This window comes from Myxocyprinus asiaticus, chromosome 3 (genome assembly GCF_019703515.2).
Source record: "Myxocyprinus asiaticus isolate MX2 ecotype Aquarium Trade chromosome 3, UBuf_Myxa_2, whole genome shotgun sequence".
Classification (NCBI taxonomy): Eukaryota; Metazoa; Chordata; class Actinopteri; order Cypriniformes; family Catostomidae; genus Myxocyprinus; species Myxocyprinus asiaticus.
Window position 1 is genome coordinate 41,055,970 of NC_059346.1, and position 60,948 is coordinate 41,116,917.

General features: G+C 36.5%; 1 long non-coding RNA gene across 2 annotated transcripts; it reads right to left on the bottom strand.

The window, feature by feature from the left end:
* Positions 1-7,448: 7,448 nt before the first annotated feature.
* On the bottom strand, positions 7,449-59,027 carry LOC127428946 (uncharacterized). Of its 2 annotated transcripts, none has more exons than XR_007895209.1 (4): positions 56,745-59,027; positions 42,482-42,589; positions 18,205-18,251; positions 7,449-7,759 (listed from the first exon to the last, which is right to left on the bottom strand). It is a non-coding gene; the product is annotated as an uncharacterized LOC127428946 (long non-coding RNA). The 2 variants fall into 2 exon arrangements; XR_007895208.1 differs by lacking the exon at positions 56,745-59,027 and adding an exon at positions 54,695-55,027.
* Between the last annotated feature and the right edge of the window lie 1,921 nt (positions 59,028-60,948).

The window sequence follows — 60,948 nt, forward strand, 5'->3', positions numbered from 1 at the left end:
ACAGGCTTTTTTGTAAAGTTGTACTGTACTGTACATTTTTACTGTATTTTTTACATAATTATTCTGGCAACCACAGCTGCCAGTTTTCTTTTCTTTGATTCTTGCTTTAATAAGTGCAGCACAATGATCATTTAAACTTTAACATACAGATTTATCGATGTGAACTGGGAAGCTAACTCAACTCTGCCATCTCCTTGTTGTAGACTTGTGTTGTAACATCGGGGAAGTTGTTTGTTACTGAGTCAATTTACTGTCACAATTTTGGCATGTTACTTGATTATTAGTTTAATCCAAAGTAAAATACCCGCAGACTATCCAGGTCTGGAAAGCAGATGTGTTGAATGGCTTGTGTGATTACTTCCTATCAACAAACGGAGTGGATTTGACTCGGACTCATATTGATGGTTGTTAAGATGCGTCATTTTATAATCATTTTGTACATTGTTTTAGTGCTGTTAGGCTTCTAAACTGTGTAATAGTTCAGTGGTCGAGGAAATAAACACAGTCCGAAAATATCAACCGGTTTCCCCAGAAGGAATCGAGCCCAGCTTTGGAGACGATTCCAACGTTTCGAGTCAGTTCTCGATTCCCAATGCCTCAGAATCAAGAAATCGATTCTTTTTGGAATCGATTCCCAACCCTAGTCAGAAACATGTATGACTGTTTTCTTCAGCAGAGAGAATAAGAGAGCGATTGATGAAGATATTTTAAATGTATTTTTCCCCTATTAAACATGTTGTTAAATTGCTTTCATATTTCTTTCTTCTTAAAGGGATAGTTCACCCAAAATTGAAAAAAACATTTACATGATTAGATATTTTGGAGAATGTTGATGCTGCACTTTTATCTATACAGTGAAACTGAATGGGGACTGATGCTGTTAGTCCCTAACATCTTTTTCTACCTAACATCTAGTGTTTTAGATGGTTTTGGTACAGCATAACTGATGACATTTAATGTCTCTTTAATGCATACTTGATCTACATTTTTTCTAATCAGTCATTACCAAGCCAAAAATATCAGATAAAAAAAAAAAAAAGAAAAATCTATTTATGACCGTAAATCAAGATAAGACTCAATGCTCAGTCTGGTCAAAAGAGGTGTCCAGTCTCTCTGTAACATCATCTGCAAAGGTGAATTTAAATTATGTTACTGTAACAGGTAACAAAAGAATCAAAACAAGCCCTCTATTTTTGCCTCTCATCATGATCCTTCTGTTTTGTTAGGACGCATGAAACAATGACTGTTTTGACTCTTGGTTGTGGATCAGTTGAAAAGCAAAAAGCACTCCATTTGTTTAAACCATACTGCCTCTATGCATATTGTGGGAAGAAAGGGGGTCTCAGAGTAGTGAGATAGCCTTGTGAGATATGATCCTAATAGGGGAGTGGAGACACTCAATGACTTTCAACTATAAAAAGACTGAACTCCGCATCCATGAGTTTTTAAAATCACTTTCTCAAACCATTCAGATTTCTACATGGGCATGACAAACATTTATTTTACAGTTGAGATCAATATGGAGGTTCAATTAGAGTAAGGAACATAATGTTTCTTGATGTTATATTTTATAAATAATAATTAATACAGCATTTCCTATACTTAACTGTTTCATAAAATCGATAATATAAACATTTGTCTTGTTATGACAACATCTGAATCATGTTACACTCCCATGGAGAGAGACAAATAAATACAAATAATAATAAAAAATAAACAACAACAAACCAGGTAGTTACCCCTAACCCAAACCTTAAACTTAACCATGATTTAAATATGAAAATAACTTTTGTGTACCACAAAAGAAAGAAAACATTGGCATTTGGAACCAGACAAGGGAAGCATATTACATGGTTATTAACATACCTTAATCATTTGCATTGCATAAATAAACATGGAAAGAGTAACCAAATTTGTTCACAGATATTTCCTTTATTAAAAATAGAGTGTTGGATAGGAGGCTAGCTTAAAGTTGATGCCTATATTGTATCGACCTGACATTCTGTTTGTTGATTATTTGACTTTTCGTGCATTACAAGCAAATTGTACGATATCTTACATTTTCGCCATCTTGTATGACTTATTGTGAGTTGGCATGAGACTGTGTTGGAGATTATACATGTCTGCTGTAGATGACTGTTGTTTTGTGTGGCTTGTCACAGTCCTCATAAAGATGGTGAAAATATGACAGCAGAGAACTCAGTGAAGCAGAAATAAATTATAGAAGGCACAAGTCTTCAGCTAGCCTGTTATTGACCAATATAAACATTTTACACTCACCGCATCAGGAAGTGTGCTTTTGTAGCAATAAACAAAAATGTTACATATCAATGCAAACCTACAGAGGGAAGAAGGATAAAACCGTCCTTGTGTCTGAGCTCAAAGGTTTTCTGCATCTCTGGAGACCTCAACACCCAGTCCTGAATATACACTTCAGAATCAATCATTGTGTAGGGGAGACCGGGGCTAGTTCTCACACTTTGTTACTCCAGGTAATATTGAGGGAAGGTTTATTTTCGAAAGTCAATTTTTATATAGACACATACCTAAAATGCTTGGCTACAAAAAGTTATGAAAGTCTCCACAATTATTGCTCAGGAAAACAAGATACAGTTAATCAAACATACGTTGACCTTTGGTGACAATATGCCCCAATAGCATTAGTGTTGTCACAGTATGGGAACCTGCCATTTAATAGCCTATTATAGGATATTTAAATACATTCAACAATTCATGAATCAGCAAAAATGAAAAATATAGCATACAAATATATCAAACTATTGTATATTATCCACATCTTATAAATACTTATCTATAAATGCAATTATCTATAAATAAATGAAATACAATTTGAACATATAAAACACATGCCTCATTAAAATTAAAACATCTTGCCCTGACATTATGCAAAAGTATTTTTGTTTGTTTGTTTTGCCTTTATTTAACCAGGGAAGTCACTTAAGAACAAAATTCTTGTTTACAATAACAGCCTGGCAGGAGAGAGAGAGAGAGAGAGAGAGAGAGAGAGAGAGAGAGAGAGAGAGAGAAAGAGGGAGGAAAAACAGTGCTCCTGAACACCGAAAACATACATACAATACATAAAAACATACTGAGACATCTCACAAAAAAAGGTATTTGTACAGTATTTTTCAGTTTATTTTACAGTGTCCGTGTTACACATAAAGTATTACGTGTTACTATTATTTATTACTATAGTAAGAACAATAACAATATGTACAGTAAGTACAAGCAGCTCTACAGAATAATTACACAGCAAATACATGTTGTTTATTAGTATTAATCAGTAATTACCTATGTAAATACACAATAACATGAACACTGTCAAGTAAAGTGTGACCCAAAAGATAAATAAATAAATAAATGCCTAGACTAATGAAAAATTTACTTGTAAGCAAAACTATCCAAAACGTTAACAGGAATTATCCAAAATGCTTGTTATTTATTTTGTAAAAGCTGAAGAAGAGATATAAGTATACATTCTGCAAATTATTTCAAGTGTTGGGAGCAACAAAATTAAAAGCAAATGCCCATAAACAATTTTTCTTTTGGGAACATTCAGAAGGATGCAATTGGATGATCTGGTTAAATATACACCGATCAGCCACAACATTGAAACCTAATATTGTGTAGGTCCCCCTCGTGCCGCCAAAACAGCGCCAACCCGCATCTCAGAATAGCATTCTGAGATTATATTCTTCTCACCACAGTTGTACAGGGCAGTTATCTGAGTTATTACCGTAGACTTTGTCAGTTCGAACCAGTCTGGCCATTCTCTGTTGACCTCTCTCATCAACAAGGTGTTTCTGTCCACAGAACTGCTGCTCACTGGATGATTTTTGTTTCCAACAATCATGCCGCGGTCCAGATCACTGAGATCACAATTTTTCCCCATTCTGATGGTTGATGTGAACATTAACTGAAGCTCCTGACCCGTATCTGCAAGATTTTATGCACTGCTGCCACACGATTGGCTGATTAGATAATTGCATTGAAGATTGTTGGTGGCAGATGGGCTGGTTTGAGTATTTCTGTAACTGCTGATCTCCTGGGATTTTCACACACAACAGTCTCTAGAATTGACTCAGAATGGTGCCAAAAACAAAAAACATCCAGTGAGTGGCAGTTCTGTGGACAGAAATGCTTTGTTGATGAGAGAGGTCAACAGAGAATAGCCAGACAGGTTTGAACGGACAAAGTCTACGGTAACTCCGATAACCGCTCTGTACAATTGTGGTGAGAAGAATATAATCTCAGAATGCTATTCTGAGATGCGGGTTGGTGCTGTTTTGGCAGCACGATAGGGACCTACACAATATTAGGCACTTGGTTTTAATGTTGTGGCTGATTGGTGTATTGCAATATGACATTTTAATGTAGCTTGAAGATAAACTGGTGTCAAACCTAACAAGGTTCTGTAAATAAATATATACCACTGGAGTTCTCACCCAGTGTGTAATGAAGGCCAATTTATAATAGAATTTAAATTACAACCATGAGTTCAATAAGGGACACTGATAATAAATCTAGATGTTCAAGAACACCTTTGTGTGGACATCTGTATGCTTAAAGGCCCTGATTTGTCCACATGAGAAAACAGTTTAACATTCAGTAAGAGTCTATTTTCTTGCCTTAATGTATCCAATTGTGGTTTCATAGTGTTTAATTGTTTACTCAACAACTATTACAAAATTATCATGAATTTGTCATTTTAGAGTGGAGAGATAAAATTCCCCACAATTATTCTAATTTAAGACAATTTGGCACTAAGTGTTTGAAAGCAACATATATAACAACTGCTGGAGAAAGCAAGTATTTGTGTAATTGGATGTATGACACAAAACCTTTACTGAGACATAGCCCTTGTGACAACTTCCACATGAGACAACTACCCCCTAGTCTCCCCTGTACCAGACTTCAATGTGCATTGAAACATAAAACAAATGCACTGGTTCTGATGTGCACACCTACAAAATAGATAATAAGTAATTGGGAAACACAAGCAAAATGAATTTCTGTACATCATTCATAATTTTTTTTACATTTTATGCAGAAATTCGTTCCGCTTGTGTTCCATGAATGAGGCTCATTGTGTTTAGATTTCATATGTGATACCAGGTTAAAATGGAAGCGCAGCCCTCTCGCTGCACAATGGGATAAAAAAAAGAGAACAACTGAGTGTTACATCCACCTGCTACAGTATTACTGCAACCCTAAACTTGTCATTCTCAGTCTGAAGAGAGAGAGCGAAACCTCGCAGGCCACTGCAACCCATCTGTGAAAATCAGTACGCTATGTGTTCTGTCACAGGGGCGTCTTGCACAGGTAGATCAGTGCTTTGGAGGACATCACCTGGTATTCTTGGGAATTCTGACTGGCAGACAGACACTCTGGGAATATGTCACACAGTTCTCTCTTTAAAAGTTCTCTTTGTGCTCTGTGCAAGTACGTATAAGCAAACACACACACGCACACACGCACACACACACACACACGCACGCACGCGCACACACACACACACACACACACCTCATACAGTGGCATATGCTCTGCTTTTTCAGATGTATCCCTCTATTTGTCTGTACAGAAATCCAAAAGAAGCTCCTTTTGCAATGCAACTGGCTCTCAACTCCTTTAGCATGAAAGTGGTGGAAAGTTTGGAAAGGAAGTATTTGGTATCTCGCCATCCACGGGGAATGCGCTGTGTATCGCGCCTTGGAGGCTTTTTCCCTCCTTCACGTCTCTCCCTTCTTTCCAATAAGAATAAGATAACACAACACAAAGACCTGCTATCTGGAGATAAAGGTGAAATACTGCACTGTACTTTCCTCTTTCTTATAAAGCAAAAAAAAAAAAAAAAAAAGAGTGCAAGTCCTGGAGTAGATAATGGAGTTTTTAAAGTTAGATACCTCTGCCAGGCCTCACCAAGGTCACTTGCTTTGGCCTTAAAAGCACTCTGAGTTCATTTTCTTTTCTCTAAATTTCAAATGTCAACAGAAAGTATATTGAGTTTCATTGTTTGCTGCTGATTTAGTATCATTTGTTAGTGATTCCAAAGCAAGCTAGCGGGGCTTTTTGTGGTTCTATGTGCTTTCAGACAATTCAATTGTGCCGGAGAGTTGAGGCAGGCAGCACCATTGTTCTGGGAAGATCTACTCTAAAACTGTGATTCATAACTGAAGATGGAACATCAGTCATCATAGATTTACAATGGGCATCAGTCAGTCAAAACGCCTAATCAAATTTTGCCTCTGCCCGTCATTTCTAATTCTTTATTATTTTCCATCTCCGGATTACAGATTATGAGTCTGAGATCATTTATCTGAAGGTTTGGACTGAAACAACTGAGATTCATAAGGTGAATTCATGTGTTCATCAGATGGCAGATAGGGTGTCTGAGCTACTGAATGAAATAAATGCTGGTCTATGGACGCAGTAGCACAACTGCAGGAAGGTCTGTTTGTGTTAATTCAAGACAAACAGGCTGATTGAAATGTAAAAAGATAGTTCACCCAAAAAAGAAATTATGTCACCACTTACTCACAACCATGTTGTTACTGTAATAAAAGTGAATGAGGACCAAAAGCTGTCAAACTCTAAAAAAGACCATACAAGCATAAAAAAGTAGTCCATATGACTTGTGTACTATATTCCAAGTCTGCTGAAGACATATGATAGCTTTTTGTGAGGTATAGACTGACATTTAAGTTGAAAATCTTGCTAAAATTCACATTCTCAAGATTTTCCTTTCATCAAGTATAATTTCTTCAATATTTCCTCTCCACAATGTTGTTTCAGTTTATTTTTAGTTTAGTTGTAAGAGCAAAACACCTTTTTTTTTGCTCCAGATACAGGCAACACCTGGGCATAACAGAGTTACATGACACTGAGGTCAGTGTGACACACAATGCCTGGCTTTGTATTCAGAGGTTCTGGTGGACTTCCATGTGCTCAACTCTATGTGACACATGTAGAAAGAGCAGAATGTCTCCCTCAAGGTCTATGGTGGTTTCGGCCTGAACAAATCTGTTTCAAATTTTTTTTAATTAGCTGTTTTTAATTTTGCATGTGAAACTTACATGTGTACCAGTCAAATCCAAGCAGTGACATATTGACTCCACATTATTGTTCTTTCGTATGTGTGCGTGGGGGTGAAATCTTTGAACAATGACAAAACAGAGAAAACTTAGATCTGAAGAAAGAAAAGAAAGGATAATTGTACATTATATTCCAAGAAATATTGTAGAGGTGACATGTTCAGAGTAAAGCAATAATTCCCTGAGCAGCAGTCCCTTAGTGGGGTACTGATTCAACAATGTCAACCCTCTCAATGGATCCAAGACTGATCATTTTAATACCCAGGATATTAAATATTTCATCACCTACAGTTCAACAAATAAATCACAAGACATTTTTCCTTTTTTATAATACACAATTTATTGAATGAATAAAATCTTGAGTACAAGCACGTCAAGAAAAGTTGTATCCAACAGAAATTTTGTCATAAAATACTATAATACACTCCATGCAATACAAAGTTCAAGGGTTATTCAAGTCACTTTGTATGTTGCTTTCAATGTGATGTCAGGCTTGGAAAATCTTAGTGCAACATGAGGTCACAATGGTCATCTTTCCAGGTAGGCAAATCTGAAGAAAATAGTCCACTTGTTCAATTCTTGAATTCTTGTCTTCAGGAGTTTGACACTATTGAGGGTGGCTTGTGTTGGAGAGCTCTCGTAACCTGCAGGAGATAGAACAACACTTTAGTATGGACTGTAATTTACAGAACATTACACAGACCTTTTCAACTATGACATTAAACATTAATAAACATGAAAGTGAATAATTAAAATTTCATTCAATTTCTCTTAAAAATCATACAGTACTGTGCAAAATAAAATGTTTCACAAAAGCATTTGTCTTAAGATGTTTCTTTATATCTTCAGCTTTAGTGTGTCAATAGGAAATATAAATGTTAGACTCACAAACATTACTTTTGTAAATAGAAAAGATTAGAATAGAAGAACAGGGAGCCCTGCAACAGATGTCATGGCCCCCACAGAGCCCCCCACTGAACATCGTGTCAGTCTGAGACTACATATAGAGACAGAAGCAATTGAGACATCAATTGTATCAAACATGCATCAAATGGTTGCTGATATACATTAATGAATACAGTAAGACCAAAATGGCCAGTGCTAACAATTAGCTGTATTTAGAAAAATTTATAAAACCTGTCATTCACTACAGAAACCGTACACCTCCGCCATGTTGAAAGTTTACGTCTCCTCCCAACTTGGAAACACGGGTTTTTTTTTTACCCGTTTAAGAGTTAAAAACAGTAAAACTGTTTGGTTTCTCTTACCACTGCTACGCTGATGACACGTAACTCTACTTGTCTTTCCAGCCCAACGACACCACAGTGACTGATCGAATTTCTGCCTGCCTGGCAGACATCTCGGCTTGGATGAAGGAACACCACCTGCAACTCAACCCAGCCAAGACTGAACTCCTTGTCTTTCCAGCCAACCCTGCTGTTGAACACAACATCACCATGCAGCTGGGTGCAACTACAGTAACGCCTTCCAAATCAGTCAGAAATCTAGGGGTAACCATCGAAAACAGACTAAATTTCACAGACCACATCTCAAAGACCGCAAGATCATGTAGATTTACACTCTACAATATCAGGAAGATAAGACCCTTCCTCTCTAAACATGCCACACAACTGCTTGTCCAGTCACTTGTCATAACTAGACTGGACTACTGTAATGCTCTCATTGCAGGCCTCCCTGCATGTGCAATTAGACCCCTGCAAATGATACAGAATGCAGCAGCACGTCTGGTCTTTAACGAACCAAAGAGAGCACATGTTACACCACTCCTTGTCTCTCTCCACTGGCTACCGGTTGATGCACGTATCAAATTCAAGGCTCTGATGCTGGCATACAGAACAGTCACTGGGTCTGCTCCAGCATACCTAAAATCATTTATGCAGAGCTACGTGCCCACTAGAAGCCTGCGGTTGGCTAAGGAATGTCACCTTGTTGTACCAACACAAAGAGGCACCAAAACACTTTCCTGGACTTTCAGCTTCATCATACCACGTTGGTGGAACGACCTTCCCAAATCCATCTGTGAAGCTGACTCACTAAAAACACATCTTTTCCATGAGCACTTAACCAGTCATTAAAAAAATAAAAATAAAAATAAATAATGTTTTTCCTGTTGCACTTTATTCTGTTTTAGATACTATTATGATGCTAGTGAAACTTTGTAATACAGCACTTTTCATACCACTGTCTCCTTAAGACGATTCACTTATGTTTTCCTCTTTTGTAAGTCGCTTTGGATAAAAGTGTCTGCCAAATGAATAAATGTAAATGTAAATGTAAATGTAAAACTAATCTTAATCTTGTATTTGGTCAAAATGGCTTTATATTCTCCACAACAGTGAATAAAGGAATAAGTCAAACAATATACAACAAATATTACATTTGTATGTTACTTGTCTACATCCATGCAATTTCAGGGTGATTTGGGTGATTACTAGAGTGATGCTAGGTGGTTGTTAAGACATTATTAAATGATTGCAAGATGGTTGCTTACTAGCCCAAGTCAAAAGAGACCATCCCCTCAAGTCTCTATGATATTCTGTTCCCTAGATGTGGAAATATTTTCAATGGAAGTCAATGAAATATTTAGTTCATTTTTCATTACATTTTCCACCAGGCAGACATTCATATTCTGATAAAGCAATAAAAATATTTTTGAATAAAAACCAAGATTATATATTTGTTTCAAACAGATACAATGTTGAACTATTCTCATTTTCACTATCTATTCTTTATTTTATTTCTTTGCTTAAAATAAAGGGCTTACTGTACATCATCTGTAAATGAATAGTACCACCATTGATATATAGGTGGTGCTCTTTCCAGATGAAATGCTATTTGTAAAAGCTTACATTTAGTGTTGAAAACAAGCATTTGGCACTGCTCATTTGCAATGATCAATGCTGTACTCTATCAGGCTTTTTTTAAGGGTTAACCAGTCTCAGTAGGGTTCTGTCTTAGTGCCTTTACAAAAAAATAATGTATCTTGGCCAGCATTCACTGTCACCAGAAATTTTGTTACTGGTGCTGCATTGTATATAGGACTGTCATCTTGAAGTACTTTTATAACTTTTTATGTTTTTACAATGCTATTTTATTATATTTTAAACAGTCTATTATACTGTTAGTGGCCCATAGTGAGTTCTTCCTTTCTTTTCAAAGTAAGAAGCAAAAGTTGAATGGAAAAAAAAGGTATAAAAGCCTTGTTATGCCTCTAGTTTATAAGTGATTTGACACAAAGCACTAATTCTGACATAAAGCCCTCACAAATCCCTTGCTGCTCATTTAGTCCAGTGCAAGCTACCATGATCATTTCATTTATCTATAGAAATTGGAAAAACGGCTCTCTCTATGGCACTGGGGATGGGTCCTCACAAAGTTTTCCACACAGTTTGCCAATTTTATTAAAAGTTGTCTCCCACTAAGAGGGATTATGACATTTCCAATATTGAAGACTGTCTTTAAGTAAGCTTACAATGTATTATTATACCTCTTTAATATAGATATACACTTAATCCAAGCATACACTTGGAAGAGAACAGATCAATGAAAAATTAAAAATGGAGGATTTTAACAATATGAATAGTCTCAATGGCACTGTCAGACGTAAAGTGCACATTCATGAGCTGGATTCTGAAATCGTTTGACTCTAATAGACCCAGAATGGTCCTATGCCTTTTACTCTCTATCTTTATCTTTTGAAATGAAACTTCCTTGTTTCAACACTCCATGTAGTTAACTGCAGAGCCCCTGTTTAGTTTTTGTTGTAGAAACTTTAGCCAAGTTTCTGGTGTTTTTGGTGAGAACTTGCTTTGAGATCAAGCTGATTCACTTCCTGAAATGTCAGTTTAGATGAACATGGAAGATATCAGTATGATACTGCTCACATCCATGATGCTTTCCACTGACCTCGAGTTTGACTTATCAACAGGCTTAAGTTCTTTAACCAAAGTGAAACTAAACCCTGCCTTATTGTGAAGCATGAGTCAAATGAATAAAAAAATTCTCATAAATCTTGATGTTCTCTTCACTAACAAGAGGAAAACAATAATGGCAGACAAGGGTCTGACACGTTCTAGTCTTCTCCTTTCTTCCTCCTCATCTTCTCACATGGTTTTTGTTAACACCTCTCCTTAACACCTGATAAGATTGTTTTTGTTTTTTTGGTTATCTGGGAGGGTCTGTGCTGCAGCCTTGCCTCATTATTTGTTGTTTGCGATTGGGCAAAAGAATAACTTATCCCCCTAGCTTTACCTCTCTTTTGGTATTAAAGTATTACATTTCTAAAAGTTTTAGAAGGCGATGACAAGAATGAGATTTTAGACAGGAAAGGTCTTTGTAAGAACCTATATGCCAAGTTTAAACCTAAACCTAACCAATAGTGTACTAAACAGCAAATGTGAGATGAAAAACAGATTATTGTTATCGATCACCATAACTTAAACCTTCAACCTAAATTTAACCAATAAAATCAAAAAGGAGGTGTGAGATGAAAAATGCAAATGCTGAAGCAACCACATCATTTTGTGCTTCTATGCTTCTATGACACTTTCAGCTCACTTGTCGACAGTGTGCTCAGGACTCATACCTTGCTGCTTTGCATCACACATGGTTAACTCTGTCAGTTGAGCTACCAGGCAATTTGACTGCACTCTGACAAGCTTGTAAAGATAGTTGGTAATATGATGCAAATGTTAAAATGTAGCCTATCGCCTTACAAGTCATGCACCATAGTAAAAGTGTTTAGATGTTATAAGATAGCATTTTGTGAGTAACAGGGCGAAAAGCAAGTGTTTATGATCTGATAATTTGTCATTTACTCATGATTTGTGTAAACGTGACTAAAAGTCATTGTTGTAGTGCCTCTAGTGTTCATTTCAACAGGGAATAGCTGTGATATATATAATGAGTCACATAAAATTTATTTAGCAAATAAGTAGATAGTAATTGATTATATGAATCGCTTCTATTATACTCCTCATCTGTATGTTGCTTTGGATAAAAGTGTCTGATAAATTAATAAAAATAAATATGAGACCAGGTTGCTTAGCTGAGGTAACCTAGCCTGTTTCCAAGGTTCCCTTGAACTTCAAAACAGTCACTGCAGGTAGGGTATTGTGAAAGTCACTGATGGTCAGGCAAGCACTTTCTTCTGTGGCTTGTTAGATTATGGGATGTCTCATCCAACCATCTCTACTCCAAATCTCTTGTCCCAGAAAGTAAATAATTAAATACAAAATCAAGACTACAACAAAAAGTACTTCAGCCCAGAGGAATACACTTTAAAATGCTCGCTGCATGCTGCACAATGCGTCAGGAGAAACATCCACATTTGAAGTGTGGTCCAAGATCTGCACAGATATGTTTTTTAGTATCACTTTGCTTTGACGGGCTTGCAGAATTCACTGGCCTATCTGTGTTAGGTTCTGCTGCAAATCTATGTTATTTCTCTGTGAAGTGAAAGAGGTGCTCAAACCAATCTATCCCAAACTGAACTCTTTGACTCGACATGGAGCGCACTTTACTCAATTGTTCAGTAACCACTCTGGCTTGAGTCAACCACTCTGCTACAACTCCTTCCAAGATTTTAGTTTCCTAACATCATTGTTTTACAAAGAGGCGTCAATGTAGCAAAATCAATGTGTTTTCAAACAAAAATGTATTACTGTAGATGTGACCTAAGTGTAAATGTACATATGCAAAATTTTTTTGAAGAATGGATCAATTATAGTTGGCAGAATAGCAATTTGGAACTCTGAAACAACGAAAAAATCATTAATGTTGGCTTCTCAGTGGAAAAATACAACATAAAATTTACCATCATTGTTAGTAGTAGCATACCTTGACCACGTTTTCATGCATTTAAGAAAACTGTTTATTTCAGGGTTTTTGCAGATATTGCCGTTCTGAAACGTCATGTAAATGAGAAAGCCATTTTCCTTTCACTGCTAAAGGGATTAATAGAAAGCGGTTTAACGTCATAGGACAGAGCCCAACAACAAGTCAACATAGCAGAAAGAATTCAATATTTCTGGGAGTACAGTGGGAAAAGCACATACACTATAATCTATACCAATTTACACACACCAATGTAAAATATCGACTGTCCCTCACATCCACCTATATGCGCCCATACATTGGGGGAATCCCAGAGTTTTATGTAAGAGGGAAACTCCATTATTGCAGTGCAATCCTGCTACAGGTCGCAATGGAAAGTTAAGGAAAAAAACACAGCAACATAAATAAATAAATAAAAATAAAGTGAAGCAACGGAGAATAAAATAGTGAAGTCTTCCTCAGATGCCATGTTTGTTATTTACTCAAGCATCGCAGGGAAATTACATTGTTTTGGATAAAGCTACTTACAGTTTTGGGCAAGCTACTCAAAAAATGTAGCTAGCTAAGCTACCAACCACTCAACAGAAAAATAAATTAAGCTAAGCTAAAAGCTACACTTCAGAAAAAGTAGCAAGTTACACTACAAACTACATGCCAAAAGTAGCTTGCCACAGAGCATACGTCATAGACGAAGCATCTAAAATACTTATTTACATAATGTTTATTAAAGCCAATGTACATCATTGTACAGTATAGTGCAATACAGTATACAAGTATACAGTAGGTACAATATAATATGCATGTAAAAAAACATGTAAATTCACATTTATGCATGTTACCTATACAAACCTATGTGTTCTACATGTACAACAAATTTCCATTGATTGATTGTAGATCCACTGCAACCAGCGTTATCTTTATTTGTCATATTATAAAATATTTGATGAGGTTGTTGACAAGTAAGAGCATGCACCAAATGATTCAGCAGTGCGCGCAAGCTTTCTGAGTCATTCAGATTGAATCGCGAACCAGTTCAGACTGCTTTCCTATCACGTGTGACCAATTTATTGTAAAGATCTGACTCAAATGAGCAATTAATTTGTGATCGGACATCTTTAGTTCTCAATGCTACGCCGCTACCTTGTCAAAAATATAGCTTCGCTACTGAAGAGTTACTTGATTTAAAAACTAGCGAAGCTACTGTCTCGCTACTCAGAAATATAGTTAAGCTAATAGCTTCGCTATTTGAAGTGAAGCTACTGCCCATCAATGCTTGCTTACCGTGCTGCATTTATATGTGTGTAAAGAGAACACCACTTATACAGTGCATGTAAAAGGGAACGACAATTTCTCGCAATAAGCCACTTTCTGTTGTCCTTGTAAACATAGTCAGTGCATTGCTCTTCCAAATATGTAGACTAGAATATTTCACCCAAAAATAAAAATTCTGCCATAATTGACTTACCCTTGTGTCTTTCCAAACCTAATCTCGTTATTTTTTATACAGTGGCAGTGGATAGTGACTCACTTTAAAGCTAAAAAAAGAATGTGTTCATCAAAGCTATGAGAGAAGCTTTTTTCATATGAGAACTTGCATTGTTTTGTTCTCGGGTGAATACATATGCCACTGTGAACCAGCTTTTCTCATGCACTCATGAACATTCAACAGACTTCACGATTTTCACAAAAAAAATTATTTACATTTCATCATATTCCTTCAGAAGACTTGGACTATGACACACATGTTAAATACTTTTAAGATAATTTTGGTTACTTTTTTAAGCTTTAAAGTGAGGCACTATCCACTACCATTGTACTGGAAACATGGACCAAAATGCTTACATTTATGCATTTGGCAGACGCTTTTATCCAAAGCAACTTACAGTGCCCTGATTACAAGGACAATCCCCCTGGAGCAACATGGAGTTAAGTGCCTTGCTCAAGGACACAATGGTGGTGGCTGTGGGGATTGAACCAACAACCTTCTGCTTACTAGTTCAGTGCTTTAGTCCACTACACAACACCACAAATATTCATTAAAAAGATCTCATTTTTGTTCTGCATAACAAAATGTCAACACCGGACACATCGAAGTGAACATTCTTCAGATGTTGTCTATACAGAGATAAAAACCTCCACTTTTTTAATATTGGAGAGAGCGTAACAGTAAACTAGCATGCTACGACAGTAAGTCACCATTTGTGGATACCATACAAACGAATGGGGAGAGCCATAAACTGACAACTACCTGTCGCAAAATTGTCCGTGTCTTCTCTTATAAAACAGCAATTTTGTTGTAGTAAACGCCACACATAGTTAAGTCCAAAATTATTGTTTAGTGTAAAACATGTTAAAGATTTACAAACAGGCAGTCAATTCATTAAATGTTTCCTCAAAAAAGCAGTTTATTCAGCACACTGTAGCATCTCCTCCATTATCATCCAATGAAAAAAACAGCCTCTTGTCTTTTGGCCAGTGTACCATCCATAGAATGTCTATGGGACCGCTACATTATGCTATTTTAGGCTAAGCTTGTAGGCTCCCCTAAGTAGAAGGGTTCTGACATTGTTAACCCTTTCGCATGTATGATCAAACTGGTGTGATCAAGCTATGCTGGGCTCAGACACGTACTATAAAAACAGTGTGATCTGCATTTGTGCTGCTGTTTATCAGCAAAAGAGGGACTGAAGCGGTTGTCATAATGAACCAGCTGCTCAAATAGTCTTTTCAACATCACAATATCTTTATTTTTATATGTTACAAACATTCAAACAATCACTAAATAAAAGTTTAAAGCCGTTACCTTCAGAGCGTTTTGATGCAGCGATGCGGCCATGTTTTCTTAGTCTGTCCACACGAGCCTTCTCCCATTCCATCCATCACTCATTCTTACCACTTCCAGTGCTGGGAAAGTGGAAGGGCTAGGTTTTTAAATCCTTCTCTATCATGAACTCATAGTCCTATGTTGCATTGCATGTAAACAATATGGCGGCGTGCATAGCTGGCAAGCACATTTGCGATTCCATCTTATCTATCATAATCAATCATTATAAACATCTAAAAACCACATTGTATGTTTGATAATATATAATCTGATCGCCAGTGCACCTGCTGTGATATAATTTGTCCTCCAGTGCATCTGCTATGAAGTGTGAGGTAAGATTTTGTTTTTAATAACAGTGCGCATTAAAGAACAAACGTCAGTACAGGAGAAACTCACATGCCAAAATGTTAAATGACATGCAGACAGCACGCACCAATCAGCTGTGAGCAATAGAATGTGGCATCTGTTTACTGTCAGCGCTACGCATATGACAGAATTTTAAATTTTGAGTGAACTATCCCTTTAAAAGAGGACAATAACCGAGAGTCATTTTTCTTTCTATATTTAATTCACCTCCACCAACACGTACGAAAATCCAACACGTACGAAAATCGGTACACGTGTGTTGAGTTGACTTTGTTCCTCAGTGAAGTGTAGTTACTGTATCTGGAGTTCATCAGGGCCCGAGCACTGATGGTGCGAGGACCCTATTGTTCTTCTATGCGTGTATTTTCCCCCCCCAAATGAATCGCATTTTTGAGGGCCTAAACATACTCGAAAACTCATGAAACTTTGCACACGCATCAGAAGTTTTTACATCTGATATGGGTTTCAGAATTAGGTGTGGCAAAATGGCTCAATAGCGCCACCTACAAACTTTCAACGATGTGCGCTTTACGCTACGTTTCACCAACACGTACGAAAATCGGTACACGTGTGTCACATGCCAATACCTACAAAAAAAGTCTCTTGGACCCATACCCTAAACTCAACAAGAAGTCAGCCATTTAGATTTTTCTCTTCAATTTTTGCTCAGTTTTTGCCATTTCCAGGCCTCATACTTTAACGAATTCCTCCTAGATATTTCATCAGATCTATATCATATTTGGTCATTCTAATCTAAAGGCCTTGACGATGCTAAATTGCGAAGCATTTTCACTGCACGGCGTGGCTGTGACGATCTGAAAAATTTCGATGTTTCGCCATGACACAGGAAGTTGTTAGAACTCATTCATAGAATGTCTAATCTGCCCCAAACTTCACATGTTTGATAATAGTCCCGGCCTGAATACATCTACGTGCCAATATTCAGTTATAGTCATAGCGCCACCTACTGGCAACAGCCAATTCCAGGTCTTGTACTTTAACAAACTCCTCCCAGAGATTTAATCAGATCAACATTATATTTAGTCAGTCTTAATCTAAAGGCCTTGGTGATGTTAAATTGTGAAGCTTTTGAGTTTTCATTGAAGGGCATGTCCGTGGCAGCCTGACAAATTTCGATATGAAATGAGTCACATTTTTGAGGCATAAACATGCTCAAAAACTCATGAAACTTTGCACGCATCTCAAAAGTGGGGAAAATTTACATCTGATACTGGTTTTAGAATTAATTGTGGCAAAATGGCTCGATAGCACCACCTACAAAATTTCAACGAAGCAGCCCTCACGCCATGTTTCACCTACACGTAAGGAAATTGGTAGGCATCTGTAACATGTCAACATGTACAAAAAGGTCTCTTAGAACCATATCCTAAACCCAACAGGAAGTCAACCATTGTGATTTTTCTCTTCAATTTTTGCTCAGTTTTTGCCATTTCCAGGCCTCAAACTTTAACAAACTCCTCCTAGATATTAAATCAGATCAACATCATATTCGGTCAGTCTAATCTAAAGGCCTTGGCGATGATAAATTACGAAGATTTTGAGTTTTTTTTTAATGGCATGTCCGTGGCGTCCTGACAAAATTCGATGTTTCGCCATGAAACAGGAAGTTGTTATAACTCAAACATAAAATGTCCAATCTGCTCCAAACTTTACATGTTTTATAAGAGTCCCAGCCTGAATACACCTACATGCCAATATTCAGTTATAGTCATAGCACCACCTACTGGCAACAGGAAATGACATGTTTTACACTGTGATACACTCTTAACAACATTTAAGTGCTAAAAAAACAAAAAACAAACAAAAAAAAACATTCCCCTGGCACAGCAGCCCCAACGTGCACCAGGTTGCGAGGGCCCGTTCATCGCTGCTTGCAGCTTTAATTTTCTTTATTTCTTTAATTTACTGTACCTCTACCACCGTGTACTGCTGAGTTCTCTTTGTCCATTTGATTGCATTTTAACCCCAAATACAACCTCTTATTTTATATGACATACGTAAATAACAGAAGAGTTTACTAACCTTTCTTCCCCACTGCAGAGAGTAATGCACCTCTACTAGAGCATCACCTAGGAGGAAAGGAAAAAGACAATAATTAGTGTCATGTGTGAATGAACTGTTTTTTTTTATGTCTAGTTCAACCTGTCAAATCTCTCTGTACCTTTCTGACCTAAAGGTAAATGACATGGCCTACTTCTTTCTCAACCTACAGCTCTGTTGTTGATGCAGATAAAATGCCCCCTGCACCACATACAGTACCTGACAATATATAAGTAAAGTCTCCCTTACCGACCCAACAGAGAGAAACACTAAAAGAGTTTCAGCTATTATAAATAATTTACTGAATTTTTCATTCGCCCTTTTAACCCCTCTGCAAAAAGCACATTTGGCTTAGGTAAAAAATATATGCCCCACAGATCTGTTCATTGCATGTGTGTAAGAAGTTGAAGTCTTAACCTGGATAGCCTGTGGTTTAGTTAAAGGGATAGTTCACCTAAAATGAAAATCCTGTCACTCTCATGTGTGTGTGTTTTTTTTTTTTTTCAAACCCTTATGACTTACTTTCTTCCATGAAACACAAATGGAGATGTATGCCAGAATTTTTCACTTTCATTGCATCTCTTTTTTCATACAATGAAAGTGGATGGTGACTAAGTCTAATATTCTGCCTTACATCTCCTTTTGTGTTCCATGTAAGAAAGAAAGTGATATGGCTTTCGAAAAACATGAGGGTGAGCAAATGATGACAGAATTTTCATTTTTTGGGTGAACTAACACTAAGTCTCATCTGTGCGAAATTCAGTGCTTGTGAGAATTAATGATTCACTGTCCGAATTAAGCATCCCTTCAGGGTTGTATGACAGCCTGTGTGGTTATGGGTGTAAAAAAAATATTGGGGCAAAACATTAAAACAAAATCAAATCATGCTGCTCATGCAAATACCTCGACCAAGACTTCTAAAGATGAGTTCAAACTACTATTATCAGAGATGGGGACTAAAAGTTGCAATGCTACTAACTTGACTACATTTTTCAGTTAATTCTCTTCCTGCACTGATGCCTTTGTGACATTTTATGTCTTATTTTTTTAAACAATATACAAAATAATTTTACAATATTTGTATTCAAATAATAATAATAATAATAATAATAAATATGTTAATAAATAACAAATAAATAATACATTTAAATTTATAAACAATACAAAATAACATTTTATTTCATTATATAATTTTATACAATTATAAAATAAATAATACAAAAAATTATTTTACCAAATAATATAATACTTAGGGAAATGCTGTTCATAACTATGTGTTCGGCTCAGTATAATAATATAATATAATATAATATAACTTATTGGTGGTATTTAGTGTAAATTGATCTGTTCAAATGCTGTTTAATGTTGTCACCCTTAATTTCCCCCCATTGTTTTTGTGCCAGATACTGTATATACTGAGCTGATTTAAAATCCCCCCAGATAGCATCAATATAGTTACCTACTTTTAATTAGTAGCTTGAAGTGTAGCTAACTATGCTAGGTTAGATTGAACTACTTTTAATTATGATTAGAGCCTAACTTGGCAATATACACTGTCAAAGAAGCTTCCCCAACTCATCAGATCAACTATTTTGAAGAGTTGGGCCACCTGTGATGTTTCATGTTATTATGTCTCCATTCAACAATAAAAATTGTATCGTACTACCATTTAACCCATAACATATGCACATAGTCCCTCACCCCTCTCTTCTTGTTGCACTGAATCAACAGCTTTGCCCTGGGCACCTGTGCTTTAGGATGGCCCTGGCATGCTGCAATGTTGCCATGGAGACCGGGATAAACCTATGCTCTTCCATCATGCAAGATGGTTGAGGCCGAGCATCCGTGTACACACAAACACACTCCCTCTCTTGGTATCTGACAGCAGACAGCACAAATATCTCAGTTTTTTTGCCAGGGGCTCCTCTTCTTTCATATGTGTGCAAATGAATTCACGGCTGTATAGAGCAGGCAAGATCTACCCTGTCTTCCAATGGTTTACTCACTGGAGAAGAGGCAGACACATCACAGGGCCTTCCAGACATTGAGAAATCTGGATAAATCTATTTAGCCATCTATAAAAATATATTTAAAAAGTGGTGCAATATTTTTCAATTTTTATAATTTTCATAAAGCTTCTAGGTTCTGACACTATGATTGGGCATTTGGTAGTCCATATGTATCCATTAAATATTTTCCATGTGTATACAAATCTCTGTGGTGATTGTGTGTATCTAGGGACATGTTCAGTTTATCCATCAGTTCATCCTGAAATTATTCTTTTCATTAACTATTATCAATAATTTAATAGCATGCTTGTTCATTTCTCTTCCCTCTCTGCTACAACATTATAAATGCACTACCACATTCAGTTACAATGCAGGTATGAGTGTTTAAGAGTGCACAAACATACACTGGCACTCATGACCTACAAACCATCCCTGATGTTAAGATATTAAATGTGTCGGCCTGCTCTTCACACTACTGTATTATTTTTATAATCATTAAAATACATTATTGTACAGCACTTCATGAAATCTTATTGAAGATTATCATCATTTGAAAGAGTGTTGTTATTATTATTATTATTATTATTATTAATATAATTATTATTCCATAACGGAAATATTGATACAAATATAGCATCTTAGCTTACTTACCCATACACTAAAAATCATTTTCTGTGATTGAAGGGCTAATTTGAAGTGTAAATTATTCTTATGCAAATGCACATGTTCTTTAACACATTTCAAAAGAGGCTGAGCTCAGATGGCTACTCACAAATCATGCCACGCAAGGCAAAGCAGCACGTCAGACAAAAAAACCTTCTATAATGTGACAATGGTGTTTTTCTGTACTACCTCATGCTAGTGGATGCTTTTAATGCTAGTGATGCTTTGCTAAAGGAATGGATATGCAAACAAGTTCTAGTTTAAAATAAAAGGATAACTTTTACTACAAACAAATTAGAACAGTGTCTTGTAGCATCGATATAGAGCTAGCTAGCTATTGCAAGCTATGCATGCCAGTTTTAAACTTGGTCTAAATTATTATTTAAGCCTACACTAACTGGCAACAAACTGTATGCCCATTGCAAACTGGCAATTGTAGGCAACAAAAAGGAGAAAAAGGAAAGAAAAAGCTAATCAGAAAGAAAGAGAAAGATACAGTAAGAAACAAGAGGCTGCTCTCTCAGTGTGACCTGAACAAGCCACTAAAACATGATTTTTGACAGTTTGCTAGCATTCAGGCTGAAAGACAGCGGCCTCACTGCTTTCACACTAAAGACCATGATTTTGCCTCTTAGAAGTCGGCTGACAGACACACCTGCTAAGAAACCAGGCAACTCTGAGACAAATATGTGGATAGGCTTCAACAATCTAGTATGAAAATGGCGGACAATCACTTTAAGAGCTGCAGAAGAAAAGACGATATAGCCTCCTGGAAAAATTAGCTACATGACTTTTTAAACGGAATCCACAGTGGCCACAATTTACACAAAAAGCAGGAGGAGATACAGGGAGAAAAAGAAGTGACTGCACAAAAAAGACAATGTTCCTTGTCCTTCTCAGCTGATCCATCGGTTGACAAAAAGGAGGAGAAAAGAATAGCGGAACAAAAACTTTTCAGAACAGTGGATCAAACAAGCTCTGGCATCTTGTTGCATCCAAACAATGGAGCCATTCAAACCAAGACTCAACATGGCAACTGGGTCCACAGGTTCCGATTGTCTCACAAAGGGTCAAGAGGGAGAGGAGAAGCAGTGCTGAGATATTTTAGACGATAATGGAGCTCCAGAAATGAGACGGTTTCAGTTTGCGAAGTTTGTTTTGACTCGTCTACCTGATTGGCTAAAACTGTTCAATCTGGAAAGCTATAGAAATGAAGGAATTCTCCACACTTTAATATCTCACGTCATATGGATGACAGATCACCTAACAAGATCTAGGAGTGTGTAGAGTGTGAATAAAGTCATATTTTACACTGTATAAGCTTTAGCACTGACCCTGAATCATGTTAATTGGGGCATAAACGACAAAGCCTTTTAAATATTATAGCCTGTTTAGTAAGTTCGCCAACACAAAACAAAGCCATCTTAGTCATGGTGCTTTAGAGTTCTAATTGTACTATAATGTGACTCACACATAAGCAAAAATCCTTTAGTGTGGTTGTTGAGAGAACGAGAACCTATTATAGCCTCATTAACTTGAAAATATTTACTATACATATGGTACTCAACCAGGGGTTCATTTCCCTTATGACAACATAGCTTACTGCTTAACCACCATAGTACGATGCATCATTGAAGAAATTAACCTTTTCACGAGTAGGGTATAAATTCCACTGCAGTGCCCCCTGGAGTGAGTTATTTTTGCATGTGACACTGCACAGCCGGTTGGGGGGGGGAGGTGCAGAGTGTAGATGAGTAATTTTTTATTTTAATAAAATCTTTGATTTTTGTTAAAAATAAAATACTGTATATAATATAGTAAAAATGTGAACAAATGGCTTATGTCTGCTGTACTGTAATTGTTTTATTTATTTAGTTTTTGTAGTAGTAAAAAACAAATGAACAAATAATATCAGCAGTCTGGTTTGCCTATATGCACTGTTTGACTGTGTGACAAGCGCTAATGTAAACAGATCGGATAATCACGCTCGATCAGATGGTTTCCACTATGAGTATACAAGTTTTAAACTTTTATCGTGATGCTTATGTGATATTTTGGCTGTCTGTTTCGGAAAACAAACGTATTATATGCCTGAAAAGACTGTTTGAGTTGCTTTTTGTGTGAATGAAAACCGCATCTGCAAATAATAAGCAGACATGGCTGCCTGCATGGGAAGATCGCGTTTAGATATGATGGCTTGCATATACAAGCTGTGAACTGTTATCGTGGTACTTTGGTGACAATTTGGCTGTTTGTTACATAAAATAAACATATTATGAGTAGCTGTTTGAGTAGCTGTTTGTTTGACGAATGACAACCGTTACTAATATAAACAAATGGCAGCACGCATCGGAGGAAGATCGCATTTGATGAATTGACTGTGCGTATAAGAGCTGTAAACTTTTTATCATGGTACTTTGGTGATGAGTTGGATGTATGTATATAAAATAAACTTAATTCTGTGGTTTAGGGGCCTGGGTAGCTCAGTGGTAAAAGATGCTGGCTACCACCCCTGGAGTTCACAAGTTTGCTAGTTCGAATCCCAGGGTGTGAGTGACTTCAGCCAGGTCTCCTAAGCAACCAAATTGGCCTGGTTGCTAGGGAGGGAAGAGTCACATGGGGTAAACTCCTTGTGGTCACTATAACGTGGTTCGTTCTCAGTGGGGCGCGTGGTGAGTTGAGCGTGGTTGCTGCGGTGGATGGCGTGAAGTAAAAAAATAAATAAATACAATACAATAATTAAAAAAAAATAATAATTCTGTGGTTTAAAAGACTGTATGAGTATCTGTTTGAGCAAAAATATATTACAGACTGTGGGAAAGCCAATTTGAATCTGGCAGCTTGTAGCATAACTGGCTGTTGTAGAAACACATATGTGTGAAGCTACTCTGCAGGGCCCAGTAATTAACTGTCACATATGTGTGACGGTATGGATGAAAGGGATAACTAGCAAGGCATGACTTTTTCTGAAACTGTAGTAATTATGTTGCACATCCATCTTTTGGTCCACATTGGTTCAACAATATGAAGCTGTCATTAATGACGTTACACAGGGGGTGGAATAATAACTTACATGGAGATCGAATGGATATCAAATTAAAATAGCTCATTAATATGTACGCCAGAAAGACGTTTAATGCGAGAAAGCTACTGAAAACACAAAATCTGTGTGCTCCATGTAATGAGACAGATGCATTGTGCTGTAATAGATGAGTTTCCCTCTATATCAGACCTTAGGGTCCCCGACGTGTTTGAGCACATACACACATGCGCACTCTTCAAATGGGTTCATTCCATTTAGAAGCGATCATCCCTATGCCCTATGCCCTATTCCCTTCAAAGTCTTTACCATCCACTGTGAGAGCAGTGGAGGGCTGTAAGATGTGGGGCTCCAAAATAACAGTCATTTGGGACTCACTTTTTAAGCCATTTTATAAAAAAATTCAGTTTGAAGCGATCTTACAGCAGGCGTATTATGATTGTTCTCCCTTTGAAGTGCCCTTCGGAGGCTGATTTATCCAGTTTGGAATGCAGCCAAAGCATCACTTATGCGTTAACATGGACACATAATAAGCCGTGTTCACGAACTTAAATGGCATAAAGTGCATGTAAACATAGTCAAAGTCTTGACAAAATGAAAGATATATGGAATAAAAGATACAGAAGCCTTAGCGAAGTGAAATTATGTCCACACAGCAAACTAACAAGGAACTATGCTTCTAACCACAAAGAGCTGTAGTTCCAACCACACAACTTTGTGATGCAGTTTGTGAATGTTCATTGGAACTTTGGTTTCAGGAAACACCAATTTGTTGAACTATGTTGGTAATGATGGAACTTGTGACCATAGTTGGCTAACGATGGTGTTGGGAAATGCAATCTGCTATCAAAACATAGCTGTTTGTTTGAGCATTCTGTCCAGCCAGACACAGCAACATTGACTCAACCAAAAGCATGGGTTTGGGATGGGACTATTTGTTTGTCCGACCAATGGCGGGTTTAATTCGGAAACATGTTTGAAAACAATCCAGATTTTTTCAATTTCTCTAGGTGATGATGTTAGTTGGGCAGTTTATGTTGTTCCAAACCTGTATGACTTCCTTTCTTCCTTTTTAAACAAAAGGAAATTTTAAGCAGAACGTTAGCTTCAGTAACACAACTTTCATTATATGAAAAAAAAAGAAAAAGAATGTAAATGGTGACTGAGGTTAACATTCTGCCTAACATCACCTTTTTTGTTCCAAAGAAAAAAAGATAGTCAAACAAAATTTTAATTTGTATGTGGTCTAAACTTTAAACCTGATTGGAGACAAGAGGACCTCTAGACTACAAAGAATGTGAAGATGTAATGGTCAATTGCTCCTTAATGACCAGCATTGGGTGAAATGCATTACTAATTAACTAATTACTGTAATTAAATAACTTTTTCATTTAACAAAATTAAAGGGATTACTCTTAATTTTTCAGTAATTTAATTACAGTTACTTTTGATGTTATTGTGTTAAATACTTCATAGACTATAGAACAATTCTATGTAAAATAATAGTGAATTTAAAATCGAAATTTAACGTCTTATATTAAAATATATGTTTTCTAATTTGACACTACCCCCTTAAATTCTTTGTCCAGTTCATGAATAATTTATTTGATTTTATATGATTTATTTGAAAGAATTAAAAGAATGGTTTCATGTCTATCCTTGTATTTTTCATTTGGTCAAGGTTGATGAGGGTTTTAGAAAGTAATTAGTAATAAGTAATGCAATACTTTTCAGACAGATTAATTAGTAAAGTAATCTAATTACACTGTAGAAGATGTAAATAGTAGTTAGCAATTAATTACTTTTTAGAGTAACTTACCCAACACTATTAATGACGAATTGTTTGCTTAGATATCAGTTACCCAAATCAGAACCTCTACTATGATGAAAGAAGCTATAAAACGAATCAGTACAGGTTAACTTCCACCATAATTCTGAGATCTTCCAGTACAAAATGGTGCCTCACTTCACACCAAAAGCTGAGTCCAGACAAGCAACCATGATACTGTCACAGACACTGTCACTGTGAGGGCGGACATGCCTATTCACACAGCTCACACTAGTCTCCATGTGCCAGTGTTTTTCTTTTTCACCTATCTCATCCAAAAAAGTGTGTGTGTGTGTCATACACATCAAAACGGTAAGGTGAATCCTTTTGAGCTGGTGGTGCAGTTGGCCACAGAATGAATAAACATCCATGTCAGGAGAAACTGATACACTTCCCTTTTCAAGCAGACTGGGCTCTCGTGGGAAATCCAGCAGTAACACAATGGATAGAGACTGCCTTTTGTTGAGTCTCACAGAGCCACGGGCTACTTCTTCTCTCAAGCCTGTGGTCTGAACAGACCACTCCCCTCAATTCTTATTCTCTCTCTCACACACAAATAACTTTTACCTTTTTCATACTCATCACAGAGAAGCTTGCTCCTATGTTATTTCAGAAAATATCAAGTATTAAACAGAAAAAAGGAGAAGGGAACCTTCCTCAACCCTTACTATTGACCCCACAGTGTGGATTTTTCTGGCTCTAAATCCTCTGAATAGTCTCACACCATGACGTTCATCCTAAACAAACTCTCAAGGAAGAACTCCCTACCAGTCAAACTGAAGGGATTTACATAAAGTTTAGTCATATAACTCTTTGGTCTTTGTTGGCTGGCTGACTTGGGTGGTTTTTCCTGTTTCAGAGACTTTCAGCCTTCACATAAAACTTGAAATTGGACTTGAACTTGACTTATCATAACAGTTGACAGGCCACTATTAGGCGTTCACTGCTCGTGATTTTAAGAAAGCAAACAAAATCTATCTTTTTCCAAATCTTGCAGCAATGTCTTCCCATAAAACAAAATCCCTTTCCATTCTAGTTCTCTAAACAATAATACCTGTATAAAAAAAGGATGATTCTCCATACTTTGAAATTATAACTAAGTGTGGACTAAGTCGTAGTCCACACTGAAATTTAGATATATAAACTTTGAGCTCAAACCCTGATCTTCTCTTTAATTTCTGCTAGAAGAGAAGAATTCTTTCACTCCCTCTCATCTTTCATTCTCTCACTTTATTCTTTGCTTTCAGCTACCATTTGGTCACAATAAAGTTGTTATGCATGACAGTTTGGGGAGCAGAATAGGTATGGCCCGAGCCTGCTGTGTGGCTACAAAGTGGGCCCATTCACTTCAGCCGTGCTCAGTTACGGGGCCCTGGGCTGTGGGACAAGGACAACTTTGCCAGGATATTCCCAGATTGACAGAAACAATTAGACTCAAACTACAGTGAGTCTCTGACTGATTAGGACCTCGACACAAAGCTAAGGGGACTTGCATTAACTTAAATGGGTTTATTTTGCTAATATTTTGATTCCATTGCTACTTACCAAATACATAAATTGACATGAAATATTGATTCTAGTTTAAATTATTTAAGAATGTTAGATGAAATGAACACAGTGTAGGGAATTGGTTTTCAGAGACCACAGTCAAATATATATAGTTTAGCGGTCATTATTTGAAAATATTTGACCACAGAAAGCAGCAATTGACCAATCAGAATCGAGTATTCCACAGACTAATGTAAAACTGAGCACAACAGTCAGGTTCTAGAAGTGAAATCCTATTCAGTTTATTCCATAGATGCATTGGTTTTTAATGTTAACTCATAAACCTTTAAAGACATACCTAATGTGGGCTCAGAGGTTGTTAATCAATGGTATATGCTTCTGCTGACACCATCAGTCTCCGTCACTTTAACTATTTTTGGTGGAGAACTACACTACTCATAATTCTGAAGGCAAAATCAGAAAATCACAATAAATAAAGTGCGCCAAAAGAGCTCTGCAGCGACTGTTCACTTCCATGACGCACTGCGAATTATGCAATTGAGTTAGACTTCCTACACTCTCAAACTACCTATATTTGTATTTATTTGAAGCAATAAACTTAAAATATATTGTTATATTCATCAACTTTTTAATTAAACTATGTCATTCTCAGTGCCTCATGGGATATGTAGTTCATTTCCTCATTAAAAACGTTAAATACACAGTCTTATACCTTTGTTTTTTTGCCCGATTTTCAAATACCTTTTTTGCTTCAATCAAAGTTATTAATGGTGTAATTCAACTTGGAGCTGGCTGGACTGGTTCATGGCTTAGAACTCTTTTATAAAGGATTTTATGAAATCTCTATGAAAAAAGTGAATGAAATAAATAGTTCTCAAAATGTGGGCAGAAACTGCACCATAGCACAAAGTTTCTCTGAGCATACAAATGTGCATACAGATGTTTTTTTTTTTTTTACTATTATTATTACACAACATCTTTTTATTAACACATTTCAATCACCCCAGGGCATGTAAACTCACTCCTCCGGACCCCTCTAGTGCCTTGGAGCAGACAGATAACCAGGCATATGAGAAAGTGCTTACGTAGGATCCTGAAATCAGGGGACCATATGTGCAAACGTTCTGTATCATTATGCTGTGCCACGGTGCACGGGGAGACCACCATAACTTAGTTTGTCGTCCATACAAAGTTTCGGCCAAGCTTGGATGGATTCATTAGATGGCTTTTCTTTGGAACCAATGAAGCTCAAAAGACCTCCAACAAAGGAGCTAATCACAGACTCTCTCCTCAGCCTTAGCCACAGTCTTTCTTTTCACTAGGTCTTAGATCATTTCTCACAGCTAGCTGGCCAGCTAGCTCGAAGCTTGTCCAGACTGACAAACAAAGCTGTGGGAAATGTATCCTCTGTGTATATGTACAGCTGTTGTTTCTATCGGCGACTGATGGGACGAGTGAGTGTGCACATGTGAATACGCGCCCACATGCACGCACATACACACACACATGCTTCGAGCTCCTACTTTTGTTGATTTTGTGACACGCACAAACAGACCCACACTGTTGGGGGTGATGGTGACATGTGTTTGGTAGTGGTAGTGTGTGTTTGCATATGCATGTGAGAAGTAAGTCTGGGGCAAAACAGACAATGCAACTGCAGGCCTCCCTATTCTAGCATTGACCTTGAACCCCAGTAGCCTTCATTCCCATGGTTGCTGTGTGAGTCTGTGTGCATTGGGGGCCTTTTGGCTTTGTGTTGCCATGTTTCCCTGCCCTCTTTGAATGGGAAAATAAGCCTCCATCCCTACAAACCAAAACACATTCCTATCTCTTACTGAGTAAAACTACTTGCTACATGTTATTTATAATCATCAAAATAGCATTTCCATTGAAGAAACCTTTTCAGTTTTCTTAAAAAAAATAAATAAAAAAACTACAAAAAAAAAAAAAAAAGAGAGAGAAAAAAATTTGCTTTATGTGGTAAAAAAATGTTATTTAAAGGAATAGTTACCCAAAAATTATAATTCTGTACTCACATTCTGCCCGTGTACATGCATTGTACATTGTACAGGCGCTCTGCGCATACGTCAAGCGCGAGGAAATGTAATCAAGTTTCAAATCATGATTTTGCCTAGGAGACTGCAGATGTCAAGATTTATAGTGAAAAAAAGGTTACATTTTGGTCTGTTTTCACACAAAACCAATCGTATTGCTTCAGAAGACATGGGTTAAACAACATGAGTCATATGGATTACATCGTTATGCTGCTTTTATGTCCTTTTCGGAGCTTGGAAGTGTTGGTCCCCATTGACTTGCATGATATTCAGATCATATCTCCATCAATATATCTTCGTTTTTGTTCCACAGAAATAATAAAGTCATATGAACTTGAGATGGCATAAGGGTGAGTAAATGATGAGAGAATTATAATTTTGGGTAAACTATTCCTTTAACATTACTGAATCAACCCGAACACTTTAAAATAAAAAGAATAGGATTCTGTTTTATCTACTTACTCTTATGTCGTTCCAAAACCCGACTTTCCATTTTCAGTGGAACACAAAAGGAGATATTAGACAGAATATTAGGGACTGACAGTCTTTTTCACAATTCACTTTCATTATTTATATACAGTATATACTGAATATATATATATATATATATATATATATATATATATATAATGATGCAATGAGACTGAATGGTGACTGAGGCTAAAATTCAGCCTAATATTCTTTTTGTTTTCTATAGAAGAGAGAAACTCATTTGGGTTTGGAACAACATGAGGGTGAGTAAAAATGAAATATTTTTTTTCTTTTCAGGTGTACAGTCCCTTTAAGAAAATACTATGCACTAACTATGTAAAATACTCTGTGTACCAATACTTAAAAAAAAAAAAAAAACAAGAGTTCTTCACTTTCCCAGATGATTCCTAGAACCAAAACACTTATGTGAATAACCTAACATCTAGAACTTTTAAATGGTTAAAGAACCATAACCAACTCAAGAGTCCTATATAGAATAAAAACAGCAAAAAACCACTAAAGAGCCTTTTTTATTTCTATTAAGAGTGATCCATAACAGCCCATAAAAAATAAAAATAAAAATAAAAATTGCTTGTTAATCCTAACAACCAGTCTGATGTGGCTTCTCAATAAATGTTCAGTCCACTGACATTCAAGTTAAAGTGGTGCTGAAGCTGAGAGTAATATTGCATAATGAGACTCTGCAAAAGAGGCTGAAGAGGAATAACTCAACCAGCTAATAATAGTTTTAGCCTGAGTTTGCTTTATAGCATGTCTACAAGAATAAGTGGTATAAATAAAGTTCTTAATGTATTTGTTTCTTTTATTTTCCAAAATATTATAACATTTGAGTTTTGCATTATAGCAATGCAAGAGATCCCATATTCTATCACAGCACATAGCGTTTTCTCAAATAACAACTGCTGAGATGAAACGAAAAGAGGGAAAGTGCACTGACATCGGGTATTCCTCACTTGCAGTGAGGGGCTGTAGGAGCCCCCCTCCCTCTCTCTTCTCAGAAGCACCCACAGAAGGGCTTTCTGACATTGCCCTACATTCTGCTGACTGATCCCACACACACAGTCTTCTGTCACAAATAATCATTACAGCCGCACCCTTCCCTGCACGCACACGCACACCCTCTTTCTCTCCAACTGTATTAAATATTGAAGATTTCAACTTTCAACTGGGAGCATGTTCAAAAACCCTCCCATCAAAACACACAGACGCGTGCACACACGCACACACACAAACACAACCACTCTGTGTGCATTGCCCGAGCTGCAATACAAACCACCTCTATTAGAGTGTCAATCATATTCAGATCTTTGCTTTCTTCCTGGTGCTGACTCCCAGCATTGGTTCAGAATATACGGAAGCCCCGCATCCTCAGCCGTGCCCACGCCCATCCATCCATCCCCACATTTATGTCCTTTCTTTCTTTCCCTATCCCTTTGTTCCTTTCTCAACACTCTCTACACATCAAGGTGCCTTGCATTTCTCCCTAATGTTGGCTAATGCTTTATAAAGAATACCACCCGAGTGCTGCCACTGCCCGCCTTTGCTGCAAGTACCCATGTCACTGGGTCGTCATTAATTATTCCCTTGCTTACAACATGCTGTTGCCACGGTAATGTGCAATTAAGGGAGAGCCAAGCAAATGGCAGTCTCTATGCAAATGAAGCAGCCACAATGACCCTGGGCACGGATTTGCAGATTGGCAGACTGCCACGATGGACACAATCTGTATTCAAATGTAATAAAAGGGAAGATGGGCTTCTTTTTTAAACACAACAGTTACGCCAAATGTGTGCAGAAAGGAGCAGAGGAGGAGGGTACAGAGGAAGCACCTGGCATTTTTGAAAATACAGGGTGTGTGTGTGAACACTATTTGACAGACATTTGAGGGACAAGCTGGCAGAGACCATCAGTTCAACAGCAGACGCCTCTGCGACACAATCTACAAGACTTCTATTTGTATATAACTCACATATGATGATGTGGAGAAAATCGACATGTTTGAAATGAAGGCTCTAAATTTAGAAGATGTCCTTGTCTTTCTGACTAGTTTGCTGGGATTGTGATGCCCACAGTTACAGCGGTTGTTGTCGTGTATAGCCGGGCAATAAAATCAGAGCACAATATTTGGCTGTGATGTTTCAAAATGAGAAAACACAGCCTGTGAGATGGGGTAACATAAAAAATGCAAAGATGAACATTTGTGCCCCGCTGAGCATTATGCAGTTAAGTTCTGGCGAATAAACCCTGAGACAATCAAAAGCAGTGTTGTTGAAGCCTTTAGTGATGACAGACTGTTACATATGAACAAATTAATAATAATGGAAAGCGCCAGACAAATTCACACTCAAAATAAAAAGGATATACATTTCTGCATTAAAAATTACAATTCCTGATATTCATTTGTTCAGTTGTGCTATATCAATTTGATACTCAAAAAATCTATGCTCTTTTAATAGATTCAATTAATAACACATTATTAACATATAATAACATTGTTATTACTGTATAATACAGCCATTATTAATTTTCTTCAATTGCATTTTACGATGCAGACCGAGAATAAAACTATTTTTAAGTATTAAATAACAACCCTTTCCCTTAAGAGTAATTATTTTTATGTTTAAATCAAGTCAAGTAATTTTTATCATTTCAAAGCAGCTTTACAGGAAATCATGCATTAAAAAAAAAAAAAATTCAACTGTAATATCTATAAAGTCTTACAGTGATCATTGTGTAGTTTGATTAAAAATGATTGTAAATTGTGTTTAAAAATAAGAATTGTATTTAGAACCCCAGTGAGCAAGCTGAAGGCGACTGTGGCAAGGAACACAAAACTCCATAAGATGTTGGTTAATGGAGAAAAATAACCTTGGGAGAAACCAGACTCATTGTGGGGGACAGTTCCCCTCTAGCTAAACAACATGAATATAATGCCAATATTTGTTATTTATGTGCAGTGCAAGTCATGGTTTAAAATTTGAAAATTAAGTAAGTGTTGGTCCAGTGTTTAAAAAAAAAAAAAAAAAAAAAAAAAAAAAAAAAAAAAAAAAAATTTTTATGAACTTTATGATTAATGACTAATGTATTTGAAGTCCATCCTGGATTAACTGCAGAAGTTCACAAAGATGCAATTGTCCTTTGTTAGTTGGCTGATGAAGGCTTTTGTTGGCAATTAAATGATAGTCTATGTATTCCATTTCAAGAGTGTAATCCATCAATAGACAAAGGTGATGCAGGCAGAGATCAATGAGGTGCATCACAGTTCAACCGGCTGGTCATTTCAGTGAGGTTCCTTGGGGTCCATCCTAAGTCCAGGGTGAAGTGATGTCTTGCTAGCACCGGCTGTAGTTTGTCGTCATCACTCAGTGAATCACTCAAAAATCTCAACTCTTTGTTTTCCTTTAATTAAATATATTGAATTGCTTCACAATCCTAATATTACATTTTACGTATAATTGTCATTGTCTGTTGCAGACTTTCCTTTTCAGAAACTTTTATTTAGTAAAAATCATCCTAGGGCACTGAGTGCCTCCTGCATTTTAAGGTATTTTGAGGGTGTTGCTTAATATATGATTTAACAAATTCACAGAAAGAGAGAAAATGACAGGTTTCAGTGGCCGCTTTATTAATAAAAGGACAGACAAAGATAGAGATAAAGAAAGTGTACCAAAGTGTACCGAGAGGGTATGATGACAGATATGTATTTGTCTTTGAGTTTCTATATGTTTCCTGTATACTAAGGTATATTGTGTGCCTTTGAAATCATGTGTAGTAATTTTTTCAATCTCTTTCTCTGTCACACACACAGAAACAAACACACACACCTAAAGCACTGTTACTTGTTTCTCAGCCCAATCAAGCATTTGAATATGACGACACATTCAGAATTTGGAAATGACAAAATGTTTTCTTCAGAGAGACAAAGCGAGATAAATTTCATTCAAAGACCACAGTGCTTTTGCCAGGGAAAGTCTGGCCCTGTTAATTGATTGCTTCTCACTAACAAGGATGTAAAGTCCTCTTTTGTACCCCTCTTCCTCTATGCTAATGAAGTCCAAACACAACACGCTCTTTCTTTCGTTTCCTCTCTTCGTCCCCCTTCCCCTCTCTTTTTCTCTTAGACAGGTTTTGATGTGAAGATGCTATGACAGGCTTGTTCTCTTTCTCTCCGCAGATGGCACGGAAGATGTGATAGGAGCCAGGACCAGGAAGCAGTAATGGGATCATGGGAGAGTGATTGCATGCGCACACACATACGCTCCCCTTAATGAGGGGCAACGGGACAATGTTGTCATTGTTACCCTCTTGTTTGGGAACCCCGGGCCAAGAACAATTGCTGTTTACCCAAGCAGCAGCGGAGGTCCTCACTGTGTCCATTAATTAATCTGAGAGCTCCTGATTAAGTCTGCTCTGTACACCCCATTCAAAAACTACCTTTCAGCTCCAGCTATTAAGAAATGAGGGACTCATTCATAGCATTCTGCACCATCTATGGTTTGCTTTTTCGATTCGTAGTGCAATCTTACACACCAACTGATACACACACACTTCTCACATACGTATAGATGTATGCTCATTGCCTATGCAAGAGCACTCTGTCCCCAATGTGCACATGGTTCTTCACCAAAATGCTAAGGAGATGCTAATGAGATATAAACCCACTGTAGGTGAGAAAAATAGACAAACTGGGGGAAAAGGATATAAACATGCAAAAAAAATAAAAAAATAAAATAAAATAAAAAAAAATAAATAAAATGTCTCTCTCTCTCTCTGATATATATATATATATATATATATATATATATATATATATATATATATATATATATATATATATATATATATATGTGTGTGTGTGCGTGTGTGTGCGTGTGTGTGTGTGTGTGTGTTTGTGCTGTCAGTCGATTAAATACTTTTTTTATAGTTAATTGTGATTAATCATAGATTTTGAAAGTACTGAAATTTGAATCTATTTATAATTCTTCTCCTGTCAAAATACATTTATGTCCTTCTAAGGAAAGAAAAGAAAAGAAAATGTAACAATAATGTTTATTAAAAAAATTTAAACTAAGCCTTCCGCAGTATAAAGATAGAAATGCACTAAAATAACACCATTACAAATTACATTAAATGTTTCCCAAAGTCTAAGTAGGATTGACTAAATGAAATAACTAGTCCCCATAGGTTGCGTATTAATTGCAATACGCATTAAATCTCTTAAACCCTCATCCTCCAAAATATTAATCAGCTGACAGGCTGTGGCTATCCACTTTGGATATGCAATTCACATGATTTGCAACAGGACGTCAAGAGCCACTTTGAACTCCACATGAAAAGCGCTGCAGACTGTGGCCGTATCTGGAATGGTACATTACCATACTCTTACTGGTTCTGTCATATCTATTTATAACAGTAATAATAAGAGTAGTCTGGTAGTATGCCATTCAGAAAATAGCCAACGTCTTGTTCTGCTTTCAGTGCCGCACTGCCCATGTAATGACAGTAAAAACTTCATCTGAATTGTCCGGTAATCATTAGCTAATGCTTCAAAAACTCAGCGGACAGTGAAGCATCGACTGACCCTTCACGGGAGAACTTCAAAAAGCTGCGCAGTGGTCCCCTCATCAATGCCATATATCATGTTTGGCTTGTAGGTTATAATTAAGATTTGACATGCTTCTGTGGTAAAATTCAGACTTAAAAAGGATACAGATTACTTTATTTTTGTCACACGTCCCATGTGGGTTTGTAAGAGGTCCTTTCTCAATCACTTGATCATTGGCACGGAATCGCTGTTGTGTGTTTCTGGTGTGTACATCAGTGTAATGTCCCCGCCAGACACATCACAAAAACAACAACAACAACAAAAAAAAAGCATAGAAAAATTGTGATTAAGAAACATTTAATTGCATGTGCTGACGTAATTTTTTTGACAGCTTTAATATAGGTATACAGTATATATACGTATATGATGTGATACAACACTATATATATATATATATATATATATATATATATATATATATATATATATATATATATATATGTACACTTCATAACAACAGTGCTGTATATACAGGGTTGGGAGGGTTACTTTTGAAATGTATTCCACTACAGATTACAGAATACATGCTGAAAAATGTAATTTGTAACGTATTTCGTTAGATTACTCAAGGTCATTAATGTACTCTAAATACTTTGGATTACTTCTTCAGCACTGGTAGATTGTTTCACTTGTTTTGACTATAAAAACTCTGCCAGTACAGTAAGACAAAATACACATGTTAAAAATACATTCTATGAAAAACCTTATGAAATATCTTATGCAGTGTTGTTTCTAAAACAAGATCAATCTAATTGATCTTGTTTTAAGGATGTTTAGATATTTTTACAGGAAAACAATACAAAAAATATTATCAAGAATAGGATTTTTGCCCTAATGTCAAAGGTCTTACTAGAAAAAAAGAAATTTTGATCCAACATGAATTTTCTTGATAAAAAAATATGATTGTGCCTGGTAATGTGCATGTAAAATGACTAGAAATAGCATTTTAGCTTAGCATAAAGCTGACAATTTACACAAGGTTTATTTCTATTTCTTCTGCTCCAAACTTCAAACTTACTTCTCTGTCTGCTCGTATGAATGTAACACATCATAAGAAAGTGTTTCACCGCTGTTCAAATGCACTTTGGATCACATCATTTATATGTATAAATGTTTTCCATCTGAAAGGACTAAATATTAAATGAAACAAATGACAATAAAATGCAAAGTAATCTTTTCAGTAATCAAAATACTTTTTGAATGTAACTGTATTCTAATTACAAATTATTTAAATTGTAACTGTAATGGAATACAGTTACTAATATTTTGTATTTTAAATACATATTCCCATTACATGTATTCCATTACTCCCCAACACTGTGTGTGTGTGTGTGTGTGTGTGTGTGTGTGTGTGTGTGTGTTTATATATATATATATATACTGTATATATACAGTATTTTACAGTATAATATGGTACTACCTGTTGCAGGGGCTAAAGGCCCCTATAAAACACATTGTTTTTTTTTAAGTTGGGGGAATAGATTTGTTATTAAAAATGTTCAAAGTTGGCTCACATTGACTGATCCAATCACAATAGAGATTAATTTGTTTATAGAATACTTGAGATGTTATAAAATGACAAATTCAATTTAAATTAAAAGAAAATCCTGCACCTTTTTCTGAAGTAGATTTTTGAGTAAGCACTATCTTAACTATATATATATATATATATAATTGCTAGTTAATTCTGCAATTGTTCTCAATACTGCAATTGTACATACAGAGCAGTAAGATGGCGTTAATAAAATGTGTGTAAGTCCCACCTTCACGTCTTTGAGGTGCATATTTACATTGAAGTCACCCTCCCATTTACCACCGTACATCTCGTAACCCAATCCACTAAAAGCAATATACAAAGTGCTATCATGAACATGTGCAATTAGGCAGAGCTGGTGAGATTTTTATGACTTATGGGATGTGACATTTGTAGGGCAGAAGCACAGATCATTATAAGCAAGAGTGACAAATGCCTAATCCCTTCCTCCACATTTCAACATTTCTCAGGTCTATCAGAATATGTTTTAGCATATACACACACCTACACTACATATTCACTCATTTGAATTCCCTGATCGACACATCATAGCCATAGACAAATGGTAGCATGTATTCGCACAACTCCACCAGAGGAAGAACAAGAGGAGACTTCTTAATGGATCAGTGCTTTTGCTCTGTACATCAAGGACTTTCTTTATGGAAATCACAACAGTTTTAAAACCCTTTGTGTGACTGAGAGAGTCTCAAGGATAATCAATTTATGAGTTATTGGGAGGACAAAAAACAAACACATATGTATTCACATACCTCACAAAATCAAATGTACAATTTGGAAAATGTTCAAAATAGTTCCTTTATCACTGCTTTGAACCGTTTAATGAAACCGTTCAGTATATATTTGGCTGTCAAATCACTGGCAATCCTTGCTATTCATGTCACACCTGCTACAGCTGAAAAATTTATAAAAAATAAAAAATAAAAAAAAAATCTAAAATCGGACATTCTTTTCTATTTGATTCTGAATGTATGTAATTAGCAGAAAAACTACAGTTTGGTGGAGTGCACTTGTGCTATTGAAATATACACTACCGTTCAAAAGTTTACATGTCTGCAAATTCTGGGCAAAGGGTGACTACTTTGAAGATGCTAAAATGTAACATAGTTTTAATTTATTTTAGGTTTTTTTAGTCACAACAGAATTCCAATAGTTCCATTTCTGTTTTTCATAGTTTTGGTGACTTTAGTATTATTCTAAAATGTGAAAAAAATAAAAGATTATAATAAAGAATGAGTAAGCGACCCCAAACTTTTGAACGTTAGTGTACATTTAGGCTTATATCAGAAAAAAGCCCCCATATATATATATATATTAAACTCCCTCTCCTAAATATAACAAGTCTGCCTTCCTGAGTGTGCTTAAGGTTTATATATATATATATATATATATATATATATATATATATATATATATATATATATATATATATATATATATATATATATATATATATATATATATATATATATATATATATAAACCTTAAGCACACTCAGGAAGGCAGACTTGTTATATTTAGGAGAGGGAGTTTAATTTTGTTGGGGGAAATCTGTGAACCCTATAATAAAGCTCAGGTCTGAATCCTCTTGGAAAATCATGGAAACGCATAATCCTTAACATTGTGTTGCATTCAAATTAGGTTCCCGAAACATTCACTAACGCAGTGTAGCAGAAACTGTTCATTCATATAATACGTAGCCATGCCCACACACACACCCTCACACACATATACTGTGTATAGCAACAAAATTTGAAAGAAAACACACACACACACACGCACACACACACACACACCTGCATGTAACAGGGCACATTGTATGAGCTCCTCCTTGCAAACCTCTTCCCCCACTACCTTCCCTACACACATTCACACATGTCACACAGACACACACAGCGCATGGCAAGTTGTCGCTCACACCACCCAGGAAATTAACTTGACATTTTATGGTGACCAGAGAGAGAAAAAATATGGAAGGGGGAAAAAACAAAGCATACCAAAGGCACAGATAACAAAAACCCTCTCCCTAGCCTTGCCATCATATCCGCCAGGATTTTCCCTGATCTGCAATGCAGAAGGCACTGGGTGGCCATGGAAAATGAGCTTTTCCGTCCTCGCCTGCCTTCCTCCAGAGACGACGTCTGTCTCTCTCTCACTCTTTCTCCTCTCGACAAATACTTCCTGTCTATTTTCATATCTAATTCAGTTGGTCCCATTGGCAAGGTTCTGCCTGATGTGAGGTTAACAAAATGAAATAAATGGAAACGGGACAATCTCACACCAGTCTAAGCTCCCAATTAAAATTATACAGCCGCCCATGTTGAAGAATGCAACAGTATTGATATGGGGAAGGAGCTTTGCTTTGTGGCCACTAGGATTTATTTTGTATATTCACGTGCATGCTGGACAGAGCTACATTGTCATATTGACTCGTCTTACATGCATTCACACACAATCTTCTTTTCTATTTCAAAGTCACAATCTAGCACTGCTAAAGTGTAGCAATATTTCAGAATACCGAAATGGTGCAAAAGCATTTTAGATATGTAAAAAAAAAAAAAAAAAAATCTGTTTATACCAAGCATACAATGGACACTATATGTGTGTTTTTGAGAGTTACAGCGGCATGATCGGGCCAAACCTCCCAGTGCTCAAGCCAGCACTCACTGCTATAACCTCGAATAAAAGATTCAAACACACCCGTGCATAAAAAGTCCAAATTAATGTATCATCTTTGCATGCTGTATCAGGGACAAGTACATGGTCACACACATACACCCGCGCACATGTGCTCGTCTGACTTGGTGCATCTCTCTGTGACTGGGTCCTGCTCTATTAGACATGCAGGAATGTTAACATCATTATGCACTATTCTGAGTGTCTGTCTGTGCTTTCACACCCCCCTCTCTTCTCTCTTACCATTCGCCATATTGTGTCTGAGCTGAGGCCCAGACATGCATGTGTGTGCCACAGACTAATGCAGCATTGTGTCTCCTGTCTGGGGATGGGCATTATTTTAACGGCCTTTCATGTGCTGGCGCACACAAATCACTGATCTTTTTGGAAATGGAAGAACTCACACATACACGCATACAGACAACCACACCCACTCACACACGTTTAGAAATTGTAGCAAACACCAGTGTACCACAGCTGCCTTTCAAATAATGCCCAGGCTAGGTTATTACACGTGGCTAAACAAAAGCATGCATAAAAGTGTGCACGCTCTGTCGATCAGCCTCTGAAAATGGTGAAAGAAAGAAAGAGGAAAAGAAAGAATGAAAGAAAGATTTATTTAGAGATTATCAAAATATGTCACTAAAATAGATTTCCAGAATATGTCACTACTTTTTGAATGATACATTTCCAAATTGTGTTGAACGGCTAAAATTATATTACTGTCACATGAGTGTTTACTGATTATGCAGCTTCATAAAAAATTTAATCAGCTGTGAATATCATCAAGTCTCATTTTTAGAATGTTAGTGGGGAGGGGTATTTGATATTTGCAATATTTCTTATTGGGAATAATGAAAAGCCATTCACACACTTCTAAAATGTCATATATTCAGATTGAGCTGAAGCACTGACCTGATTTTTTCCTTTTTATCCCAATATTTTATTAGGCTAGATGAAATTCCGTTACCTAGATTTTATGGTGAAGAAAAAATTGAAAACTCATAATCAAGAGTGCTGTATCAGAATATCTATATTGAGCAATTCTTATGGGCAGTTGTCTCAGGTTATGTCTGTGGACTAAGTCAACAATTTTTTTTTTTTCTTATATTAAGTCATCATTTATAAAGCATTGTGCTAAACAAAAGCGCCACAGTCCAAAATGGCGAAGGAGGTGATAAAGGAGGCAGCAATGAGAAAAACGTGTAGCCAAGAATGACTCTCCGGTGCTACAGTTGATCCTTGTTGTAGATAAAACAATTTCTCCTGGCTGTGGGGACAAATATGAGGTGGTTTATGCAAAAGGTTTATATTAATATGCATGATTTAAAAAAATCTTTTAACCTCAAATCCACAAAAAAACAATGACGTCTCAAGAATATATATATATGTAAACATTCAGTGTTGCTGTGAACATCTACTACTGCTTCTTCTCTAGCTCCCCTCAACTCCTCCCCCTTGCTGCTTGAAATCTGCATACATTTGCATGGCATTACCATGTGCATATTCTTTGTTCTCAGAGGGAAAGGATGATGTCGGTTACAACCACATTGTACGTCGCCGTTAAACACACTTGAAGCTGCTTGAATATTTAATGAATGCAAAAGTGCTTCATCATCTGTAGTCATAAGCTAACTAGCATTTTTAAAAATAAATAATAAAACATTATTAAATGCCCAGGACTAGGAAGAACTTTTGTTACATACAGAATTTTCTGCTGTAAATCATTCCTTGACGTCCATTGATGCATATTTTTTTCCACACATAGGCTACTAAATAAATCCAATGGAAGTAATATTGAAACACTTGTGAATTGTGTTCAAAACAGGTTTAAATTTACAACACATTATGTATTCAAACATGTCACATAAAACAAGTGGATATAGGCTATTTGATACACAGCAGAGGCATGGGCGGGCATGTATTAAACTGACATCTATTGTCCTCGTGGGCTCTTCCCTTTGTGCTGCAGCCAACTGTAATCATGCAAACCTAGGTGCCAGACCTCATTAGCTCCTCGGGGCTCACGCTAATCACACCACAGCATGGCACAAGAGGGGAGGGGCAAAATAGTATGTATAAAACAGCCAGGTCTCACCTGTGAGGTGTTGATACTGTATACAGGTACTGTATGCTGATAGCATGCATGTTAGTAGCAACTGTTCTTTTTTTTCTGGCATTTTTCTTATATTTGCAAACTTTGCTAGTCAGCATTCCGGGTATGCAAAGGCAAATTTTGTGGAGCATTTGAAATAGTCTAGTGGCAGGGTGTGCAAGAGACATATTATAGGCTAGTGGAATGAAAATGAATGGTAGAGAGCAACTAAGAACATACTGTATATTTCAGATGCATTTGAGAAATAAAGACAATAAAGTGCATACTGTTATTCTTTTTCTGGAGTACTGACTATTCTGATCCTGCATGAAGACTTTTGTCTTAAGAATGGGATGCTATGTGATTAATAAACAACCAAACTAAATCTGTCAGATGACATAGCACCAAGTATGGCTAAAGAGTCAGTGCTATTTATGTGTTGTGATATTGCTTGATTTGCCTTGATTTTTACATTTTGATTAATTTGTAATGCAATTTAGTTTTTAATTTAGCTTGGGTCAGAATAAAGTGTTTCAGGTTTGAGGTTGCAGTGATCAAATCTTTTCAAACTGTATTCATTGCATTTAATCTGTCTTCTGGAAGAACACCTTTACTGTAAATTGGGTACTCTGCTGCTGTTACACACAGAAATACACACACAACATACAAGGAATTAATATCAGAATTATCAGAACTGTTCTGATTGACAAAACACCTGTCTTGACTTGAACTCACCTTATTGGCTGGATTATGAGTCGTTTAATCAGTAGATAACATTGATGTCATTTCTCTCTTGCTCACTTTCATTGGATGAGATATGGTCACATTTTCCTTACTTTATCCCTGCAACACAAAGGAAAATGGAAAATGCTTGCAAAGCATATGAAAGCTAATTTGAGCTCATAGCCACTCTTTTTATGACATATGAAGAAAGTGCCATAGAAGTTCATACATTTTGTAAACTGACCTTTTTGTTTGTTACGCATGTGCATAGAATTGTTTTTTACACACTGACTGTCTGTGACTTATTTTAGCATATCACAAACACTTTAGATTGTGTATAATGAAAATATGTCAAGGGGACACAAAACAGAACAAGAAACAAGCAATTGAACATCATACAACTAAGCAATATGCTGTGATGTTTGTGTGTGGTTGTTGTTTTTGTTCAGCAAACAGTTTGATGGTGCTGTGTGTATGGCAGTGTGTAGAACATGTGATGATATAAATGTAAGTAAAGGTGAGTAAAATTATAAACAGGTATATACAGTGCACCATCTCTGACTGTCCAGAACAACACCCTGTCCATGACTTGCTGCAGCTGGTGTATCCAGCATTGCTGTTATACCTGGAGGGGCTCACTATGGTGAATTTTTGTCATAATGACTCTTTCTGTTTCATACAATTCCTGTGTATGGGAAAATGCTGGCAGAGGCTGCATGACTGTCACCTCAAAGCATCTCCCTGGCCAGCAGAGCCTGAGATCTCTGCAGCTATGCACCCATGGAGTCACACACATGCACTGTACTACTTTTCTCAGATCTAATACATAAAATTATATTTCTCTTTGTATATATTTAAGAATATGTAGTTAGCTTTTTACATTTAGAATATGTTTGTGTGTGTGTATAACACTGCAGATGGACATTGATTAGCTTAACAGAAAGCTTTTGGATGGTTTGTTGTACAGCATGCAAAGTAACAGAAAGGCTCACATTCTGCCAGAGGGCTGCAGATTTTTAAGCCTTTTATATCTATCTTTAGCCTCTAGATTGAAAAGGATTTGTTTAAAGAAATGTTTTTTGAACATATTTTATTATCCTGATTTTTTTTTTTTTTTTTTTTTTTTACATTTAAATATAGATGGCTTTAATGTATTTTTGAGTACATCAAATCCAATTGCTTAATGTATATTTGTCTAAAAAACAAGCAATTATTTTTAGAAAACTAGTGCCGTGTTATATACAGAAACCATCAAAGAGCAATGTAAGGCCATGTCCACATAAAGGAAGCTCTCTCCTGACACATGTCAGAGTGACAGCTGTCAGCTTTTATTAAGCTTCTGTGTTCGGCTGGCTTGGATTTTGACTTCGTCACTACTACTACACAATGCATCCCTCACAGTGTATTTTTTTTCCACATAATTTTATAATATAATTTTATTTTGTTTTCTGTTTGCAACTATAAGACTTTTGTTCTACTCTCACTTTATAAGTGCTTATACAACATTTATTACCCATTAATTACTCATTAATATCACTGTAACTAATGCATACAATACATTAATGTATACAAATCTACAAATAGCATATCTGATGATTAATAGCTGAGCAATTATTTATATGAGGCAATCTTGACAGTCTTTGTGGTGAATGTGAAATGGTAAAAAACAAAAGAGCAAATTTTAAATGAAAAATATGCATTTATTTTCAAAACGTTGTAATGCATACAACAAAAGGCACAGCAAAATTGCTTTTGCAAAGTACAATCTGACAAAAAGCATAACAGTCTTCCAGTTCATTTGTGAGAATATTCTGTCTTGGATCTCTGCAGATCATAGTAATAAAATTGATTGTATCCAAGGAAAGCACATATCTGCTGCTAAATGATAATATAATACAACACTCTTAGATGAAACTGATAAGTTACTGTATATATCACTTGACAAAGTGGTAATATGTTATTCTATATATTTATAATATACCTCCTGGCTCTGGAGAACAGATATCAATAATTAAGTTAAGCAGCTAAACTTAAAAGCTAAAAGTCCTCATGTGTTTGTACTGCCTGCAGTATGGAGAAAGTAAATTTTTGCTCTTGATGTTGGCAGTCTTTGAGTCCTCCCCATCCCCCACCCTCTCTCTCCACACCCTCAGCGTCTGCACTGGATCCTTCTGCCAACACCTCAGTCCTGACAATCAGTGGCTACTGGACTATATATGAAGGCCAGCTGCTCTAGCATGGAGTCAAGTATGATTCCCCAGCTAACAGTCTGCATCACATCTGATGGCTGAGAAGCAAGATCTCTCTCTCTCTCTCTCTCTCTCTCTCTCTCACACACACACACACACACACACACACACACACACTCACAGCCATATACCTCATGGATCATGATTGACTACAAACAAAAACACATAGGGACAATCACGCATATGAGCGTTTACAAACACGCAAATACAACTCACACCTTCATACATGCTTATACAAAAGCAAGCGATTGGTTGTGGCACAAAAAATTAAATGTGGTTGTTTGTTACCTATTGTCAACATTGTTGTCTATTTTTTCACCAACTTTATGCTTTCTCATCTCATTTAAAAAAAAAAAAATATATATGTTTAGAGCAGGAGATACCACCGTTTCCACCCATTAACCACTGACAGGTCTAAAACATGCACAAATTTAATTACATCCACCTAGCTCTCATAACGGCAGTCTGGGAGTGAGTGGTTGAGGTGGACGTAGGTTGCACACATCAGGTGTAAGTGTGTGTGGGTGGCTAGGAGAGGGAGGGAGTTTTGCTGACACCTTTGTTGCCCACTTTCACGCTAATTAACACTTCTCAGATATACTGGGTGATGGTAGTCTACATGACAGGCTCAAGAGGACATTTGCACAGACATTTAGTCTCTGAACAGTCTGTGTAGATAAAGGTGCACACAATACTTTCGTTGCTACAAATGTGTGTAATCCCACATAATCAAATGACACACAAATGCACATGCCTTCGCTGATACCACCATATCACCATCCCTGCTGCAGTCTAATGCCCAACTCTGCCCAAACCAGGATGACATGGGGCCATGGCAGTCTGATTCATGTAACTGTCCATGCTCCATTGGAATGCCTCACTGCCACTCTGCACTGTAATATCCTGTCTTTTAAAGCTTTCCTCTACACTGAATTCAGAGGACTTTAAAGAAGCCCATTACTCTCTGACAACAATGTCAGTCCTGCTGATGGATGCGTATGGCACATTCCAAGATGAGAAGCATAAAACTAACACTTTGCTTTGCCTTCTATTATGAGCCTTTATTTACATTCATCCATTACCCCGATGAGCTATAAAACGTTTGGGGTTTGATGGTGGATCATCATACATGGGAAGCTCTGTTTTCTTTTAGCAAACACAAATGCACAATTATACACTGAGCATATTTGCCAAATATTGATGTACACATATTCATCATCATTCAAGGCTGAGTTCTATATGTTATTGTAGGTCTATATGGGGGTGATATAAAAGAAGCTAAGCATTAAGAGTAATTTCTAGCACCCCTGCCTCTGCGGTGCCAAGAGGATGCACAGAGATGAAAGGTAATGCAAATGGAAGTGTCATTCAGCGAGTTCCATTCCAGCCAATCACCTTTGAAATAATTAAGACATTGGAACGGAGTGGAGCCCGAGTGAGGAATAGCAATTCCTCTGAGTGACTCCTTGTTCTAAAGACAGCAACCAACCAGTGACAACACTGCCGGGCAAATGTTACAGCAGCAGCATCTCCATGTAATTTGTCAAAAAGGCATTTTAGTGTATTTTCAGCGTATTAAACTATAATTATTGTAAAATAAATACATTTAAAAAAAAAGCACATGTTGGGTATAATTTCACATTAATTGCAATCTGGTAATGAAAATAGTGATGGAAATTCAATATGACCACACTGGACACAATCAGATTAAAACATGTCAAAATGGATTAAATGTAGTAAATGAATCGTACACGGCTAAAGAGGAACGCAAATTGGATGAAATGCAGAGGATTCCATGCTGTGTTGGAATATTGCACATGTGTTGTGCCGGATAAGTGCAAGGCTTGCCACAAGCAATTCGCATATGTAACTGACAATAGTGGGGTGGGTTTATGCATGCAAATAGCTTACTTGACATGCACATTGCCAGTGACGCTAGCTAATTTCATAATTGCAGAGCATGATTATGTGAATGCGGCGGCGCCTTATTGGAACATGCGAAGTGGGCTCATAATCAAGCGCGTGCCAGCGGACATTTTAGGTCTATCCTTTTCGCATGCTCACCACTGCTAAATTCTTTAAGATGGTGGCACCTTGAAGGAAATGCTACTGCGCTGACGGAGCCCAGCCCACCTCCTCCCTACCCACAGTCTGTAATGCGATTCAGGGCAGATTGTGGGGCACTCTTCGCCATCCCTTCCTGCATGATACATTTTTAATTCCCATGTCACTAATAAGGATATTAAGCAGAGAGTCTGGAGCATCCGCATATATGCATGTGTCCGCATGCATGCATTAAATTTGCATAGAAGTGAGGGATTCAAATGTAGGTATGAAACATTACTGGCACATGTGACAAATGCTGTCTTTTGCTTGCAACCTAGGCACGAAAAGAACCTCTGCTCCTATTTCCTAAGAAACTGGGTGGTACAACCCTAGTTCTACTGATTTCATCAGCACTAATCATTAGGGTAACGGTGCTAATGGTTTATCAGCAAACAAACCTGCTATATTTGAACTGCATTATTAAAGAAATATTTCTGGTTAAGTATCTCACAACATATTACTTCTTATACTTTTTTATTAGTAAAAACAAATAAATTATGATAAAACATACAGCATAAATATACAGTATAGAGAACCTAAATAGATTTTGTTATTCGTAAAGAGCAATTCTAAACTTTGATTGCTATTCTTTTTTATTTTTTATTAATATAGTCACCCTTCTTATTGGCATGGTGTGTATTATTTAGGCTCTTCTGTTTGAGGCGTGTTTGAGACAGTTATATTGACTTATTTATAGCTCTGAGAATTTGCATAATCTAAATTCAGCAGGCAACAGAGATACTCAGCCGCAGCCAATCCGCTGCAGTATAACAATACAACACAATACTAATGCATACAGTCCCACAGCACTCTTATTAAACAGGCTGCTTCTGGCATATAGAGTAAAATTCATATTATTTATGATATGATAATAATGTACTTTTTTATTACAGCAACAGCATATTAACAATTACACACACTGCAAGCTGATGTACAATGCATTGCAAGCTGCAAGCTAATGTATTACTGATTAAGTATAATACACTTCGACAGATTTTGGACCAAAACAAATTTATTTATTTATTTATTTTTATTTTTTTTTTTTGCAAGAAATAAAATCAATAATTCAGCCATTAAATAATTACATTAAAAAAGATTTTTAAAAAACTTGCTCATAATTATCTGATTTTGAAGTACCTACTACTAAATGATGAGTACAACAGTGAAATTAGAACATTTTCTATTTGTGAGATGATTTGTTAACATTTAAAAGTATGTGCAAGTTGGTTAGCTGACTATATGATATATTCTGATCATGACATGGAAATCTAGACAGACTAAATGTTACTAAGGGGTACAGTATATTCATGGACAGAAATTCTTCCACTTATTAATACACACAAACACACGCATAAAATATGTGTATAAAACCTGTCCTGCTTTTCACACTGCCATCATACGCATGTGACATCAGCCCCTGTTGCCACAGCGACTCCAACCAATGGGAATGACACTGTACATGTGACCTGGTCGAGAAGGGGTGTGTCTACAGGATACTCTGAGCCAACATGTATCTGCTTGTTTAACATCTCAGCACATTTCAAAGCACTTTATTCCATTAGTTTGCAGGATGTAAACTTACACAAACATGAAAGCTTAGTGAATATAGAATTGATTCAGCTTCTAGATCTGAAATCAGTAAGCTGTTGTTGAGAAAGTGTAGAGATGCTGCACTTGTCCTATTAATACCCTTTTAAGGCAAGTTATAGCCTTCCAAATAATTTTTTATCAATATGATGCATGTATAGACTATTACCAAAACATCACTTTAAGAATCAAGCCAAAATAGTACCTGGATCTAGCACACAAAGGGTTGGTGCCCTGTTATAGTTCACCCCAAAAAGGAACAATTCTGTCATCATTTACTCACCCTCATGTCATTCCAAACCTGTATTGCTTCCTTTCTTCCATGGAACAAAAACGGAGATGTTAAGCAGAATGTTAGTCTCAGTCACCATTCACTGTCATTGCATCTTTTTCCATACAATGAAGGTGAATGGTGACTGGGAGCAACGTTCTGCCTAACGTCTCTTTTTGTGTTCCACAGAAGAAAGAAAGTCATACAAGTTTGGAACAACATGAGGGTGAGTAAATGATGAAAAATTTTCATTTTGGGGTGAACTATTCCTAAAATCTCATTCTTGGGTGAACATCTAAACGACTAAAACATGCATCTACATCCTCACACACAGTTTGAAAAATTAAAGTTAAGTAAATTTGGTCTTAAATGTTGTGAGTAGAGCAGGTTAAAAATGCTATTTTAAGTTTGCACATACATTTCCAGGTGGCAATCATAACATAACAATCACAAGCATTTAGCTGAGGAAAAAAGTTGAATACTAAACAGGTAAAGCACCCTATGACCAAGTCTTTTTTAAACTAGAGGAAAACAAAACCTCTTAAGATAAATAAACAGAGATGACAAACCGTGACAGTTGGCCAAATGCTAACACTTCAGTAAGCCCTGTATTGAAGACAACTGTGAAGATGCACTGTGAAAGGATTGCGTCTGTGAGCAGGCAGAGGAAATGGAGTAGTCAAAAATATGAAGATTGCTTACCCAATGAATACTGATAAGCTGCCATGGTCGCCATGGTTATACTATTCAGCCAATAACAAGACAGCAATATACCTGCACTGTCTAAGACACAAAAGCAAACGGTCCATTCGCAGAGCTGCAAGTGGTCAGCCTACCACATCAAAATTAATATTCAAAAGGAACCAAGGATTCCATCCTAATCTAGGTCCTAAACAATGTAATACATGCTAAATATTTACTAGACGCTATGTGATCAAGTGCAGACGTATTATTGCTCATTTTCACTAAAACATCCAAAACAGCAACCACGAGAAATCATATTTTTTTAAATGATTTAATCTAGCAGGAGAAAATCCTCACAAAAAAAATAAAAAAATAAAATAAAGTTGAATTCTTAGGTGGTACAGCACAAGCTTATAGTATGCAGTACTGTCTTCTCCATACAGTTGTTGATATTCTTGAAAAACATGACCCATTTCTATCACTCAAAGCATATGGAATAGCTGTTATGAAAAGAGTGATCTCAAAACTGATTTGATACATTCAGCCTTTCAACAGTACATATTAAATTGCAATGCGGACATTTAGATTGACTGTCAAACCCTGGTGCATACAAATCAAGCGTTACACAGATAAAAAGAGGGGGTATCTAACATTATCTTAAAAGAAATTATGATGTGCTTGATTGGTAGGCTAAAACAATGCAGGGTTTCATGTTTTAGATGATGCTACAAATGTTCTGAACAACCAGAAAAAAATAAAATAAAATAGACACTAGAAAGAGTTCATATATAGGGATCTATCACGAGTCAGAGATGTCAGGTTAGCATAACATGACAAGAATATAAAAAAGGATGCATTGTTTAAGCTTTTAACCTGCTTTTAACACACCATTGGTGTCTTGTCTGGAGATTTTAAAACAATAATCAAGAAATAATCAAGAAATAAAAGGCAAGGTGACAATTTCTTTTGCCAGTGGTTTCTGGCTACCCAGTGTCTGTCAATATCATGTTCTCAGTTTTTCTTATGAGCTACGTAAGGTCCCGTCATTGTAGGTATTCACAAATAAGAGCCTAGGATTAAAAACTACTTCAGTTTGTGTGGCGTGTATACAAAGCTATGACTGTTGTTCCCTCTTCTAATTACTAAATGTATTATGCAGGTCAGTAGCCCCATTATTAAAAATGTATAAGATTAAGAATAATAGATTTTTTGTTAATATACATATTTTACAATTGTAATTGACTAATACAAGCCATTTTAAAATGCATTTATAGCTATGGGATATTTCATTGCTAGACCAACATGTAATGAAATTACAGTTCCAATGTGTAAAATGTTAAAGTGTTAAGTCTCTAACTTACAGGTTCCTTGAAATTGTTAGACAATGCTAACAGCATGGTTTAAGCCAGGATATCTGCTTATCTTCACTGACTAAATTATTGCTCTGTTTTGTGTTAGGCCTTTAAAATATCTATTAAAGTCTACAACTACTCTGTGTTGTAAAAAAATCCAATTCAGTCTACAAATATGTGGAATAAATTCAAAATGTCAAAATAGAGTATATTAAAACCCTGTTACAAAGAATAAAGACGTTATAATGAGAGGGCGTTAAGCCAGATGAAAAACAAATCTCACACTGCTCAAGTTCAAATACAAGAGAGAGGACAATGGTGGTGATGTCATCTTTTAAACACAGTCTAAGACCTGCAGTAAAGCTATGCTTGAAAACATCAACCACAATACACAACCTTTATACTGCATGCACTTCTTTTACATACGCACGCCTTCCCACATTAACAAACACAAGCAGTGTATATCATGCTTGTGAGATATTCACAGCCGTTGGGCTACTGTTCTTGCTTTGGGGCCCGCGTCTGCTGAGGCTGGGAATGGTTGCCACTTTCTAAAGGGATGCAGATGAGTTGGGTGCACTTGACATCTTTTCATGACCCATGTCGCCCCTCAGCCCCCCCACCCCACCGGCGCTGTCTGTCATATTCTGGAGAGGGCCGTGGCATTGGCACTTGCCCTCGAGCGTGGGAATGGGAGCGTCCAGACGTTCACATCTACTGCGCTCCGTTTAGCAGAATCAATTAAGGAGGACCGACCCCCTTGCTCCCCATGTGCCCACCCCTTTTCATTTTTGTCAGCTCTCTCTATATGTCCTAATTATTTCTGTTTGGGATGCCAGCGCCGTTTCCTGGCGAAAGGCGACCGAGCTGAAATAAATAGTTCGCACGTGGGTCCTCTCTCTTCACATGTCAGTTTTCAGTAATTTGGTGAAATCATACAAACTTGACTTATTTCTGAAAAGTCGTACATTTAAACTCTACTTGGCTATTAATTTATCCTTTTCCCTAAAACAATACTTTCTCTAGGGAAAAAAAAAATGCAGGTCACCTTTTTGTTAGATTTAATGTGGGCATTTTTTGCACGTGCAAGATAAACTCGAACCGTGTTCATTCTTTCTACAACAATATAATAAAATGAACCTAAAAAAATACAAATAAAACCTAAATTCTTGTTTGACAGTGTGTTTTACTCAGAGTTCTGGACATATAATTTTTAATATATAAAACATTTTTTTTTAAAGAATAAAGAATTGGAGAATCTTCTTGTAATTAAGCATTCAGAGTTCGATGAGCCAGGAGGCAGTTTTTACTTTCGGTTATCTAGCTTTATGAAGCCCAACACACTCATACAGCTAGATAACCAAAGATAACAACTTGCTTCCAATTCCACAACAGTAATCCCCGGAGCATAAATCCAAGTGGAGAAGTTGCTAAAACAGAATAAAATTGGCACGAAACTTTTCAATTGTCAAGTCATTCCACTTCATTTGTAGTTATCAAAAGTTGCAAAACAAAAAAGACAATTTCTTCATTTGGTAATGAGAATCAAAACAGAAGCTGTAATCCATTTGACATCGGAGCACTTAACGTTCAAACAATATGAGAGTTGAAGTGAGGGAGCCTGTCGAATAAGAAGCAGTCATCCTCGCACAGGCCGTCATTTGCATTGCAAATTACCTCCCAATCTCACAAAAGGCTCCTTTGGCTCTATTAAATCGTGGCAGTAGCGATAGATATCCCACGGAACCAGCAGCGAGATTATACAAAGGAAAAATCCGATTCCAGAGGAAAAAAGTGTACACGGAAATAACATTGCGTTCATTTTGGCACTGAACAGAGAGATCTCTCTCATATTTTTGGCCAATTGGTGGCAGGTTGTCTGTGTACGGATGAGATCGCTCATGCCACAGATCCCCGAGAGATGCTATAAGAGAGACAAGAGGAGGACTGTGTTGCTGCTGCCAGCGGTCTGAGAGAGGGAACAGGGCCACATCTCGAGGATTGGGGGGAGGGTGGGGGGGCGGAGGGGATAAGCAGGGGGACGGGCTTCCAGTACCAAAATATGGACCAGCCAGAAAGGGTCAAAGGTCTTGGACCAAGGGAGTGTAAGGCACTGATGATTGTGATGATGATGTAATTAGAAATCTCCATAGTGTGTTTGCATCCCTTTGGCAGGTTAAAGCTGTAATCCTCACGCACTGTTGCAAAATGCTTAATGTTTTTTCTTGTGGCAACAACGACGAGCATACTTGATGGAAATATTTAAGAGGCAATGCCAATCAATCGTCCTCGCTCAGTGGGATTTTATTGTAGCAATGAATGAATAGGCTACATGAAAATGCATTGGAAACTGTTCGTCAACGACGAGAGGATTCTTGAGATCACTTGCATTGACAACAAGCAAGGTATGTTTAGCAAAGCAGAGCCAGTCTTAGTTGATCTACAGTAGAATATGGAGGTGATTTCTGTTGCTTGCATATGGCCAATATTCTGACCATTAGGCTTCAGAATCTCCATTTTCACATTGACATACCTTATGCATACTTTCAGCTCCATGAGAACTGTAAACGAGTGCAGTATGGATAACCAACCTATCAATCAAAACATGATGCTGAGCTTCCAGCATCTGTGTGGATTTCAGAATGTGACACTTACAGTCCAACTCTCTCTCTCTCTCTCTCTCTCTCTCTTTCTCTCTCTCTTTCTCTGTGTGTGCATGTGTATAAGGTGGCCATCAAGATGTTGTGAAGCTGAAAAACATGCTCAATAAAATTATCTTTATCACTTGTCTTATAAAATGTGTCTTCATTTTCACGCTGTATTGCTGATTGCATATAGGCTGAGACAAGTTGTCACAATATAGTCAACTGAATAGATGTCAGCACAGAGGGTGTACTGCTGTAGGCCCATATAGCATGCAAAAATAATGCACTTTTTTTTTTTTTTTTTTTTTTTTTAATGCACTCTTGTCTTGCATGGCTCTATTTCTTGCTGAAATAATATAGTGAGCAATCTGACATGATGGTTTTCGGACTGAATTGGGTGAACAATGTCAAGTTTCGAATCATTGGCCCAGTGGGAACACACTCAGTGCAACTGTTCAGAAGTGTCCTGTACAAAAAAGAAAAACAATAGCTTAAATGTGGAAAGCTTAGCCCTTGGGCCCTAAGTTAGCCCTAAGTTTTACATTAGGGTTATTCAGGTCTTTATAAGAGGGCTCTCTTACTGCCAAAATGGAATATAGTTAGAAGAATAAAAACATTGGCCTACCTAATAGCAAACTCAATGCACAGTGTATAAAACCAATAAATCAGAGAGTAAAAACATTGAACTCTTAGAGAGTTACATGTGATTAACTCACATCACAAAACATATAGTATGAAGCAAATATTATGAAAATGAACATGTATTAAATTGAAGAACATTTCTATGTAAAAGTTGTTGACCTTTCTTGAAATAAGAAACAATGAACGATGTAACTTCCAAATCTAAGAGTGTAAGTGTCGCGTGCAGAATAGTATTGAGGTTTAATTCATTACAGTGATTAAATTAGAAGTAATGGGCTCATGTTATGTCTCAGACAGTTCATAGTATCAAACACAAAATTACAATTGCTTGTTAGAAGATAAAGAGTGTTATTGATGTAGCCTAGGACCTGTAATCAGAATCACTCTGTCTAGGCAGCACATTACAGATAAACAAGAGATGACAAGTTGGCTGTGGCAAAAATGCAACGTTAAATCCCCAATTTAGTATGATGATAATTGCAACTTTAAACCTACTACATAAACTATCGTTGCATGAGACCATACATTATATTATAGGGCTACATAACATTACATTATACCTGGAAATGTAACAACTCAAAAGTACAATTTATTCATTAAATGAAATTGCCCTTGTCAACGTTACTTGTAGCACTACAGTCATATTATCTCTCATAAAGGATATAAGAAATGTCTCCAGATGTACTCACTTGAGCAAAGCCTTTTTTGAATTTACGCCGAAGTCGAAGAGATCAGATGCAGCTCCTGTTGTAGGTAAAGAGCTCTCTCGACAACAAGCCGGCGTACACGGGACACTTTCGGTTTAAAATTGCCGCTAATACTGAGTTCATCACGCGTGTCTCAGCGGCTCTGATTCTTGCACAAGCACAGTCCAAGCCCACGAGAACGACAGCTACCGTATAATGGAGAGCCAGTGAGAGGGGTGAGAGGAAGGAGGGGTTGAGAAGTTTCCCATAACCTATTTGTCTGTAGCACCAAATAGAAAAGTGCACTGTTGAGCATAGATGGTCGGCATGTTTTTTTTCTCCCCCCTTTTCTTTCTTCATGAAGGGTGTTCGGGAGGGGGCAGTCTTCTATGTGAAAGAAAGGACGTGCTCTGAAATTCAAACAAGTTCGCCAGGTCTTTTGTTGGACTTGAACTGAGGAGGCATTGTTCCTCTATTGGCGTGGACTATCACCGAGTTCCCAGACCAGGTTACGGATTGACTGCGGTAATGAATTTGCTCCGAGCGCTTCTTCCCAGCCTGTTTAACTGACAGAACCCACTGGCCATCTCTGACACTTAGAGGACATTATTAACTAATATGTAACCTATACGGCCCATGGAAAAATAAATACATTATATATTTTAAACTTTAACCGTATGAGCGCACACACCCAGGCACAAAAAGGGCCTTACATAGGCTACACACAAGGCTTTACCACTTTCCCTCACGCCATAAATGTACAGTATAGGCCTATAATAACATCTATTTATTATTATTATTATTATTATTATTATTAATATTTTTTTATTGCTCAAGTTCAGATTTTACTTCTTTTTTTTTTTTCAAATAATATTACAAATGATCGTTCCTTTGTAATTCTTAATTATTTCTCACACCTCTGTTTTTTACTAAACCGAATTCACGTTTAGATTTTCAACGAGGTCACGTCCAATGACGTAGCAAGCCTATCGGTTACGTGCAGCCATATTTAAATACATCAGGGAAATTAGCGCATCAAATATGCAAATCCCCCCAACATAGCCTTTCTTTCTGAGGTCGGAGTAATTTCTCCTCATCGGCTTCGTGCACGTTCGTTTCTTTTCGGGAAGAATATGTAAGTTGCTGGTTTTTTTATATTAAAAGGAAGCACCTCTCTTTATCGTGAATACTGGACCCTGTGCAGTCAAGAAGCGGAGACTGTTTGCCAGGGAAATCGCCCATCATGCATAATGAGACGTCTGCTCCTCCATTCTTACATCTTCACCGCAGTTGGTCCTTGCGTGTGTATTGTTTTTAATACTGATGCATATTTAAGAGGTATATTTGAATTTTGTTTGCATTCACGGTGGATACGTTGTCGATATAACCTTTTATTTGGCAAAGGCTTGACTCTTCGGGGAGCGGATTTTATATAGTATTGTCTCTTTTATTGTTACGTTTGAACGATTAGAGAAGGCTAGGACTTCAGACGGATTTTTTTTATTTTTTATTATTCTTTCGTTAAGATCCGTTATTTGATATAAATGCTATAAAAAGCACTGCACGTATTCAAAAGCATTATGAGCGCACAAAGAGATTTGAACGTCTCAGACAAAAGGGAAAATAAGCGTTGTGTGTCGTTAGCATATCATTAATTTAAAACATCTCACATTCAGAAATAGTCGGTTGAAAGCTCTTATACAGGCTAAAGTTATTTTAAAAATAATTGTATAAATAAAAATAGTGAAATGCATACAATTTGTTAGTTGTCAATACTAACTAAAATTAGCTAAATTTAAATGTTGCAGCTTTCACTTGCAGTGTTAACGCTATATATGTCCGTTTTGATGAATCAATCGTCTTCAGCCTTTTCCCAATTGATACATAATAACTCTAAATATTAACATGATCTGATAAAGCCTACCTATTGTCTTTATTTGTGGTAGTCTGAAAAACCAACTTAAAATCAAGAGAAATATTCTTTATAAATGAGCTGTCACACGAAAGCTTCTAACTTGCCATTTACACAAACATCATTGACCTTAAAACTTACCTCTAAAGTCACCATTAGGCTCATTAGAAAAGAAAAAAATATTTATCCGTTTTCCTATTAATATAGGCTAATTGCGCTCACATGGGATAAAACGACTCTGTTCCACAACTTTCTTTTGCGCAAACATCAGCATCGCTCCCTCCTACTCGTAAAGCGTCTGATCTTCATCTTGTGAACCTTTTGCTCAGCTGATCAGGCACCCAGTAGAAGTGGTCAGATGGGCACGCGTAAAGATTTACTCCCAATGGGTCAAACACGTGCTGTCCTATGCTCGCATGTTGTCCGCCTTCAACTTCAAATGGCTGGCAATATCTCTTTTTCTAAAGAGAGAAATTGGACTTACATGGACTCTGTATGTCCTCATCTTGGCGACTTCTTGCGGTCCGAACTCTGAAGTTATGCGGCACGCGTGTGTGTGATGGGCTGCGCCTGTTAGAGACTCAGCAGGACCGCGATTATCATACGTCTGCATATTTAAAACCTTTTTTAGACATTCAAACATTCCCACAGCTTTGTACTAAACTGTGAACGGAGGCAAAGTCTCACCCTGTTGACTTGAATAATAGTATAATCGAAAGTTTTATATAAACGAAATTTAAACATTGAAACATAAATTGTTATTTTCGCGATTGTTGACATTAAATAGATTCAACGCATTTAAACTATTTTGCCGTTTATGCGTCTTGAAGACTTAGAAGGTTAAACTTAAGTTAGGCCTAAATCACTATATCGGCTATTTTGGTATTTTTGAACAGATTTTCAAGCATTCATGATAAACCCTCAGCCTACTTGAAAGAATGATAATTACTTTAAGACTGTCAATAAGCCCAACGGATGACAGACGTCTCGTGAGCTTTTGTACGATGTTTGTATTCACTCAGTCTTAAAACGACTAGCTTTCGTTGGATAAAACGTCCTACAGCATTTTATTTATTGTGACCAGTATTTATACCCATTGTTTTGCTCTAAACCTACAATCATGACAACGCTCGTTCCAAGATGAAAATGATACATGTAATGTATTTCTTATAATCAGAAATATCACTGCGATAAATACAATGATAAAATATATGGAGAAGCCTGTTCTTCAGTGTTGTTAAAAGTGTGATAGATAGATAGATAGATAGATAGATAGATAGATAGATAGATAGATAGATAGACAGACAGATAGACAGATAGACAGAAAGATAGATAGACAGATAGACAGATAGACAGAAAGACAGATAGATAGATAGATAGATAGATAGATAGATAGATAGATAGATAGATAGATATATAGATAGATAGATAGAAAGATAGATAGATAGATGTTTTAATTCAAATTGTTTAGCTCTGGTGAACGTGCAGTGCATACACAAAAATATTCATAAAGATTTGTTAAATTTAGGAATGACAGTGATTTTTTTTGTTTTACAAATAGGCTATACAATTTACGAGGCTATCTTATCTTTTTATTTTGTGTGTATTACGACATGAAACCTAACTGATTAAATCCTGATATCTTTAAACGTGTAAGATACAAATTTTCTTAAAAAGTATATTCTGTGTGACATTTCGAGCGGTTTCGAAGTATTGCCTCAGCTATGAATTCCCTGGAAATTCACTCAACGTGAGACTTGAAATGTGATATTTCCTGAAGCATTTTGTAACACGTGGCGACATCTAGCGGTGAACTGTAATACTCTGCGGAGAACTGGTGCAGGAAACAAATATTGCGACTTGCTGTGAGATGGGCAAGAGCGAGAATAATTTAATGTGAAAACATCATCCATAATTTGAAAATAATCCAGCACCATGATTATAATTATTATGTTTTTTCCCACCCTCAAATTTACGAACAAAACAAACCGACGGATGTGCTTTCTCAAAAGCAAACTTAATATTTACAGCTGTTTAACGTGAGGTCTTACAGTGGCCAATTATAAGCAGACAGAAAATGTAAATAAATAAATGAATATAAAAGTCAATAAATACCGGATCATTAAAAACTATCTGAGATGTTTGCGTTCATTTCGTAGACCCTTCAGTCTTTTTTCTTCTTCTTCTTCCTTTTGGGGAAATAAAATCCAACCTAATCGCAATCCAACATAATAACACGATGAGATTTCACCAAATATTTATCCAAAATGTTTGGGGTATGATGTATATCTTTGTTACGTGGAACCGTGATACTTTTGTCAGCCTCAATTTTTTATTATTTACAACTATTGTCGCTCTTGTTGTAAAAATATATCCACAGTATTGTCTAGTTGACGGGAATTACACACCTATAAATACAGTATATGAACTGCAAAGATATGAATGATTTTATTGTTATATATATATATATATATATATATATATATATATATATATATATATATATATATATATATATATATATATATATATATAGCCCTTTTTCTTCCTCAGAGTGGTTATGATTAAGTCAGAGCTCTGAGTAAATAAGACAATGTTATGGTTAATAACAAGATATTTCATAGACGTATTTTCGGGACAAAATAAATAAAATAAAAACCATTACGGACTAAATACTGCTGAAGTGCGTTTGAAAGATATGCTATACTGCAATAGTCATTTTGCACGGCAACATTAAATGGTGCAGTTATTATCTTCAAATTGTTTATTACACTGTAATAACCGTTTGTCAATCATATAACAATGTAATGTATTAATGCGCGCTATGGCCATCAATATAGTTTAAATAATGTCAATTTCAGCTTCATGAAATAACTTCAAAGTTACCAAATAGACTTGATGATGGACAAAATTACCTTCACGTGTCCTCCATAGGCCTACCTATTTTTTTATTAGGGGTATTAATCATTTTATCGAATAAAACGTCTTTGAGATGTTTCTAATATTTTTATGGATTTCATAAAATCCAGAGAAAAATATAAATGTTGGCAATACAAATATGCGACTGCTAATTTGCAATTATTGTCGCCAATTTATCCGGAACAACAGTGGCTTATCGCTGATAATAATTAATCAAACATGAATTAAAAATACTTTTGATGGGTTTTAAACATAATCAAAAGCTGTTCAACGTTAAAGAATCACTGTAAATTATATTTTGGTATCGTAAAATAGCGCTGTTGTATGTTTTTGTTCATTTTCAACATGGCCACCAACAGCTTTAAAACTCAGAATATCCCTCTTCATTTAGTCTGTCTGGAATCACACTGGACATTCTGTATGATCTATATTTCTGTTATGCACCTGCGAGCTTTTGTTTGTTTTAGTCGTGGAAAGTTTATGTTCGACATATGTCTTCTTACAATATAATGGCTCATTTGTGACGGAATGCATTTTTAAAATGCATTTTTTTATGCTTCACTGGCTATTAATATCTACGTATTTATTTATGTTTTGGCGTGCTTAGAAAGTACACATTTATTAAACCCTATAATGTTTCAAAACCCTCACAAAACCCTCACAAGATTGATATTTATAGTATATTTAGTCTTTCAATATCAAGTCTTTCAATGTCAAATTCAAAAGTGTGCTTTTGATTGATTTTCTTCTTTTTGTGTGTGTGTTCAACTATACTTTTGAAAGAATTGTGAAAATGTAACTTAGCTAATATGTACTGTGACACACTGTGTAGCATTTTGAAGGAGATGAAAATAACCTGTTCAAATGATTAAACGTTCAGATCATCTGTTTGTTGTGACTTGCTTCTTGATCATCGCACGCGTTCGAAAATGCCTCTACATGTTAGGTCTGATGTTTTATATGCGGGTACAAAATATTTTTAAATGATAAAAATAAAAGTGTGGGCATTTTACTTCTGCAAGAGCATACATTGACTTATCATTTACATATAGGCATGTGACATCATCATAACCTCACATTTTAGGGGGACAGAAAGATATGTTAAATATATGAATGTGTCTACATAGAGCTGGTGATCAGAATCTATGTAATGGAGGTGGCATATTTTGTCCACTGGAAATGTTTTGTCACTCTGTCTTGAGTACGGACGAAATATTGCATGAATAGCGCGGGTGTGGGCAAGTACTCAGAAATATATTAAAGATCAACTCAGATCAACTCAGAATAAAAAAACAAATTGCTCATTCAACACAAATGATTTGGTCACATCCCTCTGCACAGTTTAATTCCTCTTTGCGCGAGAGAGGAATGTATTATAACAGCAGAACAATAAATGTGACGTTGCACAAATAAACAACTACCCAAA